Source organism: Equus asinus, chromosome 9 (assembly GCF_041296235.1).
Source record: "Equus asinus isolate D_3611 breed Donkey chromosome 9, EquAss-T2T_v2, whole genome shotgun sequence".
NCBI lineage: Eukaryota > Metazoa > Chordata > Mammalia > Perissodactyla > Equidae > Equus > Equus asinus.
In genome coordinates, this window is record NC_091798.1 from 49916383 (window position 1) to 49983599 (window position 67217).

At 38.8% G+C, this 67217-nt stretch overlaps 1 long non-coding RNA gene across 1 annotated transcript; it reads left to right on the forward strand.

The window, feature by feature from the left end:
- Positions 1-18678: 18678 nt before the first annotated feature.
- Positions 18679-54380, forward strand: LOC123290208 (uncharacterized). Its single transcript, XR_011505856.1, has 3 exons — positions 18679-18844; positions 44405-44451; positions 52859-54380. It is a non-coding gene; the product is annotated as an uncharacterized lncRNA (long non-coding RNA).
- The last annotated feature ends 12837 nt before the right edge of the window (positions 54381-67217 follow it).

A 67217-nucleotide genomic window follows, 5' to 3' on the forward strand; every position in this document is an offset into this window, starting at 1 on the left:
TTTCTGCTTAAAAAATTACTTATACAGACTAAAACATTTTTTTTAACCAAATTAAGTGTTCTCTGGGAAGAAACAGGTTTATTCTGAACCCGGAAGTTAAAGTTTTTTCTCAAATCAGTCATTTTTCAGAAGAGAGATCAACTATTTAGTAAGACTTGAGCCACACAGCAATGTCAACTTTTATACAGTACTGGTTAATAAAGATTTTTAAGAAAACCTAATTAATAATTAAATAGACTGGTTGGCTATACCCCTTTCACTTGTGAGCTAAGCTGGGAGGAAGCCAAGCAATTCTGGCCATGAGGTTGTGGCTCAGGAACTTTGTCAATTTATCTGAGTCATAGGTGCATTTATGAGAAGACAATATTTAATGTGCCTTCCTCTTTTGTCTTCCTGAATCCAGAATCGTCTGTACTAGTTGAGTCTAAGCATTTGTCTGCCTGAGGAGAAATTGGAATTTGTTACAAAGAAAATACCAAAAGGCTATACTCAGCTTTTGACCTTCAAAAGTGAGTTATGCAGCAAGCCATGTGTGGCTGATCATGTTTTCCAAAGATGGCCACAGCAATATGTCCCATCCCACATGCTCTTCTGAAATGTGAACTGGCTGCATGCCATCAAGAGGTGGAATCTAATTCTCCCCTTGAATCTGGACTGGCCTTAGTGACTCTCTTAAAACTAATAGAATAAACATAATTCTGTTTTTCTTGTACCCCTGAGTTTAGGATGAGTTGAAATATGCAACCCTGCTTTCTATGTGTAGCATCTCTTAGAGGAAGAGACACCTCCAGGGAAAGGAAGGAACACTTGAGGAATGGGAGTTTCCATATGCTTTCTCCAACAAAATCTTAGGACACTAATCCAGTTTTAGAGCAATGGAGAAACTGAGGCACAGCCAAGTATTAGGATTAGCAGAGCTAGGATTGAGATCCCTGTTTTTCTGTTTCTCTCCACTCTCCATTCTTTCTCCTGAGAATTAGATATTCCAGGCAATGTTAAAAAGTCTCTGACAAATAATGGATAAACTGCATGTTCTGCTAAACACCTGTGAACGCAGGTGCCTTTTTGGAACTGGCTCGGCAGCTTTCTCTGGGGATCTGAAGCCACTACTTAAGTGTCAATGGAAACCTGAATTTGAAGGTAACCACCGAGGAGACCTGCCGTCCCACACAGAGCTCAGAGCCCAGGCCCCCTTGCTATGCCCATTGCCCTTCCCACAGAACAGCCACAGATCCAGGGTATTTGGGTAAATATTCAAAGATAGATGTGCAGGTTCTTTTGAGAACTTACTGTAGTTTTGAAAACACTACAAATAGTGAATCTGGTGCTGCAAGCTCTAGATCAGGGCTGAGTCTTTAAGCTGAGCTTCTATAACACACAGCTGAGCTTTGAATTAGCAGATTCTCTGCTGAGTGATTGGGTCTGAACGGATAGCCGTTTAAGGCTCCTTTTTCTCATTGATCATTTTTATCATTCTTTTTTTTTGTTTATATGACAATCTTTTACACTTATGGCTGGCAGTGGAGAGGCTGTGTTTATGCCCTGTGAGTTCAGAAGTAGGCCTTCAGCTTGTTGACACTGCAGCTTTAAGACTAAGCCAGTCCTCCTGTTATCCCAGAAATTGTCTCTCCACAAGCTTCCTCTCCTGGAAACACTGTGTACATTAATGGGGGCTCAGTGAGCAGCCTCGGAGCAGGGCCTCTGTTTCTGCTTCTGAAGGTGCCTTACCCTTTTTACCACTTGTCTTGAACACCCTTCTCTCCTCAGGCAAATGTCTGTTTAGAATGGTTGCTTTCGGTCCTCTTTTCACCTCTGACTTCAAGCATTTTTGTTTTATTGGAAAAAATTCCCTCCTACATTCCCGCTCCCTCAAAATGCAGAACACAGAAATAAAAGCATAATTCTAATTTTTGATTTGGAGTCTAAAATTATTAGCATTCTATAACATTTGTAACTAAATTTCAAAAGACGTCTGTGACTCATTCCCCAGTCATCATATTTTTATTTTCTTCCTAAAAAGCATCTTGACTCTAAGAAACCCACTCTCTGGCTGTTATCACTGCCCTGGAATCCAGGCACCACAGAGAAAGTAAAACTGAGGTCAGGGACCCGTGCTCACGGTGCAAGTCTGTCTTCATTAGATATGACCCATGTGCCCCAGAGCCATAGGCCTTGTTTAGAAAACTGTAATTTTGCCCTAAGTACTAAATTACTACAGACTTACCCTGGAACCATTTTGGCCAGAGTGACTTCCATCTTTCTACCCTCCCTCCCGCAACCCCGTGACCCAGTGAGACACTGCTGAGGAGGGAGACCCGGGAACGAGCTTCCCAGAAGGCTGGTCCTTCCACATCCTGGGTATTTTATGGGTTGAACAACTTTTGTGCCTTCTGTGCTGTGTTAACGCCCATGTCCTCCCTCTCCCGCGTGCTCCTTCTCCCCCCACCTCCTCATTCCTGCAAAACAGCACGACTTCTTGGTGCCTAAAGTAAGGCAGGATCTCAGGGGTTTTTTCTTTTCTTAAATTACTGCACCTGTAAACAAGCCCTCTCTTATATAGGGAGCTCTGAATCAAGTCACTATCCCAGCTCTCCTCCTCTATTAACCAATATTTGGACCATATTAGGAACTCTTTCAGCCCATTAAAATATTCTCTAGCATGTTCTTAAGCTATCCAGTTCCTAAATTCCTATGTTAACGATAAAGCTGGATTAACTCTTTTAACCTGTTACTGTTATACGACCCAGTATTTAAGCTTCTCATCTGATATCAGGGAGGGTCTAAATTACTTGATAGAATCATGTCAATTAATTACTTCTGCAGCATATTAGCTTATGTTCAAGTATTATAAAAGTTACTTTTGAAGTAAAATACATACAAAGCTGGAAGATTCTTAAATATTTTCACGTTCTCAACTGATTTTTTAAAAGTGCTCTCATAAAGTAGAACATCCATTCTAATGCAAAATTTTGAAAGATAAAAACGAGTAAGAAAAATTCTCTAAAGGCTACTTCCTAGGAGGAAAACAAAAAAGAAAACACTATATATGCAACGGTGTTATTCCACATATACACAAGGTTGGTTTCCATTAAATAATGTCAAAAATCCGCCAAGGCCTTACCTCTCCTTTTAAGAGTGGCCTGATTAGATATGCGGGCTTTCACATGAGAATTGCTCTATTATAAGCACTTATCAACTGAAAGTCTAAACTTTCACATTCAGAACCATCCTACTGGGAATTCAACTCATTGCTTTAATGGAGTTTTTCTTCTTCTCTATCTTCTGTAATGTGGTGTTACTTCTGTAGAGTTTCAGTATGGATTAATTCTGGGCAGACAACATATCCCTTTTTGATAACCTCTTCCTCCTAGGAAACTAATTTTTTGTTTGTTCTTTTACCTTTTTTTGGACTGAATATAGATTTTTTTCTCTTTAAAATCACTTTAAATAAGATAAACAAATGGATTCTGATATTATATAGCATTTAAGATCTAGTTCAATTAGGGGAATCAAATAATGGTCACATGTGAGGGAACTACTGTGTAACAGTGTTTATCTTACTTTTTTAGTTATATTAAAAGTCTATTTAAAAAGTACTAGAGGATATACTTTTAAAGAACACAAATTTTATGGAAGAATCATAAAACAACTTGATCTGAAGTTTCAAACTAAAGTTATAAAAACTTCTAGTACACTTGGTTCATAAAGGAAAAGTTCATTTTACAATTTTAATTGAATTTTTTTCAATTCAAAGGAAACATTCTTTAGAAAAAGGAGCTAAGTCAGTAGAGTGGGTAGGAGATATTGTATATTAGTAACCTAGTCACCATGGTAAAAAACATTCGTATTGAACAATTACATTTAGCTAATTAAATTTAGATCCTTTGTACTGTACCAGTCATGATATCTTGTTTGGATTTTTCTTTCATAAATCACAAAGCAGAGAACACAGAAAAGGAAGGAAAAGAATCAGGGACCACAGGAAACTTGCATTCTCTGAATGAAGGGGACAGAGTACCATGATTAAGTTCTGGAACTTAAGACCAGAACTGAAAAAGTGAATGTGACTTTTTCCCTGATGAGTAAGTGTAATAAATCATCGTGATACTTGTCAAAAATGCAAATTCCTGAACCTCAACATAGACTACTAAATCAAGACCTCTTTGAGAAAGGCCTAAGACTTTAAATTCCACTAATTCTCCAAGTGATTCTTATGTATGTTAACATTTGAGGTCCAAATAAAGCCTATTTAGAGACATGAAAAAAAAAATCATACAAGCCAATTGCCTGATAATAATTAGGCATCCTTCTAAGACTATGTTTGTAACCTAAGATGAAGCTAAGCAGCAACTGATAAACAGTTATACTTTGTCTGAGGTTCCACAACTTTTTACCTCAGTATTCCGTTTCTTATAAATCTTGCTCTAGATTGTATTTTTGTGCTTATTTCATTCTTAGAGCATAGCCAACAAAGCAATACTCATTAAAGACTTTCTAAAATGGGAAAAGGTATAGTTGACTAGGAGATCTGGGTTCTAGAACTAGCTTCAGTCTTTTGATCTCTCTGAGCTTTATTTTTTTCTTCCAACGAATGTGGGTTTGGACTATATCAGGAGCTGTGCAGGTGAGGCCAGTGAATGGAACTGGCCTGGGTAGCTCCATCAGGAGTGATGGGAGATGGGGCTCCTGAAGAGAGCTCATTGCATTTAAGGGGGCCGCCACTGTTCAGCTCTAACCAAAGGTTGCCAGGCAAGAATTCAGACCCAGGATTGCCAGAATGTCCAGCTTTTCAAGGGAGGCTGGAAGTTCTGCTCAGAATGTGAAATCTCCTGATTGTTAAATGGTTGAAAGTATTGCAAAATATCTAATATATAGCACAGGCCAATACTTTAAGGAATAAACAGAACACTTTGTTTGGCTAGATTTAGCCTATAGGCTAATTTGTGGCCTTGTTAAGATCCTTTCTATTTCTAAAATCCTATATATGTCCTACCTTTCTCAGCTATCCAGATCCACGTTACCGTAGTGGTAACTCTAGGCACCTAAGACAACATAAGTAGTAACTAGGAGAAGCTAGTTACAGAGTATTTCCTTATAGACTTAATTCTACCTCAGTGTAAAAGATTTATATTAATTTTTAAAGGGATGATCCTAAGAAGGTATTCAAAAGAACAGCTGACTGGCTATGGAAACTTAAATTGTCCATTCTCATTGAACACGTCATGGCTAATGACTATGTCTATGTGAGTGAGTTAGAATTAGATAGGACTAAAGGATCTGAGCAATCAGATTGCCTGTGATTCATTAAGTCCATCCTGTAAGTGGCAGGGCCTATTTTCCATATCATGAGACTTACAATGGAGATAACTAACTAGGACAAATAAACATTTCAGCTGTTTCACTCTTTTACAAATTATAAAGCCTTCAGGAATCTTTCTTTACTTCTCTGTATAATTCATTCAATCTTTGAAGGTTTAAAGTTTTCTTTTCTGCCTTAAATGTTAGATAAATCTAATGCAATTTTGCTGAATTCAAAAAAAAATAGGCCATAGGCCATTGTATAATTTACAAAAACCATTCTGAAATACAAATACACAACATTGACACTCCAACCCCACGTGTATTTAGGTATGAAAGATTCAGTTCAGAAAGATTCCTTCAGTTTTACCTAGAAGTGTTTTCCTGAAGTTATTAGGTTTCTACCCCTTGTGTTGAACTATCGTTTGCTACATTGAAGTTCCGGAAAAATTTGGAAGTTCTATTGGTATTTTATATAATACTGACTCATTTGATATTTCTGGATTATTAAAGGCTTACGTATTTATAGAAGAGTATACCATTCTCTCTGCTCACTCTTTTTTTGGGAAGAGATCTACTGATTGAGGATCTCTAAAGGTATATGGAGGACACACTTGGATTAAGTTTGGGCATGCTTGTTCTGCCACAAATCCCAGAATTTTGGTTAATGAGACCTAGCACTTGTTGATTCTCTATGTTCCAGATGCTTTAGGCACATTATTCCTAATCTCACAACCACCCTGCAAAGTAGCTATTCCCATATTACAGTTGAGGAAATTGAGGCTCGAAGATAGTAAGGGGCTTGTCTGAGTAACTGAGCTGGGACCCGAACCTAATTCTGTATGGTTCCAAAGTCTATATTCTGTCCATTGCTTCGTGGTGCCTTCCAGTGCTGCAGAATAGACAGAGAGTTTTCTGGGCCCGTTTTCTGTCTGTAAAACATGGGAGTTCACAAGAAGATCACCAAGGTCTGTTTGACTTCAAACAACCGATAGTGATATTTTAGGGCTGTCTGCTGCAGAGAATATGACTCATTCTTTAGGCTTTGGATGGTTTCAGAGACCTCTGATCCTGGCTGAGATTTTCAAACAGGATGTTGACAGATACACGTAATATTAATCTTGTCTCCCATGGTATTTGGATTCCTGCCAATTCTTTGTCACTCAAAACAATGGAGAACATTATTTTCTCTTTTCTTTTCTTTTCACGTAAACCTACTCTATACTGTTTCTCTTCCTAACCCTGAGCCATGGGTTTATATTTAACCAGACTCTTGCCTTTAAAAAAAACTTTATTTGTGCATGTAACCATCTATAATACAGATTTGTAAGTCCTTTTTTAAATCTATAATTATCTAGGTTCTCTTTAGAACATCAAATAAAACAATGCCACATCTTCATAAAGCTGGAGGATGATGATAAGATGATGTCAGAGGACCACTGCTAGTTGCCAAGTGAACTATTAGAGCTAGCAAAGATAAAAGTCAAATTCTCTCCATATCACCTATATATTGGAAATCTACGTACACACTTGTAAATAGTTCTGATTATAACGGGAATCAGATTATAATGGGAACATTTTGAGTTCACATAGATTCTTTTAAGGCATTTGGAAATCTAAGCTACATCTCAACTAATTTCAGCATCTTAGATACTAAACTTATTTTTATATGTTAGAAATTACTACATCTGTACTTTTCTGTACTGCTAGTCCCATCTAGGAATTAATCTTTCTGATGATTAGATTTACATGGTAACAAAACAAAATGATGACAACAACAAAAAACAGCCCCTTAATTATCTCAGGATTGCCTACCTTTTCTTTTGAGATAATGAGGTTCTGTGATGTTTACTCTGTAACATAGGGGCTTTCTCCACTGCACCAAAAATGTAATAACATCAGATAATTGTACAACTAAATTCTGATATAAAGAATTTAAATGAAAATCTTCAAATATCTATTATAATAATTAATTGTTATAATTATTATTATTCTTTCTAGCCTCTTGGCTTGTTTTAGGTTTGGTAATTTGTACATCTTCTGTTCCCATACCTGATAATGATACCCTGCTGAAAAACAACATTTGTTCACAGTCTTCTTTATACAAGTCAACAGTACTGGGTGCTATGGGAGGATACAAATAAGCTAAAGATGTAATGCATGCCCTCAAAGAACAGGGAAGAAATGGACAAAAATTGTTATATAAGCTAAATATGGTAAATTGAAAGAACATAAATAAGTGCCTAAGGGGGTCTGAAGAGCTGGCATTTCACCTGGGACTTGAACATCAGGAAAATTTCAGACAGGGACATAAAGAATTAGGGGAGGATGTTCCAGGCAAAGGAAATAAAATGAAGATCTTTATGACTTTTATCATTTGGTTCATTCTTTTTGAATTTTCTTCTGTATCCAACCCCCTCTCATGCATATCTGTTAACATGGTTAACTCACATTTATCATTTAAGATTCAGTGGGGGCCTCATCCTTCAAGAATCCTCCTCTATCCAGTAGGTTATGAATTCAAATTCAGTTGGGGATTAAGGAATATCCTTCTCAAATCTTCCCCATTTCATTGAATTAATCTCCTGTCAGTTATCTTCACAAGTTAGAATCCTAGGAATCATCTTTGTTACCTTCATTCTCTTCAACTCCATGTCCAATTCATCAGCATGTCTCCCTAATTCTATTTTCAAAATAAGGACTAAATTCATCTTAGATTTTTAAAATGTGGCATATACATACAACTGAATATTTAGCCGTAAAAAGGAATGAAATTTTAACATAGGCTACAATATGGATGGACCTTGAAAACACTACGCTTAGTAAAAATAGGCCAGACACAAAAGGACAAATACTGTATGATTCCACTTATAAGAAATGCCTGGAATAGACAAAATCACAGAGACAGAAAGTAGAATAGAGAATACGAGAGACAAGAAGGAAGGAGGAGTTATTGTTTAATGGGTACAGAGTTTTTGTTAAGGACGATGAAAAAGTTTTAGATATCAATAGTGGTGATGGTTACACAACATCATGAATGTATTTAATGCCACTGAGTTATACACCTACACATGGTTAAAATGATGAATATTTAGTTATGTATGTTATACCACAATAAAAATGTTTAAAAAAATTTTTTTAATGTTTTAAAAGATTAAGTTCATTCCTTCCAATTCTATTTCTCTGGTCCAAACCACCACCACCTCTCACCTGCACTATTGAAATATTCACATTTGATCCAATCCCTATCTTTACACATTCATCCCCTGCTACCTTCCCCCTCCATTTACTTCACTCCAAGTATATTACACCTATGATTATTACAAAAATACACCAAACTGTTTCCCTGAAACAGTTTTATATTTGCTATTTCCTTTTGGAATATGCTCTTCCTCTGCATCTCTATATGCTTGACTCCTCATAATTCATATTTCAGTTGAAATGTCAGCTCCTTCTTAAATAGGTTTTTGCTGACCTACCTCATCAATGTGTCCTCTATTTCTGTTGCAACCTATTATTTCATATCATAGAACTCCATTTATTTTCTTTATCACACTTATCCCAATTTGTAACTTTTCTTTTCACTAATTTGCTTAGCTTGAGTAACAGGGTAGGTGGTGGTGCCATTGCTTAAGCTGGGAGAAGATAGGGGGAGACCATGGTTGAAAGGTTAGATCAACAAGAGGATATATAAAGCGCACTTGCAAAAAATGAATCTGGAGTTAAAGGAAGAGAGTTGGACTGGAGATACAAATTTAGGAATTATCAGACTATAGGTGCTATTTAAGGCCATGAGAAAAAATGAGACAATCCAGGGAAAGACTGAAGATTCAGAAGAGGGGGCTCTGGACTAGGTCTTGAAGATCTTTAGAGGTTCTATAAAGTAGAATTCAACAAATTAGACAGAGAAAAAGTAGCTAATGAGAGAGAAGAAAAACCAGGACTATGTGGTCTGATGTACGCCAAGAGTGGAGATGTGTCAAGAAGAAAGGAGTGGTCATCTGTGTTGTATGATGCTGTGAATTCAAGTAAAATGAACACAGAAAAGTTTACATTGGGTCTGACATCATGAAGATTGCTGGGGACCTTGATTAAAGCACTTTCTGTTGAATACGATTCTCTAAATGGGCTGGGAAGAACAGACTCAGGTGGGTTCAACAGCACATGGGAGGGATGTGAGGAAGTGAAGACATTGTGTGGGGTTGTTTACCTTAGAATAAGAGTGGGACAGAGGTACTGAACAAAGGGGAATCAAAGGAAGTTTGTGCAGAGATGTGAGATACCGACATGTACTTATGCAGATCAGAATGAGCTAGTAAAGAGGAGTATATGATGCAAGTGTGAAATAGGGTAAATAAGTGACATACCTAGGAAGAAGAGAACCATGGGGTTTGGAGCACTGGTAGGAGGATAGAACCTTGAATGGGAGGAGGGTAACAAAACGTAATCAGGAGAACACAGGTGATGAGATGAAGCAAGAATTTAGCTTTGGTAGTGGAAAGAGATGAGAGAGTTCTCATTTGATGGCCTGTGTATTTTCAGTGAATTATGAGTGAAGTCATCAGCTAGGTGTAAGTGTGGAGGAAGTGAGGGAAGTTTGAGAAGAAATATGACGGTACAGAATAGTTGTCTCAGAGAGAAAGCAACGTGCTGGAAAAAATCATGGCTCTTTTGCTGGGCAAAGTTAAATGCTCATCTGAGGCCTATAATCATGCAAACAAAGTGAAACCAATCAGGCAGGTTTTGTTATTTGTCAGCAGAAGTGGAAATGGAGCTAGAGGGCTTCCACCAGATGGCTTGACAGGCAAATGATGGAGAGAGGGAATATGAATGTGTAAAGGAAAGTTTTAAGAAATTAATCTAGAAAGATATGTTGAGGCCTGTTCATGGAGGGCTCTAAATGTCAGGCTAAAAAATATGAACTTTATTTCACAGGCAATGGGAAGCCATGGAGTATTTCTGATTACGAAAGTGACATTTCCAAACTATACTCCTGCATAATTGCCCTGCCTTAATGTAAAACACTGAGATAGTTAAAGAAAAGAAATCATTTGTGAAAGACCAGGGGTTAGATAATCAAGATCTAAATGAAAGTAAGCAACAGTGAACTTGAGCCAAACCATTGAAGGTTAATTCCTAAGAGATCTTAGTATCTATGGGAACCAGACCAACTTGATGGGAACATGAGGCCACAGGGAAGAGGATCCTAAGGGCTAGACAAAAATTGGGCAAGATATTACTTAAAGCAGTTAGAACCAGACATATATCAAGGGACATATCAATTAATCACAGAATGAGTGAGAACTAGAGATGTCACCTTGAGTAGTGGATCCAAATAAATAATCATAAAATTGTCTACCAGTGATAGGGCCAGAGGAAGTCAGGAAGAGTTTGGGAAGTGGTATGCATGATGGGCAGACTTAGAGTGGCTCAAGGCATAGACCATGGCCAATATAAGGATGCCAGGTGCTGGCCCAAAGTGCTAAGTAGGGCAGGGAGGCCAGCCGGTTTAAAGAGTAGAATAGAAAGGACTTCAGAACTAATGTTCAGTTCAGTGTTATAAGATTGGCCACCTTAATGACAAAGCTCTGATTTGAACTCTGAGTGCTAGATTTTAAGTCCTCTAAGTATGTGTATATGCCCTCAGTGTTAATTGAAATGGTAAAGTGAAGTCATAAACTAACACAGTTGGCCATAAGTCCACACAGTATGTATTACAATATGGTGCAGAAGAATCAATAATGTTTCAAATCTATCTCGGGATTTGATAATCTCCTTCAACCTTCGAGCCAGTAACAGTACTAGTGATCCCATGGACATCACTGGCAATTTAAAAGTACAATCTGTTCCCTGGTAAATCTGCCACTCGGCTTGACTTTAAATTTTTAATTTAATAAGCACACTCCATCACCTAGCAATTCATAAACATATTAAGCAATAGAACACCAGAACAGAGGCCCATTAAGTTTTATTCAATATCCATCCATCCAACATTTCATGACCATCGCACATCAGGCACTATGCTAGGCTATGGATACAAAGAAAACTAAGACACTATCTCTGCTTTCTCTTCAAGTAACCTACAGTCTATTAGTAAAGAAAGATAAGCAAAGAGATATTTATAATAGGTGTTATGACTGCAGTGTGCACAAGGTTTACAGATGCATAACTCATGGGAAGGCCAGGGAGTTGTTGGGGAGATGGTAGTGGTGATGGAGGTAGTCCCCAAAGACTTTCTGAAGAAGGATCAGAAGGAAAAACCGGGCAGAGAGGGAGATAGGAGTAAAGGGTTAAGGCATCTTAGAGGAAATAACCGGTGCAAAGTCTTCAGGAACAGAGCAGAGGTACTTTGCGGGAAACTCCCAGTAGTTGCACCTGGCTATAACATTTCATTTAGGGTTGGATTTTACTCATTTCATGTGGATTTTATTTCTCTAGTATAATCTTATTTATTTAGTTTTTTTCCCTCCCTTGTTTTGAAGTTCGATCAAGGTTTTTTTTCACTCTTGCTTAACTTTCATAAGCACCAAATAGTACTTAATATAATGGATGAATGTAATAAATCCAGGAATAATACAAACAAAAAAATTTTACCAAAATAGAAACATACATGTGAAATCAGTCATTAAAAAAGAGTAAGGGTATTTATTTATTGCATAGATTAAATTCATGAAAAGGGAAGCTGACGTAGTTGAGGCAATACAAGATTCATGGGTTTTACCAGTTTTCTTCAGGAATGCTTTCAAAGAAGGACCACAGTCTTTGTATATAATCTAAATAAGAATGTTCCTCAGTGTATGTTCATAGGGATGGAAAAAAGAAAACCTCAAACCAATTTCCATTTCCTTAAGAATTTATCCTGAAGTGAATTTTTAGCATCTTGCTACTGCTTTATTGACAAATAAATTAAGGTACTTAATTTGGTTGCCAATATTTCCAAATACATATCTTTGTTTAGAACCTACAGCTTCTGCTAAATAAATTACTTGCCTTTGGCTTTAGATCAAAAGCAACCTCAAAAGAAGGACATCTTTTCTCAAATTCAATTACTGACTCTTGGGACTTATCTGGAAAAGTTATGGCTATGAAAAAGGAAAGATCAGCCACTGGCATCTGAAAATGTTGTTTATAGCATTAATATAGATGGCTTATACAAGGTCTGGTTCTAATATTTTCTTTTCTTCTGATACAATAATGAAAGATGAACACTGATTCTCGCTTTCAGAGTAGTCAGCTCTGTATTTCCCTCAGTGTCTCCTGGCATTCTCTTGGGTCTGTGGTGTTAATTACATTTTACTAACCTTCGCTTCTAAGACCCAAAGACACTTAGCTGCTAAGATCCACAAGCAAAATCAGTGAGATAAATGTGGCATTTCCACTCTCTTGAGCAATCCTGTTTGAACTGTAAGTATAGTGATAATATATGTAGGATTTGGTAGCATGGTCCTAATTTCAAATATTTTTGAGTATTAATGTAAATTTTTATGTTAAAGCTTATATCAGGTGGTGTCCTGATTTTTAATTCTAATAATATGATCACTATAGATAAATGAGATATTAAAATTTAGAAATGAGAAGTGTATTTTAAAAGAAGTCTCATTTTAAAATTCCATGTAATCTTTTAAAAATAGTAAATAAAAACTATATGAATTAACATTATATACAATTTTAAATGAAAATGAATAGAGTCTGTGGCACACGTTACAAAAAATAAAATGAAAGCATATTGAAAAATATGTTTTGTCAGAAATTTACTTAGCAATGTGGGATAAGACCAGAGATTTTGGCACTTATTGAGGGTTAGAAAGACCTAGTCGCCCTAAAGAGCCATCACAATTGTTTCGCTGGTCAGCTGGGATAGTTGACTGGAAGAGACTGTCACATCGGTTGATGTATTGTGGGTCAACTTAGAGGATGAGACTTTTACTTGATGTCAGAATCCTATTATACACGGCTCAGTGTGATAAAAATTTTACTGTCTTATTACCTTATAAATTTAGGAACTTTTTAAGAGTTAAGGTAATATTAGATTCTATAGAACTAAGTTAGTAAATTTTATCCTATTGACTTGAGTCTTGTAAGTGCTTGTCCTGCCTTTGAGGACTCTTAAGAATTCTTGTTTATGTTCATTCATGACGCATACAGATATCTCTCCATCATCTCTCAAGCATCCTTTAATTTCCATGGCTTCAGAAATTTACCTTTTGAAGTTACAATTGATCAGTTTATAAGAATGTAAGTTCAGTTTGTGGCTGAGAGCTCCTCCCTCCTTTGTTTGCCAAGTTCTATTCAAAAGTCCCTAGAATAGGAGCAGAGCTCCTTCCTTATCCACCAAGAAGGACCAAGAAAAGAAGTGGCCCCTGGGACATGTCTAGACCATTTTTGTGGAGAGATGCTCTAATGGTGTACCCAGGTTGAGATGACAGCTTGGCGTGGCAGGACTTCCAGGTCTTACTGGAAAATCAAGGTGTCATTCTCAGCCGTAATTTCTGGGATTAAAGAAAGCATCTGCTGAAGAGCAATAACATTTTCAGATGTTGCAGGCACTGATTATTATGCCAGAGTCAGTTAACACACTTCTCTGGATCCAACTGCATATTAAGCAAATCAGGAATAATGATGTTCATTTTACATTTCCTCTTTATTTCTTCTTAGTTCTATGTTCTTTGTCAAATACCAAATTGTGGCTTTATTGATTGAGGAATTTAGAGGCGTAATAACGCAGTCTGGTCCAAGGCAGTGTATCTTTAAAAACAAATATTCTTCCAGACTACCACAATGCAAATAGGGGTATATATTTAATGTATGTATATTTCTAACACTATCCCACTAGCCAGAAATAAATCCTATGCCTTCAAACAGAAGGCACCCATTTGTCCAGCAGAATCTTGTTCTGTGCATCCTTTTTAAATTTGATTTGATGAGCTCAAACTCTCCAAAATTATCCACTCAGTCCTCCAAATTTATTCATATGACCAATGTAGCTCTTCTCTAACTTTAACCTCCTATCAGGAAACATTGAGTCATTAAATAAAATAATATTGAGGTTTCTGGGGAATACAGGAGATAACATCATTCACTTTTTCTACTTTGGCAACAAGAGGTTTGTACCAGGAACAGCTGCACCAGTATTGACAGCTGGCTGACAATTGTTTGCAACCTCAAATTCTCCCATTTCAGCTTATGTTGACAAGTAAATGTCCATCTACCGATGTTTGACAAAGGAGTTCTCACGACTGCTCTGCAAATTTCCTGGAAAGAATCATCTTTCTTCTCAGCTCTATTCCAGGCTATTTAACAGCATTCCCAAACAGCACATGCTCTTCTGGTGCTCAGAGCAGTCTCCGTGGTTAAGTAGGAAGCCTTTGAAATTGATCAAGCTCCAATTCCCATGTGCCTTGTCTGACATTTAGCTGGCCCTTGCCCTTTCATCCAACCTCTCTGGATACAGAAGCCAGGAGACTTTTTTTAAAAACTATTCCTAAGGGATGGACAGAAGGAAGGGAATACTATTTCCTGATACTAGTGTAATTCTAAAATTAGTCCTCCAAACAAAGGAGGGAGGGGACCTTGACATCATTGAATTCCCACAGCTGGTATAGCTAGCAAATACTGGACCCTAACCAAAAATTTCAGAATGGATCTTCTTACCCTTTGTTCACTATAAAATGAATAGATTTCCAGACCTTTTGCAAAGGAAGGGCCTAGATATGCAGTTTGAAAATAATAGGGAGAGAAAGAAGATAAATTTCGTACTTTCCTGACAAGATAAAACTGATCTTCAGCTCGTGGCTGTCTTCTCCAAGTTTAAAGGTTTAACTAAAATAGATTAAAGGGGACAGTGAGAGGTATTTTTTGTCTTCTGTCCTGAAGTTTTTCCCATCTTCTTTTATCTGATAATATTCTCTAGTCCTTGACCTTTGGCACATGACCCAGGTGTGGTCCATGATAACACCCCATTGTCTTGGCCACAGCAATTGATCCACCGGTAAGATTGTGATACAAGGAGGGTCAATCAAATTCCTTCCCTGAGATTTCTGTATTGATTGTGTGAGAAAGAAGTTCTTTTCCCTGGAATTGGGTATAATTAAAGTTCTGTGCTTGTAAGTATTATAAGCCAATTCTGACTACTTTAAGCCAAAAAAAGAGTTTGTTGGAAGCATATGAGATAGCTCTCAGTGTTGAAGGAAAGCTTAACAGTCACACCTCGTGAAGTCAACCTTAGGGATATAGATATCAAAAATTAGCAGTGGGGGCCAGCCCGGTGGCTGAGTGGTTAAGTTCACGCATTCGGCTCCGGCGACCTAGGGTTTCGCTGGTTCGGATCCTGGGTGCAGACATGGCACCACTCATCAGGCCATGTTGAGGCGGCATCCCACATGCCACAACTAGTAGGACCCACAACTAAAATATACAACTATGTACTGGGGGGATTCGGGGAGAAAAAGCAAAAAAAAAAACGATAAAAGATAAAGAACTAGTAGAGGGTTTTCTCAGGTGCCAGGGCCCAACCTCCAGAACGAATCAGCTCTAGTCTTTTTCTGTCCTCCTTCACTCAACTCAGCTCAAGATTCAAGTTTCCCATAATCACCGCCCTCTCCCCCCAGAAAAGAAAAGAAATGATACAGTTGAATTTTTTAAAAAAGATTCAGTTTCCGGAAAAAGAGCAAGTGTGATTGGCTCAGTTAGTCACAAGCCCTCCCCTTGGTCAAGGGGGAAAGAGACACCCTGACTGACAGTCCCACAGGACTACAGAGAATGGGAGAGTACTTCCCCAAAGAGGAAAAGCATGATTAAAAAATCATGCTTCTGCTACGGAGAGAATGGGGAAGTGGATCTGAGCAGACAGAAACAGAGGTTCACTATAGACTGTCAGGCCAGGGCACCCTTTCCTGATCTGCGGCTGCAATTGCCCAGATGGGGCCAATAGCAAAGAGGAGCCGAATGAGCAGTCCAGAAACCCTGTGACTCTGCCTTCTTGCCAGCCTCAGGAGCTGGTAAATTTCTTTTTTGGTTAAACTAGTTTCAGTTTGGTTTCTGTCACTTGCAATCAGCAAAGTCCTGACCAATGCCTAGTTTTTACGTGAGTGATTTTTAAGCTTAGAGGTCTCTGGAATGTTCTTTTGAAAATTAAAATCACCCTAAATTTGCACATACTGAATAAGTAACGTTTCTTGGGATCTTCGTGCAATAAATCCCTAAGCTTTGCAGGGACTTCTGGAGCAGTTGCTTGTCTTTAAGGGAACTTCTGAAATCAGTGAGAAGACTGGCTTTGGGGTCCAGTGGCTCTAGTGGGGAAGACTGCAATGGACAAAGGAAGAGACAAACTGACAGACAATCTCTGAATTGTACCTAGAGATTATAAAGATAATCCATTTGCTATTTCTATGAGAAATACAAGCTATTTCTGTGAGATAAATACTAAAACTCCTTAGGAATTTGTGATACTTAAAAAGCACACTGTGAAGTTATCACTTCTACCCTCTCTCATTTTGCCTACTGTTAGTTGCTGGAGTTTATGGTCTAAATGTAAAATATCCCACCTTGGATTGGTTTCTATATCTGAGGATTCAATAGGAGAGCTTAAAAGAAAACCTTTTTCTGCGAATGTTGGGATAATAATGTGTGTTGGGGGGGATTCTCCACCTTTTCCCCCCTAAATTCTTATCACTCTGTGTCAAGATAGTGGCACCCTTGGCAGCACTGGGGAAGTACAGGCTGCCTGTCTGAGTTTTGACCAAATATCAGACTGAGCACCAAGCAGCCTGATGACACGGGTGGTGAGCAATGCCTTTTGTCCAAGTCCCAGCAGTTGAAACAGTGAGATCCCAGAGCTTTCATTGTTACCTTCTTAGGAAACTCTAAGTAGACGGGCAAAATAAATATCTGTGTTCAGTGGTGAGAAAAGGTTGCTAGTAGAACTACTGATCAAGTTATTTTTTCCTAGTCTGAGGAAGAGCAGCCTTTCAAAGAGCTTCATAGAGAGAAAGAAGAAGAGAAGGGGTTGGCAGTGTCCAAAAAGCCTAGATACAAATGGATCACTATACGCGACTAGCCTTACTCCAATAAGTATTAATATGACCTCTCTCTAAAGGCTTGGAATTCTACCAAGTCAAGATTTTATTTAGACCCAAAGCACTCTCATTAAAATACACTTACGCTTAACAGGGGGTTAGTCATTACATTTTAGTGAGGATTGTTTTAATCAAGGTTTTTTCTTTTTTCTAATTGAAATAAAATTCACACAACATAAAATTCACCATGTTAACCATTTTAAAGTGTACAGTTCAGTGGTTTTACCACATTAACAATGTTGTGTAACCATTGTCGCAATTTAATTCCAGAATATTTCATCACCCTGAACTCCCTATTTTCTTAACACCTAGTTGCAATAGGACCTTTAATCCTGAGGACATTTGCAGGAGGAGTGATAAAAAGGAGAGATGGTTTGGACTGAGTGCCTGAGTGTTTTATCATGACGGGGGTGGCCGTCATGATAAAACATACTCTTTAAAATGATTAGAGTTGACTCTAGGGTGTTGGCACGGAGATATATCTCCTGATCTTCTTAAGGATATAGGACAGGGGCCAGCCCAGTGGCGCAGTAGTTAAGTTTGCATGTTTTGCTTCGGCGGCCGGGGTTCCCTAGCACGGACATGTGCATCGCTTGTCAAGCCATACTGTGGCAGGCGTCCCACATAAAATAAAGAAGGATGGGCATGGATGTTAGCTCAGGGCTAGGCTTCCTCAGCAAAATGAGGAGGATTGGCGGCAGATGTTAGCTCAGGGCTAATCTTCCTCAAAAAAAACAAAGGATATAGGACAGCAACGGTCTGATTCTTAAAATTAATGGGATAATGTTTAAAAGCAGTCTTGTGTCACTGAAAATCTGTGAAATGTCAATCTTGTTATAGGCCTCCCTCAAAAGTGTGGTGGGCTCTATTCAGACACTGATTCCTGGATAAGCTTGCCCTAGGACGCACCTGCACTACCTGGGAGTGTCTTCCTAATGGAGTGAAACCACAAGAGGACTTAAAGTTGATATGGCTTTCACTGGGACAACAGGAACTTGCATGTGGGGGCTAGAGACCTTATTTGCATGCCAGATGTGCATATTAAGAGAAAAGAATTAAATGAAAAAAAATCCAGAAGCATGCATTCCCTATAGCATGCTAGCTTGAAATCTACAAACCAGGCCCTCCATGTTCTGGTCAAAGATAGGAGCTTTCATCATAGCAAGTGACTTAATGCTCACATACCAACAACAGGACTTAGTCAATAAGGTCTTTTGCAAAGTAACTTTGTCCTCCTAAGCCAAAGGAAGCAAAGGTTGTTTTGAAATTTAACCTTAGATTTCTGCAGACTAAGGTTTACCAAAAGGTGGACTCAAGCTTTGAAAGAGTACAATAGGCATTTCACTGAATTCTGCTAGTAAATAAAGCTGTACGCACTTCAGGCGAAGGCTGTGGAAATGACAGAAGGAATCTGCCTTTGGGCTGTGATTATTTGCACAAAGCAAAATCAACAAACAACACTCAGGCTGTTAGTAAGTATCCTGCTGTGCCAGTTTTACGATAAAGATGTTTTTCTTTTCAGTTAAACTTTCCGTTGACTTAAATCATTTATTTCGTTGGATGTAACTTAAGTACATAGCCAATGAAATAGTTTACTGTGTTTTACGTAAAAAAAAAAAAGTTTGATAGTACACTGTTTCATCAATTTGAGTATGCTTAAAAGTATTCTCGATATTCTGGAACATTCCTCTGATCAGAAGAGCTGAACGGAAACTTAATATATAGACTTACTTAGAAAATGAAACAAACCAGGAAAAGACTTCCACATTTGGGTAAGAGGAAATTCTAATTTATTTGGAAATATTTCATTAATCTGCTTGTTGGAACTATAAGCATCAGTTTGTAACTATAATAGAGAAGTAGCTTTATGTTAATCCAGGTAAGATGTTACTTAGAATTAATACTTTTTCCCCTTTTTGTAATTTCAGTTGTTAGAATAAGGCAGGCCTGTAGAGTAGGCAACCATGATGTCACTTGATGGAGGCTGGAAGGGGATTCCATTTCCCAAAGTGATTTACTCTCCATCTATTAAGAGGTTTGAAATTATACCATAGACATTTATTTCTTGGATCATGAAGATCTCTTTTTTATCAAGAAGAATCTACTTAAAACATGCAAATACTCAGGGCTGACCCAGTGGCCTAGTAGTTAAGTTCACACTTTGGCAGCCCAGGTTCAAGGGTTTGGATCCTGGGTGCAGACTTACACCACTCATCAGCCATGTTGTGGCGGTGACCCACATACAAAATAGAAGAAGATTGGCACAGATGTTAGCTCAGGGCCAGTCTTCCTCAAGCAAAAAAAAGAGAAAGATTGTTAGTTCAGGGCGAATCTTCCTCAGCACTCACACACGCAAAAAGCAAATACTATGGCTGGGTGACTCATTAAGCATAAGCATTACCTTATATTTTAACTTGACCACTAACTGAGAGTGTATTGGACATGTTGGTTTAGTCCTTCACTCTTTCTTTCCAGAAATGGGCTATGCCTACCTTTAAGGAAGTATTTTTCTCCCAGTCCAGCCCTGTGCTTCTGGTGGGAGCTACCAGTCAGAACATTCTCCCTCCCCACCCTTATTTCCCTCTACCCTGCCATCCAGTGGTGGGTGTGTGACCAGAGCTTGTCTAACCATGGTTGCCCACCTCTGGCCACAAAGATTGATTCATGTCCCCAGATGGGTACCCAACCCAAGCCAGGACAGAGTTCTTTCTTGTACTTTTTCTAACTGGAGTTGGTGGAAAAATGCTTTATTTCCTCTCTGGAAGACAGATAAGGAGGGCAATCCATAGCTGTTTATGGACTTTCTCTTTTGACATCCTGCTTGAGAGAATGAAGACTCAATGCAGAGAGAAGCAGAGATGAGAGATACAGAGTGTCATGATGGTATCTGAGACCTGGAATTCACTGGACTCTGAGACTCATGGCATGCCCTTTCTTAGTTTGTTTACACTTATGTCAATAAATCACCCTTTCTCCTTAAGCTATTATGGCTGGAGCATCTGTCATTTACAAACAGAGGTCTGAGAACTGAAAACAAACATTTTATAAAAAGGCACAAGGTAACTAGGGAAGGGGTGGTAATCTGGTCCAGGAATGTGTGTGGGAGGTGGGTCAACCCTAATTGTTCTGTGGTTAAATGGGGGTCATTGTGTGTTACAGTTATTGACAACTTTTCAGACTCCTTACAAGTGAATTGAGAGGTGGCCAAGGTCTCTGGGGATGAGAGCTAATATTACTCTGGGGCCACAAGGCCTTGACAGTCTCCCAGGTTATTGAATTGAGGGTGAGACTGCTTGGAACCAACCGGAGAGGAAAGATGTGCAAATATTTGATTTAAGATGTTCGTGCTAAATGTCAGTCCACTGATTCAGTTTCTCCACCAAGTAAGACAAGCAACATGTAGGTCGAAAAGTGAGTGGCTGTTTTCAGCCATAATCGACCTTGGAATACTTGGCTTTATTTAAATTTATATCTGTTCATAACACATTAGAATGTTTTTCTGTACTGTAGTTTTTTTTTTTTTAAACAGAAATATAGAGAAAAAAATGGGCAAATAAGGGAACATGGGATTTAGTTTTCTACCCTCCCCGAAACCATTAGAGTCCTGGTACCTCAGCATTATTTTAATTTTGACCTATCAAAATATCTAAGGGTCAAAATTGCGATTAGACAGCAAATACTATTTTTGTCAAAAATGAGTAATGAGAATTAGATACCTTGCAATAATATCTTTTTTCTCTAGATTTAAAGTACAACTGAAAAGTTGAGAGCTTCTCTCAAGTGAGCTCGAGAACTTTTTCCAATATGCTCTACAATTGTTCTTGGCTTCTTATTATGCAACCAACTTGAAATCTGGCTCTGATCCCTAGAACAAAGACCTTTACATGGCTAATATTCTCTAAAGGATTTTATTTTTTTAGATTTCATGGTGGTAAAAGAAAATTCATAAACTATCTTTATGTTGTTCTGTTGAAAGAGAAAAACAAATTGACCTTCAGCATATGTTTCAAGGTGACTGTTTCCATTTCAACCCTGGGAAAGTGTTATTCAAAACTGAAAAATAAAACCAACCTCATATTAAAAGCTTTATCATGTGGGTTGGGATGCTGGGAGTGTCTCACTGTCTGAAGCCACCACATCATCTACTTCCTCCTCCTTCATTTATTTCCAGGTTCCTCCTCTTTTTCCAAAATTATTTATGAGTAATAAAGGAAGCCAGAGTAAGAACAATGGCATGTTCCTGGATTTACAAGAGCCCCACACATCAAAGAAAGACATTTGTCCCAGGGAACCACAGTTTTACAAGAGATCCACCAGGCAGAATGAGGTTTGATGTCGCTGCTGCATAGCGGCAAAATAGCTTTCCTGTGTGAGAGCTGTGACAGGCAGCCTGGTGTAGGGTAGGTAAGCTGTTGTCTGGAGGCTGACGTCCCAGGCTTTGCTCACACATGTCTAACTTGGGGCAAGATAATCAACATCTCTAAGCCTCTGCTTACTCTGGTGGAATCCGTAAATGTACTTACTTCAGAAGTTATTCTAAGAATTAAATGCATGTACTTAGCAAAATATCTGGCACACAGTATTAAATGTTAACTCGTATTATTGCTAGTGATGACAGTCTGTGGGGTTTTTTTACCCAATGTGTGTTTATAGTCTCTTAGTTGGAGAAGACTTTTTAAAAAATACAAACCAAATTGGCTATTAAAATTTTTCTGAACCACCCAAATTTCATTCCCAACCAGCCTTCCCTGCTTGTTTCTGGCTCATTTGCCTATTGTTAAAACTCTAATTTCTTCCCCTCCCTGACCCTGTCTCAGCCTACAGCCCTGTCTACACTTTTAGACAGCCCCTCTCCCTGCCCCACTGCAGAGTCCCATCCCTAGGGGCTTCAGGTCTTGCTTCTTAGGCCCTGCCCTTCCCTCACTGCCACTCAGTTTGTGCAAGGACACTTATCAGATCTATTTCAGTCTGGCCTTGCAGCTTCAGAGACTTTCCTTTAAGGAACCGCTTGTTCATTCTCTGTCTCTCTTATGGTGAAAGCGAACCCAGCCTGGGGTGAGAGGTTTGTGTGCTGTCTCTATTCATGCGGAATGGAGGTCAGGCCAGGCCAGCAGGCTACTGGGCCAGTATGCTGCCCGGCACTGTGGCCTTGCTTTTTCCTTTGTTGACAATATAACTATATACATCACCGAGGACGATGGGCAGTGTGCAACTGTCACGTGGTAATACTGACCTCTAGGGGCTGGCTTTCCCTCACATAGAGCCTTTATCTTCTCATTGAGTTCCAGGACTGTGATGGCAGCCTCTTGCTTAGCTGTTGCCAAATCAGTTTGTAGCTTTTTCAGTTTCCTTTTGTGCTTTAGTTTCTTAAAAAAAATAAGAGTTTCCGTCACTAGAGACAGATGCATCAAAGGAATAAAAAGAACTAATGATGTCTGAACAAACATAGCCTTTGAAGCAGGGCTTAGATGAAATGTTCCCTATTTATCTAGATTGAATCCTGGTTGAGGTCTGTGAAACAGTGCATGTGCTCCTGTCAGAGCATTGGGATCCCCAACAATAAAAGCCCACTCTCTTCATCACAGTATTATGCCCTCTTGAAGAGTTTTGGATCTGAACCTTGTGTTTTGGTTGCTTACAATAGAGGCGATTAGAGAAGACCTCTAGTTGCCAGTTGGCATTTATCACTGAGATGCTAATGCCTAGAAGTACCCGGGTTTTTTCCCCATTCTGTATGTAGACTCACATGAAATAGTCAGAGCTTTGATTCTGTGTCATTTTTCACCCTAATACCATAATGTTTTGCATTCAAATAAACACTAAAGGGAGTGATGCTACCATGAAATGCTGATGTTTATAGATATTTACTATGGTATCTATATAGGGAAGGTGGTCGGAGGTAAGAACGGTTTTCAAGCAATAGAGGACAGGAATTCCTTGCTATAAAATAATCTGATTTATTTCTTTGAAAGAACTCTATTAGGAAGTTGTTACTAACCAAAGGCTTCATGTTGAGACTTTATGACTACAATGCCTCCTTTATGTATTTCAAAATGGATTTAATTTATCAAAATTGGATTTATCTGCAACTAGAGAGAAGCTGTGGTGAAAAGTGCTACATTTGCACTTGTGTGTTGCTGCCTTTCCACTGAAGAGTTCATCTCTCCAAGTCTTTATGGGCTGATAATTAGGAAGCCTGGGAAACGAATGACTAACATTTCCTATCAGACATAAATCCTGAGATAGGCAAAGGGATGGTTTTCGCTCACAATGGAAGATAATGTTCCCTGGTCTTTGAAAGGCCTACACTCAGGCAGCAGGGAGGCACTCGGTGTTTTGAGAGTAAAGCCAGTAAAATCAGTTTATTGAAGATGCGATTAGATAGACACAGACCTCCCATGTTAGAAACAGGTTGTCTTCCAGATCCAAGGCAGGAAGATCAGGACTTCACTCAAGCTTAAGTAACAGCATACACATGGCTACAAACGAATGCGTTATTCAAAGAAGGATGGCAGTCATGAAACTTCTTCAAAGAGAGTTTGAGAGGTGGAATTTGGCAGAGTTTACCCAGCGTGATCTAGGCGAGAGGTGCCCTGAGTCACAGGCTGGTACCTAGTCTACGGGGCAGTTCTACTAGAGTGATAGTGTTCATGTATTCATTTCATCCTTGTACTAATTATGCAGCTTCTCCTTGGCATCAGGCACTGTGCTGGCCAGCTGTTGAAACATCAATGCTGATAAGGCCTCTGCTTTGTGCCACTAAATCCTTCTAACTAACTCTCTTCCTCTGAGTCTCTATTTACCAAAATCCTTCACAATTTGGCCTGTCATGCAGATTAGTTCAGGGAGAGACTGAGCTGATCAAGAAATGTGCCTAGGTGTTTAATAGCTGTATTTCTCACAGTAAATTCTTGAGTTGGCATGCTGATCTATACATCTCTCTTGTAAGTTGATTTTCATCAGCTTGTTCATGAGGGCCTCATCCGTCCCAGGCCTGTGATAATAACACCTGTGAGGCCCTGTATGGTCAGCAGTGACCTTTCCTGATGCTACTCCAAGACTGCTCTGTGCTCACATTTCTCACACTTCCTTTTATCACATAGAACTTTGGGGATAGAAAGTGGGAGGAAGGGTGCAGAAATGAAAATTGAGAATATAGAGGGAATGAGGGAAAGAATGGCGACGAAGAAGAGAGTGCTAATTAAAGGTATCACAGAAAGAACTGATATGATACGCATGCTGAAGTGTTAGGGGTTAGGTATATCGATGATAGCAACTTACACTGATATGTGTAAAAAAGTAAAACAGGTTGATGGGTGGACAGAGAAACAGATATGTGATAAATCAAAGATAGCAAAATGTTAATTGTCATATGTAGTTATTAAGTATATGGATGTTTGCTATAAAATTATTTCAACTTTTTGTAACTTTGGAATTTCTCATAATAAAATATTGAGAAGAGAAAGAACTGAAGATTCAGGTCCCTTACGTTGTCCCTCCCTTAATTCTTAATAGATGGTATTCACATTCTGAAATTATGTCACAACTATTCATGTGCAGAAAAGTATTTTTCTAGAAACTTTTCTCAAAGTAGGCATTGATAGTAAATAAACACAAGCAAAAGATAAATGCAGCTTTGCGAGAATTGATGGCTATCACTAGGAGCTGGCATGGTGTCACTAAGGAAAAATCTTGTTAAGCTACATTTCCGTTTTGACAGGATGACTTGATGGATAGTGCATAGGAACTCAGTGGGAAGACATAGTGCTTCTCAATATCAGTTAAAAATTTCAGCTTTTCAGATAAAAAATTTAACTCATTTTTTTAAAAAAAGTCTCATTTCCAGGTCATCATTTTGGCTTTCTCTTATAGTGATTACATGTTCTTCCTCTTATTATTGTTATAATATTTGTATATTTGCCTTATGATCTGAGAAAGAAACTGAGGATATCTAGTTTGGAGAAGACAGCATACAGGGGAGTCATGACAGTTGACTTCAGTTATCTGAGGGACTCTTCCAGAGGAGAGGAAGTTGAGTCAAACAGTATTTTTCTAATGATATCATGAGGAACAAGGGTTGAAAACACAAGAGGCAGATTTTGGCACAGCACGAGAAAGCACCCTCCAACAATCAAAGCTGCATCCATAACAAGATAGGATGGGTCCTGGCAAAGGCCTCCTGCTCTGAGAATGATTAAGAAGAGACTGGATGAACATCTTCAGGCGGGCCCATAGTAACCTCTGGGATCTGGGTCAAGAGGTAATTGGAGGTCTGCCTTACCTCCAACTCTTTCCATCTCTGGCTTCCTCCAGATCCCCCACGGCACAGCACATGCCTGAATGGACACCTCAGCCCTCATAGACTCTAAGGTGGGTACAGTTGTCAGGGATACCCTACAGGTAATTCTGGTATTTGTGAAAAGTTGGATAAGAAGGCCAAGAAGCCCTATGGGTCCCTCAGAATTCAAGGATAATGTGACTCAAAATATATAAACTTGATTATTTAGCTATAAGGAAAGAGGTGGGGAAATTTAGATTTAAATTAAAAATTGAATAAAGGACCTAGATTGTTTGGTTAAGGTCTCAGTTGGGACCTTTTAGTTATTCAGATACATTTAAAAATAGTTTAACATCTATTTATGCTATTATGCATATGCTATTTATGCTATGTATGCTATTAATTCCTAGCTGTAACCAAGGCCTTTGGGCATTTCTAAAAATTCAGTTTGCCAACATGTTTTTTATTAGTCATAGACATCAAATGATTTCAACAACGATAATATTTTCCTTTGCTTTTTTGGCATTCTCTAGCCAGGCAACCCAAGTGTTGTACAGAATCTAATGGAGTCTGTTATGGTCTCCTTAGTAACCAGGAGCTCCCCTTGGTGATTACTGAGAGGATAGGAAGGCTTTATAGCTTGGGGGTAAATTCCTATTACCTTGCTCTTTTCCTACTTCTCCTACAGGCTGGACAGAAGGAGGAAACCATGTATTTGTGCAATGTTTTGAAAAGGAAATATCTATCTGTATCACATTGCTGAATAGCTTGCATTATACTGAGTCAATGGGAATTAGAAATAATCAGGGAACTATTTATAGAAGAGTTTCAACACAGAGTTTTCAGCACTGTTTAAAATTTCTTGGTCTTTCCACACACTTTGAATTGTGGCCTCAGATTCTATGGCTGGGCTTTGCCAATTATTGACCACAAGAAACTGCACCAGGCACATGACGTCTTCAGGCCCTAGATCCCGCTTCAGAGAGCTGGCGGGGATTAAATGACATGATACATAACTGATAGTACCATTACTGTGTTTGCAGGGTAGTCGATAGGTCATGTTATTTTTGTCGTTTTTTCCTTGAAATATCAGGGGAAACTCTCAAGCCCCCACTAACACACTGAAGTATCTCTTCTAAAGCTGTCTTTGTCACACTTTACAGAAAATAAAATTTGTACTTTATTGAAACCAAGACTTCTATCTTCTTTTTTTTTTCCTCCTTTCCTTCTCCTCTTCCTCCTCCTCCTCTTGCTTCTTCTAAATTAAGTTTTCTGCATAATTGCATTGATCTCCTCCTCACTTTGTATGGGTAAACAAAGCTTAATGTCCCTGAAAACAGACAAGGAAATAACCTTGATCTAATCTCCTGCCAGAGCTGGCCCAATGCCTGGGCAAAGTAGGTGGCTGCCTACATGGAATGATGTGAGGGGCACTGGAAGGCCCTACCTCTTGCTTCCATGGCATCTCTGTTCTGGACCTGCCAGAGCATAGCTTCTTCCCACTTTGTCTGAAATCAGCCCACCTTCAATCACTTAGAAAGCACATATAATAAAGACAGATTTTGTCTCCAGAGGGCCACTGATAAAATGCTTGCTACCAAGGACATACAAGACAATTTTGTTTGAATACAGAAGGTATGGGAAGATTTCTCCTTTCATTTCTCTTCTAATAGCCCATCTTTAATAATGAAATTATTAAGTGACAGTAGCATTTGGATACAACTTGGCTTAAAAAAGTCAATTTCAGAACTCTTATTTTCTTTTATATTTATACACTCCTCAAGTGAATACTTTAAAATTCCAGGGATGGCAAATATGTGCCTTGTATGTTCCTTTCTACTCCGTGGCAGGCTTTTGATTTGGGAAGTCTTTCACCCTGGGTTGCACACCTGGCTTCACAATCCTTAACCCACACTCCCAGTAGCCACTGCTCATTGATGAAATGTAATCGTCATCTATGTCAGTGTCTCTGTTTCATAGAGGAGCGAGGCGAGGCCCCAGGGAACTTGAGTAGATCTAATCATAATCTCTCAGTAAGTAAGAAGCTAAACTGACTTGAACCAAGGTCTTTTGATTCCAGAGGCTGATTTTTCCTTTCAATGGCAACATGAGGCTTCACTAACCAACAGCACCATTAATATAAGTGACTTAAAGGTAACCTTTGATAGAGTGTGAGTGGCTCTAATTAGAAGAAGAAGAAAGGCAATAGAACTGACTTGATAATAAAAGAGTAGCACTGAAGTGTGATGGCGGGGCATTTATAGCATGGGTTGCCATGATATCTCTAGAGAATCTAGGAAATAAAGGAAAGATTTGATGACCCCAGCTAAGGACTGTCTGTGCCAGGCACTGTTCTGAGCCCTGCTAGTGTCACTTATCAGAGGATCCTGAATTGATCCTGACAATTGTGACTGTTCTATTGAGTCATCTGAAGTGACAAAGAATAGATCAGATGAAGTTTTCTTACAAAATGCCTTGAATGAAAGACGAATCACATGGGGCTGGCATGGTGGTGCAGCAGTTAAGTTTGCACATTCCGCTTCTGCAGCCTGGGGTTCGCCAGTTCGAATCCCGGGTGCGGCCATGGCACCGCTTGGCACGCCATGCTGTGGCAGGTGTCCCACATATAAAGTAGAGGAAGATGGGCATGGATGTTAGCTCAGGACCAGTCTTCCTCAGCAAAAAGAGGAGGACTGGCAGCAGATGTTAGCTCACGGCTAATCTTCCTCAAACAAAACAAAGAAAGACAAATCACAAAGGCAAGTGTAGTTTAGTCTTATTTCAGACCTTAGACCTCATCACAACCTTAACCAAGAGCCAGGCCCCTCATGACCACTGTTGACGTTTAATGGTCAGTGGAATAAGACTTCGGAAATCAAAGCTGGCACTTCTCAGTTCCTTGCAGAATCCCTCCCACCTGAGTAGCTTATTTTATGTTACAACATGCTATAGAAATACATTTTAACTCTGCTCCCCACTCCCAGAGGGTTTGGAATTTCTAATAAAAAGAAAACAAAATCCCAGTAATTAGACAAGCATCTTGACTTGCTACAGGGAAAGGATTTCCCTATAGTAGGAGTCGAGCCTCAGCTCTTTCTCTCCATGGGATAAATGGTTATGAGGGACAGAGGTAAAGTTTGCCAGTGGATGTCCTAGCTTCCAGAAATGTCCAAAGTGTTTATGTAAGAGAAGTTACAAATTATTACAAGATAAAGAGATAACTTTACGCTTGGAGTGAACTCCAGTGGTACGCTAGAAGTTTCTAACAATAGAATTGTCCAAAAATTGGAATTTGTTGCCCTCAGAGACAGTAAGCTCCCCTTCCTTGCATGTAGCACACAGACTGTTGTTGGGAATGTTACAGAGAGGAGCTAACACTTACTGACCACCTATAATATGCCAGGCATGGTTCTGAGAACGTTATGCGTACTAACTCATTTCTTTTTAATAGCAACTCAATGAAGTAAGATTATTATTAATCCCGTTTTTAGATGCAAATGCTGAAGCACAGAGAGCTTTAAGTAACTTTCCCAAAGTCAGATGGTGACTCACAATTTAAATCTGAGCAATCTGGCTCCAGGCTGTCCCTTCCATCGCCAGGCTTTGTATGCCTGGACTTCCTACCCAGAGTCTTACATTGTGCTCCATTTGGATACAATGGTTTCCTATTCTATAATTCATTTCTTAAAGTAAGAAGTGTCTAACTTCTAATAATGAAATTTTGAGACATGGACTAACCCCTCTGTACAGTTTAGGAAATCAGATAGAATCATTAAATCTTAGATGACGCAGAATTGCGGTCAACCTTTGAAACGAAATTGTCCAGCCCTAGCATTTTAGAGAGGCTGAAGTGGAAGCAGAGAAAAATGACATGATTTGCCCAAAGTCACAGCTAATAAAACTGCACAAAGCAGGTCTCAAAGTCAGGTTTCCCAATTCCCAATCTCAGTAGATTTTTCCCACTATATCCCATTGCTCCTTGGCCATAAGAACTGAAGGGCACTGGGATTTGAATATGATTGGAACCTGGAGCCGTGACTAAGATCACAGTGTTGAAGGTCCCAGTGTCAAAAACAACACTTATTTAAGTGGGCAGCCTCCTCTTAAAGCCCTCTTCACCCAGAGAACAGGCAAGTGCTAGACTTGGGTCATTCTTTATACGTGGTACATATTGTGGTTACGTCTGATAGAAAGAAGAGTCTTTAGGTAATTGAGATCCTGCTAACTTCAAAGAAATAAGCTGGACCAATGTCTACCAGCCAACTTGCCTTCATATGGCATTAGAATAACTGTACTCAGTCTAACCCATTTCTGAGATTAAGGGGTACTGCTTGTATACTCTTTTTTTGTGTGAGTGTAACCCTGCCGTATCATTCTTCCCCAGGAAATATTAATCAGGCTGACAACCAAGATTTTTGAGAAAGAAAAAACCTACAGCGCAATAAATAGGTTTTCATAGTACTGGCTGAGCACAGGTCCAATAGGTCTTGCAAAAAAAAAAAGTGTAGCCAGTGCCTGCTAAAATCAAATCTACTTTTTGGTCTTACTCTGTCAAGTCACACCATGAGAGAGAGAGAAGTGCATTGTCACACCTGGCAAAAGATGTTTTCCAGTCCCACCCGCCCTGGGGGACAGAGAAAGCCCAAGGTGCCGAAGCTGTATATGAAGCAATTTCAGGTCCTCACCCCACCTCTGCAGGTGTTGACCTCATTGGCAAACAGCCATAAGAAGTGATGTAGGTGGAGAGGACAGAATATACAGGAGGTGAAAAAGAATTCCCATATCTGGCTTGTGAAAGTGCTGCTCAGCTCCTCTAACATGATTATAAAAGTAATGAAGAGAGGGGCTGGCCCCGTGGCCGAGTGGTTAAGTTCATGCACTCCGCTGCAGGCAGCCCAGTGTTTCATTGGTTCGAATCCTGGGTGTGGACATGGCACTGCTCATTAAACCACGCTGAGGCAGCGTCCCACATGCCACAGCTAGAAGGACCCACAACAAAGAATATACAACTATGTACTGGGGGGCTTTGGGGAGAAAAAGTAAAAAATAAGATCTTTAAAAAAAAAAAAAAGTAATGAAGAGAGTTTTCTCCGCAATGACTTTATCATTAAGCAGATACTTGTCCTTTTTCTGTGCTCACCACTCCTTTTGAATTTGACTAAGGCTACCTTCTGGGAGGAAATTGGCAGCTACTGGCCATCTGTGACTTATCTTGAATCATAAAGTAAAGGCATGTGTTTAAGAACTGGAAAAATCAGATCTGGAAGCACCCAGGTGTTGGAATCACCTGGCAGGGTTTTCTGGAGTGGTACAGAGAACCGAAGTAAGTTAACCTTCCAATAAATATCACTCTCCTTTAGAAACTCCACTCTGCCCTGAAAGCAGCGAAAGTAAAGGGATACAGGCTCAGTAAGTATAAGAGCTGGCCTTAAAACCACTTAACAAATGATAAGGAAATGTCAGTAGAGAAAAGGAAAAGGATCATAAGAGGAGAAATGATTCTCATATAGCATGAAATAGCTTTGTACAGTGTATAACAGAAATTAGAGGGAGCGGCGAAGTGGGAAGCTTTCTGTGCTATGTATTCTTTTCCCCTGAAATACAATGTTTAAAAAACTGCTACTTTGGGGCCAGCCCCATGGCCGAGGGGTTAAGTTCGCGCACTTAGCTTTGGCAGCCCAGGGTTTCGCCGGTTCGGATCCTGGGTGTGGACATGGTACTGCCCATCAGGCCATGCTGAGGCTGCGTCCCACATGCCACAACTAGAAGGACCCACAAGTAAAAATATGCAACTATGTACTGTGGGGCTTTGGGGAGAAAAAGGGAAAATAAAATCTTTTTTAAAAAAAAACCTGCTACTTTCTTAATGCAGAGTTGAAGCAATTTTTACAGCAGAAGTTTTTAAGTTTAAAGTGAAATGGACCAGATCTCATATTAAAAAGTATTTACAGTGTTAAAAGTAAGAGAATGAGTGTATGGATGAATGTTTTGTAAATTGTTGAGCTGCATGATGTTGGTTAATATGTTACTGCTACTATTATTTTAGAATCTTTCTTCTTTCTAAGGAGAACTTCTGAGATGGTGGCTTTTGGCAATGAATTATCGAGCATAGGGCTTTAGAGTAATATCTGTAAGTGGAATACTATATAGCTGCAATTAAATGAGCGATTTGTCTATTCTTTACTTTTTGAATTGCTTTCCTCTGGTATATGTCTGGAAACAAAGGCAGTTTCATAAGGGGCAAGCATCTCAAGTCAAGTTTCTCCCTAAGAAAATCCAAAATTTCCTATCAAGTTCATTGCAGGTAAAGTTTGAAGTTAATCTGACTAAAATCTTTTAAATGCATATGGGGAAATCACCAGAAATTAAGGCATCAAACTTGGCTCCTAGCTCAAGATGTGGCTTACCTTTTTGACTCTTTTTCTTGAAAGGGAGGATTCAGTTAAATATTAAACAAATCCAGCAATATAACTTCAAGTGGATAAAATAAATTGATGAAGCAGATGGTGGCAAGCCACAAACATCTAGTACTAAGGAGCCACAGAACCAACGATATATAGCCTGCAAATGCTAAGACCAGCTACTTTTATCTAGAAACTCAGATGGTGTTTAACTGTCCTGTTATTATGGTACCCCAAAAATTCTTTGTTCTTGATTTCTCTCTCCTCAGTTCCTTCTCAGCTATCCACTATAATAAAGAGGAAGGTCGTGTAGTAAAAAAGACTCAGAGGGGACAGCAAGTGCTGCTAAATCTGTGTCCTGGCCTTCAGTTAGAAAAATCTAGCTCCTCATGGTGCTATAGGTACAAAGCAAAGGAAACAGTTGAAATTCAAATAAATTACAAACATACAGTCTTGACAACTATAGACATAACCCAGTGATCAAAACTGAGTTACCTTAAAGTTCCTTGCCCAAGAGCTGCAAGGCAAGGTCACGTTGGCGCTCTCATTGCAAAGACTTTTTGTAGCATCCTCCCCAATTCTTTGTACTTTCCTGCAATCTTACAAATGTGTCTGATGATGCATGTGTGATAGATGACATTTTGTCTAGCATTGGTTACCTTGTAGTCTGTATCAATTTAATGACAAGAAAACCGTGTCTCTAATACTGCAACAGTCACCCCTCACTTTTCTTAGCTAAAATCTTATAATCTGACAATTATTAGCTTAATCTCTCTCTCAGGGCTTTCCTGCGGTTCCTGTCCTTGACCGCTGGGGCAACCTATACCATAAAACTTTAAAGACGACAGAAGAAATAGCAGTGGTTTGCCACACCTGAAAACTTCCCTTCTAAAAAATCTCAGTCCTGTTCCATGCAGGTAGCTTGGCACTTTGGAAAATGGTCTGAACATTAAGCAGTATTTGCAATCTAAATCTAGTTTCATCCTCATCTTCAACATGCCAGCTGTGACTTTAGTTAAATTTTTTTTGTGTTGTCCTTCTCCACCATTTAGAAGGGCCATCTTGCTCACGTCATGAAGCCACATTTCATAGGTGAAGAGCCAAGGATATTTGGATTTATATATAGTGATTTTCAATAGTCCTCAGAACAAAAGTTTAAATTCAGAATCTGATGTTATATGTGAATCTGGTTATATGCATGCAAGATTGCGCTGCAAAGCCATAACCCAATGAAGGAAGCATTTGACATTTGTAAATTAGCATGCAAAGAGTCAGAGAGGGAGGGAAAGGTGTGGTGGTGATGTGAATTTTTGCTATGTAGATATTAGCAAGTTTCAGATTGCATATTTTAACAAGTCTAGACAAATGTCCTTGCTGTAAAACAAGTCATCAAATATGAATTGTTCCTTGGTTTTGTTGGACTCCAGAGTCTGTTTCTCTTATTTCACTCCCCAGCAAGGTGTTTTCTTTCTAATTCTGCTAAGAAAGCTAGCAGTGAAAAGATAGCACATGAATCTGAACTCCCAAACAGGAATCTTTAAGTAGATCTCAAAGTTCTATCTGGTAGATCTCTAGGGCTGTTCCCGTCAACACACCCTTCTCTAAGATATGCAAGGATAATGGGTGGGGAGGGGAACATAAGGACTTGGTTTAAAGCCACTTGCTTTATCTTTTGCTAGTGTCTTGTGGTGTCACAACTTCCCAGAGTCTGAGATTGTAAGGTTTAGGAATCATGAGATGAGCTGATCATTAGGAATAGGTTGAGGATGTCCCAAGTTAGACAAATCTTGAGCTCCTGTTCTGGTCTTGACCCAGAAAACCCACAGGAGCCATATTTGATCAGTTCTGCTTTAGAGTTGAAGTTCCAGGTCATTCTTAGTAGCAATGAGAATGACACTGGCTTGACAGGAGACCACCCAGATCTAGAAACGTCAGGTCCCCAGAAATACACCCTTGGGACACCCTGGACTGAATCTGATACCCTCTAGATAAAAATGAGGCTGACCTAAATCCAGTCACATGTCTATGAAACTAAAGCTAAGGAGACGCACAACAAATAAATACTTTTTGACTGTCTAAAAGAATGAATAGATGAATAACATGCGCCCTAATTTTGTTCAAATATCATGGGTCAAAGTCAAAACTGACTTCTGCTTGCTCTGATTTCAATTCTGTAGTGCCTTATCTAAACTGACAGTATTGATTATTGAGTCACAAAGGCACTTGGCCTTTCAACTGGAAGACATTTTTGTTTTTCTTTTTTAATTGTGGTAAAAAAACACATGACATAAAATGTACCATCATAACTATTTGTAAGAGTACGGTTCAGTAGTGTTAAGTATATGCACATTGCTGTACAACCAATCTCTAGACCTTTTTTATCTTGCAAAACTGAGACTCTTTACCCACTAAACAGCAATACACCATTTCCCCTTCCTTTCAGCCTCTGGCACCCACAAATCTACTTTCTGTTTCTATGAATTTGACTACTCTAATACCTTATGTAAGTGGAATTATACAGTGTTTGTCTTTTTTTGATTGGCTTATTTCACTTAGCATAATGTCCTCAAGGTTCATCCATGTTGTAGCACGTATCAGAATTTCCTTCCTTTTTAAGCTGAATGATATTCCTTTGTTTGTATATGCCACATTTTGTTTTCATTCATCCACTGATGGACACATGCATTGCTTCCACTTCTTGGCTATTGTGTGGAAGACATTTCTTGAAATAGCAATCATACTAGTACAATAATTACAATACTTGCCTTTCCTAGATGAACTGAAACTTCTCATGTTTTAATTACAGATTGCGTTTTCTTTTCCCAAAAATGTTTTTTAGGAAACTTTTTGTTTTTGTTGTCAACCAAGTAACATTGGTCCCAAAGTGGGAAGACATTTAGAAGCCATTTCAGATCTTATTAAATGGTTTTCGTAAGTTAATTTATATAACAGATATGTAAATTAGGCTTTCCTTTTATGTCTGACACAGGGCTTTCCTTTTTTTTGTTCTTTTTGATAAAAGAAAGGTCTATATTACTGACAATATGACATACAATTCTTTTATTAGGAAATGCAAAACCCCACTGACAGACAAACAGGCCTGGAGTCATCAAACAGACATAACTCAAGAGTACAATAGCCTAAGAAACAGGTAAATTTTGGTCAATATCCAGTGGTTGTTAGAAAAGAAACACATAGGAGAAGACGATTGTCAGGCAAGCTAATTCAGTGATGAGCCTCTCTCTCTCATCTGCCCTTTCAAAAGAGGGCTGTGAAGTCTTCCTCTCCTGTTCTATAGTTTTTGACATTTACACATTAGGTCCATCTGAGGAGCTTTCTAAAAACACATCAGTTCAAGCTTCTCTTCAGTCCTATCTGGTCAGAGTTTGGGTATGGCTGGTAATCTGATTTTTTAGCTTTCTGGTTGGTTCTGATGTGCACATCTGTAAAGGTCAACTGAAGGACTACCTATGGACAACCACCAGGTGCTGGCCACAAAGGCAGTAGGAGTGCCCTCTGGACGGGTGTGTACTTGTATACCTCAGGGCACTTACGCAGGCATGAGTGTGAGTTTGGGAAGTAAGAACAGTAGCAACTCCAGAAACTTGCAAATGGGGGAGGTTTCCGTGAGGCTTGGTCTGTGTAACATCTCTGCTATTTTTCTGTAGGTGGCCAATTTCAACTATCAAAAGAAAGGAATCAGTCAGAGGAAAGGAATCTCAGGAAATCATACTACAGTATGGCGGAACAGTGAAGGAATTTGCTGAGTACTTCAGCTTCCTTTCTTAGGGTAAATATGAAAAGATAGTAATGACAGCACCAAACTGCGAAGCCATGCCAAGCTCCAGCGCTCACTCTCCCTCTCTGACTTGGAGAAAAACACCTTGGTCCCTCTCATTCTTATTTCCCACCCACAACTCCTTTGCAAAACTGTGCAGGTCAGAACAGCTAAGGAAAATTCCCATACCTGCTTTCACACTCATTGCATTGTTCAAAGTTATTTCAACGACTTTCAAAGCTTCAAAGAAATCTAGCAGGAAAATTCCAAGTCCTGTTCCCAACTCTGTCAACAACACAGTAATCTGAGGCAAGTGCCTGGATGTTCACTTTCTCTAATGACAAATGGAAGTTTTAAAACCACCTCAGGATTTACACATGGATGAATTAACTCATCCTGATTAAATACTTTGAGCCTCAAATATTCAAAGTGAGGTGGGGAACAGAGACAATAAGAAGGATACCTCAAGTAAATCTCCTTTTTTTTTTTTTAGCTTTAAAATTGTATGTTTTTTTCTTGTTTAAGAGTAACTCAAGATGTTTAAAAAAAAAAAGTAACTCATGCTTCTTAAATGCTTTAAATCCCTTGATAATCCCTGAATGTACCGAACACACATACATACCTGCACACACATGGACACACACAGTAGAAAAGAAAAAGAAACATCATTTTTGTGGCATAAAACATCTCAAAGATCTTTGCTGGCTAGCCTAATTTTTGTTCGTTACAGGAGAAAAAATCTTATGGGACCTCAAAGTACTCCAAGGTATTCCAAATATGAGAAGGAGGAATCTTAAGTTGTCTGAAAAGGTTTAAAGTAGAGTATAGTTACTAGCCAGTCTTCGATCACTTGTATTGATTCTGTTTATTTTTTTCTCTGAAACTGGGGTCACACTGTGCGCTCCAGTCTTAATGAGTGACAATATTGTAACTAATTGCTTCTCTATTACTTTTCTCAGTCTCATTGTGTTTCAGTGAAACTGTTATTACTATCTTCTATGGGGAAAAATCTGTAAGTTAGACAAGGAGTTATCCTAGAAGCAGTATTTCTATCACCCTGGGAGAGCCAAGTGAGCATATCAGCAAGAGTTGACTGTTTCTCCTGGACAGATCCCAATTTTCCAAGAGCATAATCTACTGAAAAGCTTTTTAGTTTAAGACTTTTGAGGACATGTTTTTCTGACCAGGTTACATGTTCCAAAGCAGGTAAAATTTTAAGAGAGAATCCAGCTCATTAGAAAGAGCTGGTTTTCTGAGATTCTTAACAATTTATTTGAGTTCGACAAACATTACTACTATGTGCTATCCTCTAAGCCAGATGCTGGGAATACAAAATATAAGCTCTTCTTTGGAAGCTCTTGTCTGTGAGAGAGACAGACATATAATAAACTTTCAACATAATGTTTTGTGACGGAGTATATCTAGAGTCCTCTAAGAGCACAGAGGAGGGGCCCTAAGGCCTGCCTGGAAGGCCAAAGAAGGTTTCCTAAAGGAGATAATGCCTGAACTGAGTTTTGAAACATGAACAGGAGTAGATAGGTTAGGAAGAAAGAGATACAAGGACAAGGTCCTTCTAGTATGCACAAAACTGAGGTTCATAAACACTGCCTGTGTAGGAAACCTCATGAGGTTAAGTTCAAAACATCAAGATAAAAAGGAAAGATAAAGGCTGGATCATGGAGGATCTTTCAAATAGTACTAGGAAGTTTGGGCTTTATTTTGTAGATAATGGAAGAATTTTAGGCTTGGACAAATGCATGGTATAGATACATCACCCTGATGGTAGGAGGTGGCTAGATTTTTAAGGGAGAAAGTCTAGATACAGGGATTTCAGTTGTGAAATCATTTCAATAGTCCAAATGAATAGGCGAGTAGTGGGAAGACAAGAATATTTAGGAAGTAAATTGAATTTGAGTGATTGGCTGTGTGTTTGTGAGTGGAGAGGAGTGGTGAAAAAGAAAGTATTAAATTCCATTATGCACTGATGTTCAAACTTTCATGTGTCATTTCCAAACTTTAGTGTCTATAAGAATTACCTCCTAAGTTTGCTAACAATGTCAATCCAGACTGTTGATCAAGATGACAGATTGGATTGAGATGGGGAGACATCCTTTCCACTCAAGTCATACGGTAACATAGAAAAATACATTATAGATCTAAACACATACATAAAAATCTCCAAAGCAGGCAAATGAAATACATGGGTATTAAAAATGCAATGGGAATTCAAAGTAAGTAATCTTGAACAGGAGTGGGAATGAAGCAGCCTGCAGGGGTACTGTGAGCAGACATAAACATTAGGAGCAGGAATTGTAACAGTCAGTTAAGAATAGGAGTCAAACTTTGCTGACCTTGTGCATACTAAGGGGCTGGGATGGGGCTGTCCTTCCCATGCATGTAAGCTTGAGCTAGGAAGAGGCTTTTCAGTTGGGGTAAATGGCTAAAAATACAGCATCCACCAACTCAGGGATATTATAAGAATTCAGGAAATGAGTAGCAAAGAAGACATTCTCGAGAAATTTGAATTCTAAATCCATGCCATGTATGGTGCATGGTTCTGATTCACGTCTATGTTATTATACAGAAACCATGAGCCAAAAAATGTACAAAATGGTTCAGATGGTTCAGAAATAATGAAACATGAAGGGTTCTAGGAGAGGCAATCTTGGAAGTGAGTATTAAGAGCTCAGCGGAAACGATCTCCACTGAAGATAAACTCACTGACTAAGATTACAGAAGTTGACTCACTGCAATGAGAGAGAAGATGTCGGCGTACACAACAAATAGAACTCATACCCTGGAACTAGTAATAATAGAGGAATCTGAAAAGGTTTTTAATGTTCAAAAATAATTTTGAAAATCATATGACAAGAATAAGGCATTATGGAGAAAAAGAACCAAGTAAAAATTTGAAAATAAAAACTATAACTATTTATTTTTATTTTTTTTTGAGGAAGATTAGCCCTGAGCTAACTACCACCAATCCTCCTCTTTTTTCTGAGGAAGATTGGCCCTGAGCTAACATCTGTGCCCATCTTCTGCTACTTTATATGTGGGACGTCTACCACAGCATGGCTTGCCAAGCTGCGCCATGTCCCCACTGGGGATTTGAACCAGTGAACCCCAGGTCGCCAAAGCAGAACACGTGCACTTAACTGCTGCACCACCGGGCCGGCCCCCAAAACTATAATTATTGAAAAATATATGTGCTAAACCATAGAATAGATACAGCAGACAAGAGACTTAGGGCACTGGTAGACAATCTGGGGGAAATCATGAGAATCTATAGAAGTGAATTCACCAAATATTTGTTACCATAAGTATTTCTGACCTTCGATATCTTATGGCACACCTCGAGCCCATTCTTGAAACACTCAGTACTCTGGCACCCCAGTTAGTGAACTGTCGGGACAGAGCAATAACTAGACAGACATGTGGGCTCATCACAAATCATTGTACTTAGCTGGGAGCATGTGGTCACATTCAGATGTTGACAGGAAGGATCTAGTTGATACATATACATATGTATCATATGTTTTACATATACAAGAAAGTAATAAATAGTTGGTATTCTAAGATTCCTGAGATGGTGGGAGAGGACTGGATCCAAAGCCAGGTGAGTACTGGCCCAGAAGACAGAGGAAGCCCTCTACGTGTGGTGGGAGGACGGTGAAGAGTCCTGCCTGATAACTTTTCTAGGATAATTTTTAACTCTAAATGTCAAAGATACCAACATCACAGCACTCCCTATCGTAATCCCTGCTCAGGGTTCTGATTTGTAAATGACTGAGACCAATTTAAATAAAAAATGAATTTACTGCTGAGAATCTTGGAGAATCAGATTGGGAAACACGCTAGACATGGGAGATTTTGCAGCAGGCAGGACAAGAACCAAACCCTGACAGAACTGGCCCACAGTCTGAGGCAACCCAGCATGCAAAGCCTTCGCTGTGGCACTGCGTGATGAAAGCTTCCTACAGCTCCTGCTACCTCTGCTTCTGCCTCTGGAAACTGGAATTTCCTGCCGCCCTAAGGGATTCTCCCTGCCCTTTTCAGTGCATCTCCAACTCCCAATTCACATTCCAGGAAATGTGCATCTCACGGGCCATATTCTTTCATCCTGGCTGCAAAGGAGGCTGGAAGGTTATCTGGCCTGCCTGGTTTACATGGTGGGTTCTGCTTCTCTTGAAGACCTATACAATGGAGAATTCCCCCATCATAGGGATGGAGTTCAGAATTCTGGGGAGCTAAAAATGTCTACCAAGGTTGTTGCTGCATCCCGTGGAGCACCTTTGTGGGGATTAGTAAAAGATGCCCCAAAGAGGTAGATGAATCTTTGTGCATTAGCCATTGGAGTACCTTTGAAAGAATTTTTTTATAGTACCATTTCCTGTAGGGGGACTCTTTTCCTGAGTCAAGGTGCTCAGCTAGGCTAGCAGAATGTAGCTGGATATTTGTCCACATTTGCCCCTTAGCTGGGCATCCTTGTTCATGTTATAACCTACCCAACTACATGTGATGTTCCTCATGGCCCTATATCTGCCAAAGATAAAGGGATTAAACATGATTACGAAACCACATGCACAAAAGTGGCAGATCTAGGCGGCAGCACTGATCGCAAACTGTGTTATCCATAAGGCCTTTATTTTACAACCAGCCTTAAAGCCATAAACTATTGATTCACAGTCAATTGGCAGATGCTATCAGAAAGGGGACAAACTCCCCTTTTTCCTTTTATTCTTACTATTTTCCAGGTCCTGATCTGAGTAAGTGCCGAAATCTGTCCAAGGGTGATGAATTTAAATGATTTTATTTTGACTCAAGATTGAAGGGTCTTATTTGGATTTTCTGAGTACTGTCTTGAGAGATTCTTCTTAACAAGGAATTTTTCTTAACGTAGAAAATTCTGAGCTGTCACACTTGCTTCAGTCTAGGAAACAGGACTGGCTTTAGGAAAATATATTACTGAGAAGTTGAAGGTTTGTCTCCTTTCCCTCCGCCTCGTATCCCTTCCCACCTCTCACAGGTCTTATGGTGTCTCTAACCCAAGTCAGGTATAAATTAATCATTTGGTGACATTTTGATTTTTACAGCTGTAGAAGCATATGGCCGAGAGGATGAATTTCTACTAAAGGAATTTAGGTACCAGTAAGCAGGAGAGGAAGGTTCTCTCAGAGCCAACCAAATCACCACCACATCCCAGGAAAGCCAGGTTTTTCCACATTCTGAGATTCCTGAAGCTATCTTTCAGAGATTCTCTAGAACAGAGGTGAGCCAGGGCTGGCTGGACCTCTTGGTATCACCCTAGATCAGACTGGGCCCCTAGCAATGAGCCAGACAAAGTCAGCATGCAGCCCCTGTGAGTTGAGGGCTGTGGCTGGGCTAGGAATGCTGTGGAGGAGAAATGGTAGGTGGAAATTCTGGCTACAGTACTGGGGCACATAAGGCAATCTACAGTCACTAATTTCAACTAACTTCAAGATAAGAGGTAGACATATATTTCTAACGTTTACATAGATGTCTGTATTTCAGGGTTGGTAGCAAATTGCTCCTATTGCATGTTTTGTCTTCCGTGTGAAATTTATATAACTAGAGTTATTCTAATTTAAACAATAGATACCACCTTTCTTCCCAGAATGAACTAAGTGTTTCTGAAATAATAATGAGAGTTGACACTTATTCAGTGTTTTCTATACGTCAGGTACTGTTGTAAGCACTTTACATATATTAACCCATGAGAACCTCATAAGAATTCTATGTGGTAGAGACTCTTATTAACATCCTTATTTTGCACTTGAGGAAACCAAGGCACAGAGGATTGGCCAAGGTGAATGGCAGAGTTTAGGTAAGAGATTAGACCTACTAAGTGGCAGAGATGGGTTTTGAACCTCAGAATGCTGAAAGAACACCTCTTGTTACTTCCCGTGATTTGACCCTCCAGTGATGTTGTTAGAAATCTTAAAGTCAGGTCTTAATGAGCCTCAGTGGTGGCTCCAGAATTTCTGGACAAGAGGCTTTGGGGCCAGTAACCCAGATGGAAGGGTGTATGCAAGGCAGGGTCTAGGCCTGTGTTTGCATAGAAAGCACACTGTTCTAAGTTAGCTCAGGTTTTTATCATGGGTGGCTTGTGGGATGAGGGAACATTACTCTCCAAGCTACCCTTTGCTGCCGCCACTGATAAGCACACTGCAAAAGGAGCATAGTTAGTCTCCCACCACTTCCTTCAAATCTTCTCAGATATGATCAACACATGTGTATTAATGTGTATTGCCTAAAGACAATTCCTGTTTCACATTTCCTGACCAGCCATGCTGAATCCTCTGGCTGTGGATAGCTTGTTCACTTGAACACTTAATGGGCCTTTATTCATTTTTTTCAGAAACACGAACCACATCGGCCAGAAGAAACAAATTCGTGGCACACAACCAAAGTGGACAAGATTTATTTACTGAAGCACCTACCCATTCCCATTAGGATCCCACTCCTGTCTGAATCTCAATTTCTAAAGAGAGAAAAAAAATAGGGACAACTGAGAAGTTAGAAACAAACAGGCCCACAAAGGAAACAACCTTATAAACATCAATTGATACCTGCATTTAGAAATTTGAAGAATGTTAAATTTCCTTTCACAAAGAGCTTACCAACTTACATTCTCACGAGATGATTAAAAGTGCCTATCTCCCAGCCTACCCTGTTTTTTAAATCAAACTTTTATATTTTTCCAACCAGAAAGGCGCAAAATGATAGGGCTATTTGTAGTTATTTTGACTTATTTTAATCTAATTATGAGGACAGTCAATTATCTTGTTTATATTTTATGTCCATTATGATACTGAGTTTAAATATTAATTTAAATTTTTCATTTTCTCTTAATCTCCTGTCACTGATATTGTTTCACATCTTTTAAAAGTAGGGTTTTTTGTTTTTTAGAGAAATGCCATCAGCAGCAAAAATGTAACTGAGTAGTCACTATATGAATTTCAAGTGAAGAAGCTCATTGGACGATGAGTTAATAATGGAGGAAAAATATGAGGAATAATTATGATTTTATTGGATGAGCTAGGAAGCAAAAGTATTCTAAACAGAAGCCCAGCATGAGAAAAGGCATAGAATTGTGAAAATATGCAAAATGGCAAAAATGCGGCAAAAAATAAAAAAAGAGCGACAAGAATGCAAAATGGAAAGAGACAAAACTCGAAGCATAGCAAGGGATTAGATTGTACAACTCTTAAAGGCCATGCTAAGGACATTTATTCTGTAGAAAATAATGGGCCATAGTTTTAGCAAGTGGATGGGCAGTGGGAAATAACACTGGACCAATGGGGGAAAACTTTTGGTCAAGGAACCTAAATATAGGACCAACGCAGCAATCAAGTTGGGAAATGATGAAGGCTTGCACAGAGCAGAACTGTGAAAACGCTGAGAAGGGGAAAGTATTGATCAAACTCTTTCCAAGATAGGATTGACAGGATTAATCCTAGAAACGGGCATGAGGAAGGAATCACTGATGTTTTCCTGTTTTTCTGCTTTGTTGACTAGGTAAATGGAAACACCTTTAACTGAAATGGATAACACAAAGAAAGATCAGATTCTTTGTGGGTGTGTGTGTGGGAAGAGAATGGGTGCAAAATAAGTCTAATTTTGACTTTAAGGACCTATAGGAGGTCAAGGGGAAGAGTTAGCCTTGTTTAATGTATTCACTCATTCAAAAACATCATTGAATGCCTACTCATCAAGGTCCTGTTCGAGGTTTTGGGGATAGTGTTATAGGAAAGACTTTACAGTCTTTACAGAAGTTATATCCTAGTGAAAGTAGCTAGAATATTAATTTCAGATGCAAAGGAAGTATATTTTACTCCCTAGATACATTGAGGTACATGGAAGCCCTTTGTACAGTTAATATCTGTAGCACATATATGTCCCTCTTGACTTAGCATAATTTTTGTATTTTAAAATATTGTGGAGAATTACAGTTTTATTGTCTTTTATTACATACTGCTGTTTCTGTTTACCCATTGGAAACAAAGGTTTTGCTCAGCAATGAAATCCTCATTTATCACAAAGTTCATATAGGATAATGGGAAATAATTATAATGATTTGTTTGATGACATAGTCTTCAGAAAAATCAGTGGCTAAACAAAACCTCCCTAAGCCTCAGTTTCCTTATTTGCTAATTAAGGGGGTTGCACAAATGATCTCAAATGCCACCTCCCTGAGCTCAGTCAAGTTTATCCACTGTGGTTTCCTTGTCCTATACTTCATCTCTCTTCTCAACATCCTCCACATTCTTCCTCCATCATTCTTCTGTGTCCACCCCCCATGCTTCCTTGATCCCTGTCCCTCTGGGACCAACATTGGTGCTGCTGAGCTCTGTGGAAGAAAAACCTCACAATCTTGCATTTTAATGACACTATATAGTCTTAGTTTCTAATCTTAACTGAGTTCTCAAAATCGCCCAGCAATTCTTCTGAGCCTCTCTTGCAGCTTGCTCTCATTTCCAACAGTGGCCAGGTCAGGCTCTCATTGCTATTCACAAATCTCCTAAACTAATTAATCTCCTCTCTCTCTCCACAGATGATCTTTCTCACCTACTACACAGAGAAAAACCAAAACTCACCCAGGTAAACAATTCAGATGGGAGCTCCCTCAAATTCAGGCCCTGAAGTCCACAGAGTAACGTGGTTGGCATCCATCCTTTCCTCCTTACCTTGTGGTCACAATGGAAGAAGTGCCCTCCATCTGCATGTGGCTCATCCCTCCCCATTGCCCTTGTATGCTCTGGGTTTCATCTCCTCCTGCTTTCACAGGGACTTTTCTCTTCTGATCATGCCTTCTGCCATACCTACAAACTATCCCTCTCTAGGATCATTCTTAACAGCTATAAATATGCGTAAGACTTTCCTTTCTTAAAAACAAATTAATAAATGAACCACCTTTTTCATCTCACATCTCCTTCTAGCTATCCCCATCTATTTTCTTTCACAACTAAACTTCAAAGAGTTGCCCACTCTTTCTACCTGTCATCTCCCACTCCCCCTTCAACCCTCTCCAGAATGGCTCCAGTCTCCAGGACTAATCCAAATGTGTTGAGTAAATGAAAATGTGTTTGACTGCTTGAATGAAATGAAATATCCCAGCTCACTTTCATATTTTAAATAATTTATGGGGTTCTAAGTTAGTAAGATTTTTCTATATGAAGTGTATAAGCATATCATTCTTCCTTGGGGACGATTTACATTGGGTGAGTCATCCTAAGTACTTGATTACACTTGTTTGATCAGAAGCATTTCTTCTCTCAGAACTGATCATTTAATGAAATCTAGAGGAAAAAAGAAATAGTATCCTTTGATAGACCAGGTTTTGACTGAAAAATAACTCCATTCCATAGACTTGATATTTTGAAGTAAATATGGAGATGGATTTGAACTGTGGCTGGTTGAAATTGCTTTCAACCTCAAGCCATTACCTCCCCAGTAGAAGTCATTGTCTGTCACAGATATGCCCGCAGGGTATTTTTATTTTGGACTACAATTTTCTCACTAATAGAACAAGGCTGAAACATGTAAGTAACGATGAGTTTGCAGGTCATGTACTCAGTGACTTAGGTCTGTTTATTGTGGCCGGATCCCGAGCACAGTCTTTCTCATGGTCTGCATGTGAACAGCATGTGTCCTTGAGGAATAACACACTGTATACACCAAGAAGTCCTACACATGTCACATAATTTCTTTGGATGATAGTAGCTATTTCTTAAAATGAAAGCTTCATCTTTCCTGCTTTGCTTGAAGCATGGTATTCACTTGTTTTATTTCAATGTGGCCTTTTCAAGTAAGTCCAGCTCCCTCTTACTATCTTACAGTTATTTATCTTTCAGACATGATCCTTCTTAAGAACAGAGAAAAGCAGTAGAACCTTGCTGTCTTCAAAGAATCACAAAGAGAAGGGTGGCGCCCTTTGGTTTAAAAATATAAACAAATAACAAAAGCCAATGCCCTGTAAAATGGTGGCACAAGTCCCTATGTGGCCGCAAACATTATTTCCTCCTGTCTACCCAGGGCTACTTGGTGTTTTAGGGGAACCTGCTGACAGTATCAGCTGCCAGAGTATTCCTGGCACCACATGGTACCAAATAACAAAGGAGCAAACACAGGCACTGTTGGCCCAGCGGCCTGGCAGGCTGCCGCCATGAATGCACAAAGAGCGGCCACACCATGGACATCCTGCTGTGTGTCCAAAACATCTCACTGTCTGCCACGCAGTCTCTCCTCCCTGACCTTTATCTCCGTGAGAGGGAAATCCAGTCTAGCACTGGGCATCAAAGGTCCACTGGATCCCTCGGAGTGACCTGGGGAGAAGCAGACACCCTCACGGGGCAGGGTACCGATCCCAAAGAAAAACTGCTTAAATTAACTCAAACTCTTAATCTGGCCAGGACTAGAGCTCCATTATATTCAAGGCACAGGTTGTTTGTTTTTGACGTTTTACTTTGTAGTCTCTCAAATCTGTTCCTGAAACACCTGTCTTATCCATCACAATATGTTTCAACTAAGTTGTCTGTAAATCCTACTACTCCATTAAAAAGTTTAATCTACTTTGAAAATGAGACTTTGAGACACATAGGAATGAAATGATTATACTAGCGGCTTCAGGTATAAAATTTCACTATTAGAAATAGAATCATCGCCTGCCTCAGGATCTGCCAAAGCAGATATTCAACAACTAACAGCTTGCCAGAGTTCTCGTAGGCCATAGGATGCCATAGAACCAGGCAGGGAGAAAGATACGGAAATAAGGGTAGAAAGGCAAAGAAATATAAACTGGGGGACTCTTGAAGACAGCTTATGTTGCTTATTTCAAATTCTTAAAAACTAGGGCTGGGTCCAACACAAAATTAAAATTCATAAAAATAGCCAGCCCATGTAATGCCTGATAACCTAGGAAAGCACACTTTTCTAATGTATTAATGATAAAGGAGAATAAAAGTTATCCTAGAATATGATTATACATTTGTGCACATTATTTTTTTCCTCGTCTTATGTCACATAGAGTGTTTTCAAAGCTGGTGGCATGAAGGAAGGAGGAAAGAAAGAAACTGCCCACATAAAGCCTGCAGCCCTTCAGTAGGATCGGGTAGTGTACTTCCCGTGTAGACCGGGCCCTAGAAACGTACAGATGTCTGGCTACGTCAAGAGACACTACTTGCAAAATTACTGTGTAAATCATAATTAAAGCAACAATGGTTTACAATCACTGGGAAAAAATATAAGTCACCAAAAGATGAAAGAAACTTTCTTGGCAGAAATTAAAGTGATGAAGCAGAAAGTGGACACTTCACAGATGCCATAAAACTCGGATTCCTTGTGTATGGGAGGTATGTCCAGGGAAGGTTGCTCCCAAAAGGCCCAGTGTAGCAGGTGTTATATACGACAGCCTGTGCTTCTATTTTCATTCCTTGTGACTGTTCCCTTATCTGGAGGATGAGGGGATGGGCCAGGTTGTATTGAAGAACTCACAGCTCCAAGTTCTAAGATTCTAGGGTAATCGCTGAGACGAACTACAGGGTTAAAATCTGTTGCCAGCTCCTGAACCAGCTAGCTTGCAAATGTGTAGCATTCACTGCATTTTAAAATTTGAATTAATTTCCAATATTTAAAAATCAGAGTGTATTAAAGAAAACTATGGATACACAACTTCTCTCGAAAACAGGACTGGCTACATCATTTTGGGAGTCCAGTGCAAAATGAAAGTGCAGGCACCTTTGTTCAAAAATTATTAAGAATTTCATGACAGTGACAGTAGAGGATTAAAGCAAGTGTGGGCCCTTCTAAGTGCTGGCCTGGTGTGACTGCACAGGTTGCATGCCCGAGAAGCCAGCATCAGTTGAAAATTGAGTTGGCAACTAAGCCTATATTCCTCAGTGAGCTCTCAGGGGAAGCCAAATGGTGGCTGCCCTTTTAAAATAGAGCCTGCCTTCTCACAGTTACCACAGCCTCCTTTACTCCCTTTATCTCCTACATTGAGGCCAAGTGTCAGTCAACAATCATCAATGCACTTGCTCAATTAATTTTTTCACCCTGACTTCACTGAGCTCATTTATACAACCTGCCTGGCCTCCGTAGAAATATGAGCTTGTGCCCTCTGATCCAAAAGTTGAAAGTGCCCATACAAAGAAGACATGCTCACTGATTATCTACTGGGGCAGTGACCCGCTACAAGGCTTTTATTGCTAACTGAAAGCGGAAGTCACCCACACCCAGGATGGACAACTCTTTTTGTTCTAAGTCAGTGCAGTCAAGGGAGGAGGGTGAGCATATGTTGAGAAGCAGCTCAGCATGACCCGCAGACACCTCCCTCCTCCATGACCTCCACATGACTTTCCTCCTTCAGGGGCGTTACATGGCATAACGCGAGACTGGAAGATGGGTGAAGCCCCTTTCACTCCAGAATTTGACAAAGTCTGTCATTTTATGAAAACCTGAAAGATTCTGTCCTAAAAACGAAAACAAAAATAATAGCAATAATTATTATTGGTAAGCACAAATACTAGTTTAAAAAATCAATCTTAAAATCAACACCCATGATATCCAAATGTTGAATATCAGTTATTCCCTTTGACTCCATCTGGTGTACTTTGATGACTCTTTCTCCCGACAAGAAGAAAATGTACTCTTTGGGAACTTGGAGGATAAATCTGAATGGCTTAGCTCTTCCTGAATGCTAACATATTCCAAAATGATGTGCTTTGTTCTCTGGAGTCTCAAAATTTACCATGAGCTTGAAGTTTATTACAGACCCCACCACAGCTGCCGTTCTTCGCACTAAAACTGATTTGCCTGCTAAGAGCACATAAAAACGGAAGGAATATCTTTCTGTCAACAGTTTCTTTTTCTCTTTGTTTGACCTCAGTGCAATTCCTGGCACCATAGAGGATTTCATTTTTCTGGACCATTTCCAGGCTGGGCCTTGTTTCTATACAAGATTTGTTCTATACAAAACTTGAAAATGTTCGGTGGTCAGCGTTCTGGTTGATTCGTTCTGCTAGATTTCTCCCGTCTGGTCAACATTCTTTCGCTCATTTCCTGGCTGTAGCTTTGGCCCCCACTGTTGCACTCATCTAACTTAAGTGCTCACATGGTAAATGTTTGGTAAACACTTTATCTATGGGTCAATAAAAACAATAAATTTATCCTTTAAGTGACCAATATGATGAAACATGTTGCTTTTTAGTGCTTTTAGTAACTTTCTCTTTCATTATTGTTGCTCTTAAGCCAAGATAATTATGAATACCTTATGTTCAGTCACAATAGGTGCTTTTATAAGAAGTGCTTGAAGAAAAGCATTAATTTCCTAGAGCCTTGTTGCAGCTCAGGAAATGTGAAATAATTTGATAAAAATGTATTTTTAGCATGTCTCCATTTTTGCATTTATCTGTAATTAGTTCTACTACAATTTATGCGTACCATTATAGGCATGTAAATTGCAAATATTCCTACATGCGTGCCTTTATTTTGTTCACTTGTTTGGAAAGTTTTTAAGAAAAGAGACTGTGGGGGCCAGCCCGGTGGCGCAGCGGTTAAGTTTGCACGTTCTGCTTCGGTGGCCCAGGGTTTGCCGGTTCAGATCCCAGGGTGCAGACATGGCACTGCTTGGCAAGCCACGCTGTGGCAGGGGTCCCACATATAAAGTAGAGGAAATGGTCACAGATGTTAGCTCAGGACCAGTCTTCCTCAGCAAAGAAGAGGAGGATTGGCAGCAGATGCTAGCTCAGGGCTAATCTTCCTCAAAAAAAAAAAAAAAGAAAAGAGACTGTGAACATGCTTTTTCCTTGTAGCTCCTCTCCACTACACCCATGAAGCTGTAGGGCTCTGTGTCCTGTGTTTACCCCACAGATGTTAGAGATGAAGGAGATAATTCGATGACTGAAATACTTTAGCCACTCAAACTCAAACTTTCTTCCTCTTTCTCTTTTTCTCTCTTCAACTCTCACTGTTTAACTTATTACCCAGTTATTTGAGAATTTCAAGCTTTAGGACCCTATGTAATGTTGCTTTCTAAAAGAATGACTCTATTTTCTACTCGTGGCTCTCATACCTGGTCAAGCCAGGGTAGGGACTCGGGCTTCAGGTCTTCGTGACTACAGCCATCCCTCCCTAGCGCTCAGCCGCCTTCACCATCTTTCCCACGTCAATCTACATGCCATCCTCAGACCTCTCAAACCGGAGTCTCTACCCTCACACTCAGGGTTTGACTTAGCCATCTTAAGTGAGTCTGACCTAATGGCTGACCTTTGTTAAGCTTTGATTACATATCATAGACTTTTCCAAGAACTTTACAGTGTAGATTATTTTATTCAATCCTCACAAAAGCTTATGAAGTAGGTATAAATATTACTGCATTTCATTGATTCTCTGACACGTTTATTTCACATTTCTGAAATAGGAATGTGGCTTAAAATGGAGTATTGGCAGCATTTAAAAAACCTTTCTGGCACATAAAATGCTGGTGTACGTATCTTACGATCCATAGAATCTTAGATTTGATGAAATATAGTATCCCCATTTAATTGGCAAGGAAACACAAGCTCAGAGAAGTTAATCTAAGGCCATGAGGCCATACAGTCATATCCCAGAGCCCAGTCTCTTGAGCGCTACCCTGCAACTCAGGGCAGTGATCCTTGTTACTTTTCTTTTGTCCATAATTTCCTTATCATGATCATATTTAAATGCATCATTTTAAAAACCAATGATTATTTTCATTTTGTGATTTAAAAGTTAACACATATTTATTGTAAAAATTTAAAAAGCAGAAAATTTAAGGAAGAAATATAAATCACCTTGAATCCTACTAATATATTACTATTGCCAACATTTTGGTATATTTCTACTAGGCTTTTTTTTTCTTTATGCATGTTCATATATATTTATAGCATTGGTAACATACCAGTGATGTGGTTTTGCATCCCTCTCTTCATTTAGCATTATATAGTGAGTGTTTCCCCCATGTTATTACGTATTCTACGGGTACAAGACTTTGGCCATCTAACTTACCACTGTAGGGTTGTACTGTAACTGAAGACTTAGGTCGTTGCCAAGTTTCACCATAAGTACGTGTGATGGGCAGAAGTGTCTGAAAAATTCAGAGCTCAGGTGGGAAACATTTCCCTAAAGAGAACACCAGTGGCTTCCTGTGGAGTTGCTATTTAGCATTGTTCAGCCTCTTTGGAGGGGATATTACCCTCACTAGAAAAGACCCAGGAAGTCAGTGTGTTTGAGCTTGGTTACCATGGTAACAGGGCCTTTGCTCCATTTAAGTTCTGGTCACATCACTGAGGTGGAGGCTACAAACTGGACACTGCTTTCAGAGTTGGGTTATAGAGTGTGGGGGATCTAGACACTGTAGATATGGGAATTAGAGACTAGGAAGTCTGATCGAAGCATTTTGAGGGCTCTTTTCTTAGCTTCATTTTCTTTTTACCTCTTCTCAGTACTGACTAGAGAGAGAGAAAATCAGCAAGTAATCATTATAGCAGAGCTTAGTCTTAAAAAAGGTCACAGTGCATGGAAGAAAGGGAGGTTTAAGAGAGCCCGTGGGAAGACTGACTCTTCCTGACAGCCCATCCACTAATCCCCAGAGAGACACTTTGTACATGTTCCCACCTTCAGAAAATAACCACTGTCAATTGTGGCTTTTGTTTCCTGGGTACATTCATGTTTACTATTGTGATTAAAATGTGTGTTGCAAATTAATGTCTCTTGAAGACAAAAGGATATTTTCTCAGTATCCCCAATTAAAAGTCTTCTGTAACATCTTTTAATTTGCAATTGAATAATCTAGAATTCTCTAAGAAACCATGACTTTTTGTACATGGAACTAAAGCACCACATTATCTCTAACTGCTCTGTCCTCGTCAACACCTGCTACATGTCAGCTACATGTGTTACACTGTGCTAGGTGCTCTCGGACTACCAAGTGCAATATTGCTTTCCCAAAGGCTACCAACTGAGGCAAAGCTTGAGAGTATACTAGGGATCAGGAAGATAACACAGAAGAGCGAACAGGGTTGCTTCCCTAGACGAGGGTGAGAGTCAGATGGATGACATATATTTGTATAACTAATGCTTTGTAGAGTCCACATTTCAGAAATTTCAGTATGGATTCTGGCCTAATTCTTATTATTCAGAATGAAATAATGAATATTTGTTTTGTTTTGAGTGGGTACTGTTTTCCAGGGTGACTTCTACACATAGCTAAAGCACCATCCCTGTGCACAAGGCATTTACATTCTAATAAGGGGAAAGAGAGATCTCCGGAATCGCAATAACCCAAGGTGTCATCTGAGGCAGGCCATCAGAGAGATCCAGCATTCAAAGGAAGAGAGAGCCATTCAGTGAAGGACTAAGGAAGGGCTAGGCTGTGAAAGTTGATTAGGAATTTAGCCCTAGACATTGGGCAAAAGGAACATGATGAGAAAAGACTCCAAAGGGGAAAATAGCAGAGTGAATTTGGGAAACTGCAGATTCTGGGCTGACTGCTGAACAATGTGAAATATTTCCTATGTATAAGCTGGACCAATTTTCTCTTTAATATTTCAGTTTCAGTGAATGTACCACCAATTTGAGAATCCCTCTGAAGTTCATGTGCCGTGACATGTAGTATTTGTATACGTAATACATAACATAGGACCAAAGAGAAAGAACGAACCCTAACTTATTTTTTGACCATGCCTGTTAGCTAAAAGAGTTAAAAAGGCATGATCATCATTTTTCTCTCTTCTCACAAATTGCAGATGCTTTCTGAGATAGTTAGTAGACTTTGGCTGAAGAGAAAGAAAAGTTTTTGGAACTACGTAGTTTTTAATTTTTTATATCAACTTCACCAGTAATTTAAAATCTGCTTTTCTCTGTTTTGTGAAAGAAAAACATATACTGACCCCTTTAGACTCCTGAAGCACTGAACAACACATTTCCCCCCACTTTATTATTGTGCAATCACATTTTCTTCACTCATTAGATGGTGGTGTTTTTACAGGTTGAAGACACTGCCAGCTATGTTACCTCCCCCAGAGACTTCAGCAATTAGCAGGCGACCCTCAGGGATGGGACCGTCAGACTCCACCCAGGAGAGCTGGTTGTTTGCACAAAACTGTTGCTCCCTTTGAAAATTCTCCTGGTGAAGATTTTGGATTGTTTTTCAGTTTGAAATTTTTGCCTGCAAAGATGCTATGATTACAACAAATTTGCATGATTTATGAAGTTTGTTTAAGCGTTGTAATAATTAAAGTTTCACTTTTTGTTATAGTGATTTCCATTTTCTTGACTTGATCTCTAATTAATGTTCTCCTAATTTTGGATGCATTGTAAAATATGCATTTTTTGAGGCATGATGGAAGAGAAATTTTCAAGGTCTCTGTCTTGCTTGAAAATTAAGGAATTTTCTGAGAGACAGAGAATTCAACCTACTTGTTTTCATACAGCATGTTCTAACACTATTATGGCTAACTGCAGTGATTTGATCTTGCATAGCTAGAAAATTAGCTTTTTATTAAAGGTTTATTAATTCTAAGAGCACAAACAACAGATCATTTGCAAAAAAAAGTGCTGGTTTCAAGCATTGGAACTCTTTGAAGGGTCATAGAGAGAGAGCTTTGCTTTGGTAATGAAAAAAATTATATATTTTCTTCTACCTAAACAATCATTCAAGCAATATGAAGCATTTGCTATATGTAAGAAAGTAAAGAGTAGTAAAACACGTAAGCAGAGTATGTAGAAGACAATGTCCCTGCCCTCAAGAGGCTTACTATTTTGTGTTTATAATATAGTATAAACAGAGACAAGAAGAAATAAATCAAAGAAGTTCAAATCGTTATATACTTATTGAGCATCTAATGTGCTCAACATTGGATACTAGGACAGTGAATTAGAAGCTTAAATAATTTTGAAAGTTATGCCTACTTAAAATACAATTTTAATAAGATAATTCAAACAATAAAAGTACTAGAATAGAGCTATAAATTAGGTGCGTTGGGAGAATTAATTAGCTGATTATCTACCATCAACCCATTAGTGAAAGAGAACAAGTCAGGACTGTGAAATGAGAAAGAAAGAAGGAGTGTATGAGAATGTTAACACTTGCATTTTGCTCCAAGCCATATTTTCAGAGTGAGAACTACAGAGGGAGCGATCAAAAATAAGATTCTCTTGTAAGAAGAGGGCCAAGCTTTTTTAATGTGCTCATAATTAAATTTTTCCTTCAAATTTTATCATTCTGCAGAATAGCTCTTTTCTTTTGGCTAAGTTGAGAATAATTGCTTTAAAAGGCTGACTATCTTGGCTACCATTTCAACAATCAGGAGCTTGAAGCCCCAAGGGGGCTCGCAGTGGCTTGAGGCTTGGCCAGGGCCTGCTGGCACGTTTAAAATGACACGTGTGCACTTCGTGATAATTCACAGATGCTCAGGCTCTCAAGTGTTCTTCTGTTTGGTTGTTCTTTAACTATATATGAACAGCTTATAAATATCTATCTACAAATAGTTTGGGTTTTGGTGATTTAATTCATAGGCTATATCAATTACCATCTTGATGGGTGTACCGTTGATATATATTATTAATAAATTTTAAATACACTTTGTTCCAATCCCCAGTTGCATTTTCCTAGTTTCTTTTCTCCCCAGAAGCAACTACTACTTTGAATTCTTTAGTCATTGTCAGATTTAAAAATTTTTTGTTATTCTATTTTGTTCTATTGATTCTTTTACATGTACTTTTACTGTAGACATTTTATGCTTTATTGTTTCATGTGTTTTTTCAATTTCACATTAATCCCATTATACTATCTATAATAGCATATATATATTATATACTCTATACTATTATATAGTTGTATATACTACTATATTATATTATATACTCAGTTATATACTCTAGTTCCTATATTTTCACATTAACCCTTATTGTTTTTTAAACACATTTACTTGAACTAACAAAGTTTAAAATCTATCAGTATCTTTACATCCTATTCCAAATGCTACAAGGACTTTAGAATTCTTTAACTCAAAGCTCCCTCCAATGCCTACAACCTTTCATGTTCAGGTTGTATAAAATGATAATTGCATCTTCTTGCTTTGCTCCATCACCAACATTTTATTTTGACAGATGTCAAACCAGTAGAAAAGTTGAATGATGAGTACAAGAAGCACCACATACCCTTCACTTAGGTTCAGAAATTAACATTTTTCTACTTTTGCTTTCTCTCTCTCTCTCAAGTATGTTGCTGACATCATGGCATATTATTCCTATATATTTCAGCAAGCGCTTCCTAAGAAAACAACATTCTTCCATATGACCACAATGTCATTATCACATCCAAGAAATTCATATTGATACAAGAATATTATCCAATATCCAGTCCATATTCCAATTTTTCCAGTGGCTCTGAAAATAGCCCTTAAAAGTTTTTCTTTTCTAAATCCAACATCATTTCTTTTTTGTTTTCTTTTTTTGGTGAGGAATATTCGCCCCGAGGTGACATCTGTGCCAATCTTCCTCTGTTTTGCATGTGGGTCACCACCTCAGCACACCTGACAAGTGGCGTATGTCCACACTTAGGAGCCAAACCCACAAACCTGGGCTGCCAAAGCAGAGCATGGAAGCTTAACCACTACACCACGGGGCCAGCCCCTAAATCCAACATCATTTCAAGGATCATGTGCTGCACTTTGTTGTCATATTTCTTTGGTCTACTTTAATCTGGAGCAGTCCCTGCCTTTTATTTTCTTTCATAATCTTGACATTTTTGAAGAGTTCCAGACAGTTGTCTTATAGACTATCTGAGAGTCTGGATGCATTTGATTATTTTCCCTTGTGATTAGATTAAACATTTTGGGCCAGAAGACTACATAGATGACATTTCATATTTCTTATCAGAAAGAACATAATAACATGTTGTTCTATTACTCATGATTCTAGGCTGGATCACTTGGCTAGGGTGATGTTTTCCAGATAGCACCATTGTAAATGTCTTTTTCCCCCATTTTTAATTAATAGGTAATCTGTAAGGGCCCCCGTCCTTTAAGTTTTTCATTACAGCATACTAGATAGCAGAAAAGTACATATCATTAGTGTGTTGCTCTGTGAAGTTTCACAAACTGAATGCATCCTGTAAGTAATCAGCCTCTAGCCTGAGATGTAGACTCTCACCAGCACTTTAGAAGTTCCCCTCACATCCTCTTTTCAGGCACTCCCTCCTGCAAAGGTAACTACTATCTGAACTTCTAACATCATAAATTGATTTTATACTTTCACTAAATGTAATCACACAGGGCTACGTTTTCACACACAGCTTTTTTCTTTCACTCAATATTATGTTTGTGAGGCTCATGTGATTAGTTGAATGGTGGCTGTATTTTGTTCATTCTTATTGCTGTTTAATATTCCATTTTGTGAATATATGAATAATTTATTCATTCTCCTGATGGGAGTTTTTGGGTAGTTTCCAGGGGGGATATTATAAATAGAGCTTCTGGGAATATTCTGGTACGTTTCTCCTGGTTAGATATGTCCACGGTTCTGTTGGATATATTCCAACAGAACACAATTGCTGGGTCACAATGTTTGCCCAAGTTCAGTTGTCAAAGTGATTGTGTTAATTTACTTACTTACGGGAATGTTTAAGTGTTCTAGTTGCTCCGTATCCTTGCCAACACTTGATATTATTCGTCTCTTTCATTTTCGCCATTCTAGGGAGTGTACAATGGAGTGCTCCCCTGCTTTTACAGCTCTCTAAATTAATGTATCTTAAAACATTTTTAAGCAGTCAATACTAAATTATATTTCCCAAAATATGTTACCTATTTCTTTGTTCATCATTTATTTTTGCATCCAGCTACTGGTTCCTTGATTCAATTTGCTTCTTGAAGAAAAACATGAGAAGTTCTTTCAGTGGGAAAATAGTATAATCTTTCGGACTCTGTTTATCTAATTATTTTATTTCACTTTCACCTGAGTGACAATTTAGTTGTGTATAAAATTTGAGGATGACAGGGGCTGGCCCTGTGGCCGAGTGGTTAAGTTCCCGTGCTCTGCTGCAGGCAGCCCAGTGTTTCATTGCTTCGAATCCTGGGTGCGGACATGGCACTGCTCATCAAGCCACTCTGAGGTGGTGTCCCACATGCCACAACTGGAAGGACCCACAACAAAGAATATAATACAGCTATGTACCAGGGGGCCTTGGGGAGAAAAAAGGAAAAAAATTAAAATCTTTAAAAAAAAAAAAATTGGGGGATGACAATTATTTTCTATCAGCCTAATAAAGGTTTTTTTCCCATTGTTTCTGCCAATCATCATTGTTGATGAGAAGTCTGCTATCGTTTTGTTTCTTTGCAGGCAATATATCTTTTCTCTCTGGTGACTTAAGATTTTCTCTTTTTTGACATTGATTTGTCAAAAGGTCACATCATTGCCTTTTGATATTTTACTATGATGTGTCTATTTGTGGATTTTCATTCTTTCTGCTGAAAACTTGATGAAATCCTTGAACTTGGAGGTGTATATGTTTCTTATATGCTACAATATTCAGATTCATTATTACTTTGAATATTTCTTGTCCTCTCTTCTCTCTAAAAATTCTTAGTCCTTTTCATTCTTTTTTCTATGTCTTAAATTCTGTTTCATATTTTTCATTTATGTATTCTTATATGCAGGATACTGCATGATTCTCTTGCATCTCTTTTCTAATTCACTTATTCTCTCTAACTACATTAAGTTATTGTTAAATTTGCCCTTTTAAGCTTCTAAAAAATTGTAATTACTCTATTTTCATTTTTAGAATTTCTATTAGCTTATTTTTCAAATATTCCTATTCTTTTTTGTATCTTCCTGTTTTTGTCTTATGGTTTTCTTTCTTTTCTTCTTGAATTTCGTAAATAATTTGAAGTCCTTTTAAAATTGTTCCATTATCTCCATTCCCAGTGTGCTATGACAAATAGAAATGGCAAGCAATAGGACATATTGGAGTACATGAGGAAGCCATTTGGTGTAAACATAATTTGGCCTGACTTTGTTTTTTCCAAAAGGGCCTGACAGTGGCCGTTGAGCACACATTGTATATCTGCTTTAAACATTTACTATGGCAAGAACAAATGCCCTTAAGATAAAGGTGCAACTTCCCCCACCTCCCCCGCCCCCCCCCCAACATTGGCATTTCCTTAAGGATAAGAATCTTTCCTTAGGCTAGGAACTGATTGCTGCACTCGCCTTTGACCACCCAGCTGGAGACCACAGACCTGCCACCCTGCTGTGTTCACCGAGACAGCAGACCTACCTGCTGTATCCATCAATCGCTGTGCTGACAGAGCAGTCTCACTACTATTGTAAAAGGGACATTTCAATCATATGTGAAACATCCTCTTTGGGGGTATATAACCACTCTGTACACCCAACTTCTTTGGTGCCCTTTTCTTCTTCTTCCTTCAGGAAGAAAGGCTGCGGGCCATGGTCCTCACATTTTAGCTCAGAATAAACTCACCCAAATTTTCATTTATAGATTGGTTATGGATTATTTTTGTCAACAGCTATATACATCCTCTATTTATTTGCCAGCTCACTTTTATGGTAATTTGTTCAGAGAGGTGTAATTTTTTTTACTATAAATTCATCTTTTATGGGTTTCATCCCTGTGGCAGGCCTATTTGCACTGGTCTTTGGTAAATTTTTTATGTTAATCTCTCAGGTTGGGGATATAGTACCTTGTTATCACAGGAATTCTAACCTCTGTTTTTAAACAGAGCAGGCTTAGGTTTTTAATTTCTTGTGGTTGATTATATTTCAACACATATGGGTATATAACAAACTTCCTTCTAGTTATTCTAGGAATTTCTTGTTCCTGTTTCATTTGTGGAACAGTTTCCTGACCCCTAGCTTTATGCATGAAGCTTAGTTCTAGCTTTCTGCTCCCAAGGTCTCACTGTCTAGTTTCCCTTCCCCACGTAATCAAAGTCCCCAGCCATTAATCCATAACTTGTTCCTGATTTCCCTTTGAGTCTTTTGGCATCAACTCTAACTCAGCATTCTTAATTTGAGTTGTTCTGTGTGTACAGCATCTGAGAATTTCCTTTTTTGGGTTTCAATCTGGACTATGTACTTAAGGTTTTTATGGGGTGGGGGATTGTTGTATATTACCCAATATTTCAACATCTGTGCAGCAGCTTGGGAGATGTCCTGCATCCAATATATCTTCTATAAGGCCTGAAAGTCCCAGGTCATTGTTGGCAGGCTACTTCTTTGCCTTGGAGTCTGCTAAGGAAGTTACTTCTAAGATGGCTGAAATAAGTTTCTACTTATTTGATAACACCCATTTTTACTACTTCAGTATCCCTTTGTAAGGAAGATAAATATTCAGAAATATAGGAAACTTGAAGTTTGACAAGTGTCACTGACAGAGGAAGGATAGCAAAGTTATAGTTTCTACCAGTATGCCACAGTACTTGAAATTCCACCATTAAGAATTACTTTTGTGAAGTTATTTTTTCATTTCTAAGAGTCTTAGAAATCAGTATGTCATAATCAGTGATTAATACTTCAATAAATCATTTCTTTATTGGCGTTATCTGATTATTTTCTAATAACAACTATCTGAAAAAAACCACACACACAATATAGGAGTGTCTATTTTGATGGAAAGAAAGTTATGTAAGAAGGTTCAGACTCTAAAAATGCCTTACATGCAACATGGTTTGCTAATTCACATATGTATGTCAATTATTATCCAATATGTTGAAGATTTTAAAGCATAATTTATTCTTATATAATTATAGATTTGATTTTAAATTTATTTCATTTTTTTCACTATAATTAGTGCTAAGCGCTTAAAAACTTTAAAAAAAATACAGTGTTTCTTAACTTTTGACAGCATAAGACATACAAAAACTTTGGGACAGAAGAAATAATTGAACTTTTAGGGGAAAAACTTTCATTCTGTAGTTAGCACTTATCTTCTAAACTGTCAATTAAATTTAGAAAACCTCTAGTGCTTTTATGAAAAAACACGAGCTACAACTTGTATAAACTTAGAAGTGGCATCCCTCAGAATTAACTGTAAATAGCTCACCAGCTCTGGAGGTTTTGCCTCTTTGCCAAGCTTGGTGGGTGAGTTTGCTGAAAATGGTGCATTAAACAGATACTCAATTATGATTTCCACGGGTTGCCAAACTATGTCATCAAGCTGTCATTTAACATTCTATATTTAGATACAGATAAATTTTTACTTTTCCATGAAGATTTTTTTCAGTTCATCTGTGGATTGTAAAGCCACAGGAGTAGGAGGAAACATCACCATTTCCCTCTGCCTCAAAAACCTTTAGAGTTGTTCTCACCTCGCCTGAGAATTTGAGGCAGGCAGGGTGTTATGGGCTCAATTGTGTTTCTCCAAAATTCTTTTTTTTTTTTAAAGATTGGCACCTGAGCTAACAACTGTTGCCAATCTTTGTGTTTTTTTCTGCTTTTTCTCCCCAGATCCTCCCAGTACATAGTTGTATATTTTAGTTGTGGGTCCTTCTAGTTGTGGCATGTAAGACGCCACCTCAATGTGGCCTGATGAGCGGTGCCATTTCCGCACCCAGGATCCGAACCAGAGAAACCCTGGGCCGCCACAGCAGAGCCAGCGAACTTAACCACTCGGCATGGGGCGGGCCCTTCCAAAATTCTTGTGTTGAAGTCTCTCGTTACCATATTGTATTCATAGAAAGTAACCAGATTGTATTCAGAGATAAGGTCTTCAAAGACGTAATTAAGTTAAAACAACATCTTTAGGGTGGATCCTAACCCAATCTTGCTGGGTCCTTATAAGAAGAACATGCACACATAACAAGGAAAGACCATGTCAGGACACAGTGAGAAGGTGCCATCTGCAAGTCAAGGAGAGAGACCTCAGGAGAAACTAACCTTAATCTTGAACATATAGGCTCCAGAACTATAAGGAAATAAATTTTGGGCCGGCTGGTGGCGCAGCAGTTAAGTTCGCATGTTCCGCTTCTCGCGGCCTGGAGTTCGCCAGTTCAGATCCCGGGTGCTGACATGGCACCACTTGGCATGCCATGCTGTGGTAGGCGTCCCACATATAAAGTAGAGGAAGATGGGCACGGATGTTAGCTCAGGGGCAGTCTTCCTCAGCAAAAAGAGGAGGATTGGCAGTAGTTAGCTCAGGGCTAATCTTCCTCAAAAAAAAAAAAAAAAGAAAAGAAATTTCTGTTGTCTGAGCCGCCCATTCTGTGGTATTTAGTCACGCCGTCTTAGCAAAGTAATACACAGCGTACTCCCTCCTGTTCTTCAGTCTCCAGTCACTTTCTTTACTGGCCTTAGAGGCTTGGTCAGGACAAGAAGGCATCCATGAAACAACAAAAAATCAACAAGACAAAACACACAAGCACACTAGAGGCATCCTTTATTTTCTTAAGAATGCAAAAGGCATCTGTGTGTCTTTTGCTGAGCGTTTTGCTGTTTTTTATTTCTTTGCTATATGTAGCGTATTATGATCTGACAATGTAGACTGCTTTAAAAACCATTTGAGTTTTAGAAATAAACTTGGAATGAATAAAGGTAGGTAAGAAATGAGTTCACATTTTATCTTTCATTCCACTTCATAATGCAAATTTGCAAATTTTCAGAAAAATAGATAATTTGCTAGAAAAAAGGTATCTTTTTTTCGTTATTTCTCTAGTCAAACCACCAGCATATTATTCTCATTTGTCAAAGATCCTCGTCTGTCTCTATATTGTTATTAATAAACGGTTGTAGGAGCTACAGCTGGGGAAAGGATAATGCCATTGTGTTTAAGTGTATTTAATTGCCTCCAAATAAGAAAGTCAACAAAGACACAAAATATTGATTCTGGAAATTATTAGTCTAAGAAGTAAAGTAACCTTTAGAAAACTGAAAAATAAAAACACTGTAAAATATTGTGCTTATGCATGCATGCAATTTTTATTGCAAATATTTTATGAAATTGGAAATATATCATTTTCTGTATTTTAAAAATCTATTTCACGGTATAGCTGCTCTTCATCTAGCTCCTTCTATAGCAATTTCTATTATTCCCCACTATCTTTTCTCTTTGGTTACCAGCAAGGATGTTAAAAATAAACAAATAAACTCATTAGAAATTATAGTGCTGTCACAGATATTTGAAGGGCAAAGTTGTGGGAGATTGTCTGCGGTTTGCCTTTGCAAATTCCAGAGGCTGTTTACAAGGTTAACGACCACAAAACAATTCTCAAAATATAGATATAAAAGAGGATCTAAATATTCCATTTTGTTTACTTCTATTTAAAACTGTTTCCAACTCTGTTTCATTTTTCACTTTAGATCTACATTTTCAATTTACTCCTGACCATTTGCACTTTACATGTCCGACAGGCAACTCAAAGGCAATGCGCTCAAAATCAAATTAATTATCTTGCCCCCAACCTGCTCCTCAACAGTTTCCTTCCCTCAGTGAGTGGCACCACCTTCCGCTCCTTTTCCCAAGCTCTTGTGTCATACCAGGTTCTCCTGTGTCCCCCTTGCACATCTCCAGTCTCTCATAGTTCCACCTATGCTGCTTCTTTCTTCCATCCCCAGCATCTCTGTCCAAGGGAAGCCATCACCTCCCACCTAGGTTACTGCAATAGGTATCCTTGGCCCATCTTCAGTTCACTTCCCACGTTGCCCCCGTCTGACATTTCTAAAGTATCAATCTGATTATATCTAAAACCATTCAGTGGCTACCAACTGCTCCTGGCAATGTCCACCTCTATAACCTTATTTCTGGACACCTTTCTGTTCCAGAAAATGTCCATGCTCCTTTTTGAAGAAATGAACATTATACCCCTCTGCTTGATACTCTCTCATCTGTCCTTATATGCATGCTTCATGTCTCAATTTATATGTTATTTCTTCTGGGAAACCTCCCCAACTGCTCCCAGACTCAATTAAGGGCTATTCCCAAGTGTTTTAAAAGATGTGTATTTACTCTGTCTTAGCACTTCTCACACTGTGTAGCAAATGTCTTTTAACTTCATTGTGTCATCCTCCAGTATGAAAATGCCAGAAGACAGAGGCTATCTTCATGTTTTTCATTATTGTATGTGCAGAGAACCTGGCAATAATAGATGATTAATAAGCATTTATTAAATGAACAGATAAAACAATTAGTAAACAAAGATCACACTATTTCTGATGGACCCCTTATTTTGCCTTTTGCTTGAATGTTTTAGTAGTATAACAGATGACTCAAATGTGCTCAAAAAGTCCAGAAATTACCTTAGTGAACCTTTATCTTATTCCTCATGTAACTCTCAAGGACAGTATGATGACAGAGAAGGAAAGTTAAATGGTACTGATTCCAGATGGATCAAAACATTGCCTCATTAGTCCATTCCTGCTACTTACTAACAGAGCAAATAAATAAGTGCTATGACTCACTGCTCTTCTCAAGCACAATGTATTTTTCCCAATGGTTCTAATTACTCATGAAAAGTCTGGCTTTTTTTCCAGAGAGCATGTATAGAAAGCAAAGGATACTTTAAATTTCTTGAATTGGGTACAGATTTTAAAACAACTTAACAAGTCAAGCCTGCAAATTCTTAGCAAATAAGTAGATGGGAAATTGCTGGCCTTGGTCAAGGATTTTACACGGGAAGAGTGCAGGCATATAGACACCTCTTGTTTTTCTGTCCAGGAACTATTGGGATGACTCCAATGGAGTGAGAAGTTACCATCTGACAGGAAGACCAAGTTGGAGAAAGAGTTCCTTTATTGTTTTGACATTTCTGTGTTGGTCCAGTATTTCAGGACAGTCCGTGTACATTGCACAGCTGTGTCCGGGGCAGGGGAGACTTGCCAGCAGTAATGACAATCAGTAGCACAAGGAGTTCTTCTGCCGACCGCTCCTAATTCTTTTACACTGATTAAATATTTAAGAACAGAAAGGTTCTGTTTTTAAAGACACTATAAACCATGCCAATCTAAATTAAAAAGTTTTAAAATGTCAGACATCTCCGAGACTTCAGGTTAATCATTCACCATTAAGATAACAAAAATAAACTAATTTTCTAATCTGAAACTGAGTGTTTAGATGCTTTCATCAAAAACACTTGAAGTGGAAAGAACTCCAGGGCAACAGTCTTCTTGTTGCAGGCCAAAGGACACAATACATGGTATGTGGGACCCCAAAAAAGCAGATGCTGGAAGAGAGCCCTAGAAATTGCCCTTTGAAATCTCCTGTCAGGATCCAATGCCTTGACAGAACAAATGTGTATTTGGTGCCTGCAGAGAAACCTGTACTCCTTTTACTTCTCCTAGAAGAAATGAAGCAACAAATGGACTTTTCTGAAAAAGGCTCTGCACTTTGGGAATTTTCCTGACTAACCTTGTGGAGCCCACCAAGTTCTACACATATCTTGCTTCTTCCACTGCCAACATCTTAAAACACAGGCCTTGGAGAGACTCTATAGGCGACTTAATTCATCCACTTCACTAATAATGATTTATTGAGAGTTTCCATTTTATCTTGATTTATCGTATTTAAAAAATGTGTATAAATGGTTTAATATTTGATTTCAAATTATCTGTAGAAAAGTAACAGTGAGCAAAACATGTTTCTTTTAAAAAAATTATTCTATTAAAGTTATCACCAAGATGTCATCAGGACATTGGAGGTATAAAAACTCAAGAGGTGGTCTTTATTCTTGTTCTCCAGTAAAAGGGACTCGTTTCTCAGATAATTACAAAATTCAGTTCAAGATCACTTTGGGCCAAAACTCAGCAAGAAGAAGAATGACCAGGTTTAAACCTGAGAACTGGAGACAATTGTCTCTAGAAGACAGAAATTTCAGATTTCCTTGAAGCCAAATCCTTACTAAAGTCTAGAAATACTCTTAAAAGATAAATGGCCATCCCATTTTATCTGTGTTTCAGATAACACACAAGTTGGGACATAGGATAGCCAAAAGAAGATAAGAATTTCTTCATTCACCTAGTTTCACTTGTGCTAAAATGGTTTCTTTGCCAATCTGACTATGTCCCCAGCAAGAAAAAAGGCTCATGTTTACACCTGTCTGACTTAATACATTCCAGAGTATGTTGTGATTTAAAGCAGTGGTTCTTCAACTTTAAAAAAAAACATCATGGCCCACTTCAGTGACGGGCGATAGAAGGAAACCAGACATTTTAGTCTATCTACCTGATTCATTCCTCCTTTTCAACTGAAAAAAACTCAGCGATAACAAAAAAGAAAAGAAAACAATTTGCAGTTGGAGCTTATATACATGTGCTATAAAACAGCGCCCTCGAAACCAAACAATAATACATTAATTTTATCACACTTATCTTGATAGTATATTGCAACCCACTTAATCTGCACAAGTTTAGTTAGTACACCTACCCACAAGGTTCATGTTATTAACCATTTGGTGGAGGCAGGCTGAGGCAGTGTATGTGGGTTGTATACATCTTTAAAATTAGTGACATGGATGATTCCTATTTAAACCTTAATACGCACATATTTTAATAACTATTTATTTGAAAAATATAAGCAAAAAATATCATAAATGCAAATATTCATTAACAACCAAAGAACTTTAACCAAATGATTGTAACAACAAAAAAATCTTCAATAAGTTAAGTTGAAAATGATAAAGCTAAACTAACATTAATTTATAATTACAAAACAACAAAAAAAGGAACAATTGAAAAGCAAATATCAACTCAGAAGATTGATGAAGTCCTGAGAACCAAGCATACTGGTTGTTTACATGAACACCAGTAGCTTTCCAGTATTGCAAACACTGCCTCAGAATGACTACTTATAGAATATATTCTTCCTTAAATTCTAACAATGTGCTATGTTCAGTTTATGAGCCTCAAACATTAGTAATCCATAATAACTCATCTTCTATTTAACTAGCAAAAAGTCCTTAGTCCTCTGTAAAAATGAATGTATATGGAATCATACATCATTGGCAATAAATGGAAGAAAGGATTTGTATGTTGGGATGAGTTGAAGGTCCGTCAGAAGGGCCTCTCAGAGGCACTTGGGGATGTGGGCCATTCCTTGGACACCCAGGCAGAGGACAGCTATAGCCTCTTGTGCCTTGAGCTGAAGGCCTGGTGAACTTCTGAGAGCTAGAGACACACCCAATGGAGCATAGCATAGCTTCAAGGACTGGGAAGCAGCTGAGAAGTTCCAGGCTTGAATAGACTTTGAACAAGATGGCCTCCAAAGCTCCTACTGAGCCTGGAGTCACCATTTATGACTGAGAAGAAGAAGACTGCACATATTTCTGCTTGGTTTTAGCTGTACATTTTATTTCGAAGACAGTACTCTTTATGTTCTAGAGAGAGATTTCACTAATATGGCTTGCTGGCTTCTGGACTATTTCTCTGAACTGTTACTCTGATGCCATTGTGGGTAACTTGCTATTCTATTCATTGTAAGTTAGGATTGAGTCTAAATAGAAAAAAACAGAAGTAAATGCTATTAGCAATCCCCTTCCAAGTGACTATCCATTCTTAGCCAATCTTCCATAAGGCTCCTCAAGCAAACGCTTAATGAAGATACTTGAATTTTTAGTTTTATAAGAGTATCAAAATCTGGTTAAAGAGCTGGACAGCTCTGCTGTGGTATTCCTCTCAAGGTATCCAGGTTATCTTGAAAATCAGCTCATGTGCTTAAAAAACTACCAAACTTGTCCTCTCTCATATTAAAACCTTTTAATAAAAACTTTCATTGTTTCTTTTGAAACAAATATGTTTGGGTTCAAAGATTTGGCACCAACACAATCTCATTTATCTTAACACAGGTGGTGAAAAAATAGGCTACTTCATAAAGAGCTCTGGGACCCCCTGAATATTCTCTTTTCCAAGAGTGAGTGCCCCTGACTGGAGGACAGCATCTCCTGTGGGGCAGGAGGAGAGAAGATGGGTGAGTTATGCGGTGACCTCACATTCTACAGAACACACGAGGCTCCTGTCTCCATGAATCACACTTGAGTTTTTAACACAGACTCTGTTTTCATCTTGATCTATCTAACACAACGTTAAAATGAAATGCTATCCAAAATCTAGGCAATTGTATTTTTGTCTGTGGGTCTGTGAAATTCCATGAGCAAATGCTCAGAAAGAGCTTTATTAAGAGAAAGATTTGGGGAGTTTTGGAAACACTCAAGCAAAATCTGTTTAATTTATATGAACCCCCGATGAGGAAAGCATTAAGAATAGAAGTCTTGAAACAAAATTTTTCCACATTATTTCACAGGTTCTGCTTCCTTACTGAATGTTGCTTGTTTGCTTTTATAAATAATATTTCCTCCAGCTGGCATGCTAAAACAGGATCCATTCAAATGAATTTCATGGGACAC